At 44.7% G+C, this 70,165-nt stretch overlaps 6 protein-coding genes, 1 non-coding gene and 2 pseudogenes across 15 annotated transcripts; 1 reads left to right on the top strand and 8 right to left on the bottom strand.

The window, feature by feature from the left end:
* The first annotated feature begins 1,322 nt into the window (after positions 1-1,322).
* On the top strand, positions 1,323-1,403 carry TRNAL-AAG (transfer RNA leucine (anticodon AAG)). The gene has a single exon. It is a non-coding gene; the product is annotated as a tRNA-Leu (tRNA).
* Positions 1,404-6,388: 4,985 nt separating this feature from the next.
* Positions 6,389-8,065, bottom strand: LOC127754904 (LOB domain-containing protein 15-like). Its single transcript, XM_052280516.1, has 3 exons — positions 7,834-8,065; positions 7,247-7,547; positions 6,389-7,155 (listed from the first exon to the last, which is right to left on the bottom strand). The coding sequence occupies exons 1-3, from the start codon at positions 7,845-7,847 to the stop codon at positions 6,715-6,717; spliced, it is 756 nt and encodes a 251-aa protein (XP_052136476.1). The 5' UTR covers positions 7,848-8,065; the 3' UTR covers positions 6,389-6,714.
* Positions 8,066-16,685: 8,620 nt separating this feature from the next.
* On the bottom strand, positions 16,686-17,703 carry LOC127760110 (uncharacterized). Its single transcript, XM_052284322.1, has one exon. It carries the CDS (start codon positions 17,604-17,606, stop codon positions 16,932-16,934), a length of 675 nt encoding a protein of 224 aa, XP_052140282.1. The 5' UTR covers positions 17,607-17,703; the 3' UTR covers positions 16,686-16,931.
* Positions 17,704-18,838: 1,135 nt separating this feature from the next.
* LOC127769551 (uncharacterized) lies at positions 18,839-21,678 on the bottom strand. Its single transcript, XM_052295150.1, has 2 exons — positions 21,528-21,678; positions 18,839-20,369 (listed from the first exon to the last, which is right to left on the bottom strand). Exons 1-2 carry the CDS (start codon positions 21,561-21,563, stop codon positions 19,203-19,205), a joined length of 1,203 nt encoding a protein of 400 aa, XP_052151110.1. The 5' UTR covers positions 21,564-21,678; the 3' UTR covers positions 18,839-19,202.
* Positions 21,679-22,494: 816 nt separating this feature from the next.
* LOC127757326 (probable thiamine biosynthetic bifunctional enzyme, chloroplastic) lies at positions 22,495-26,884 on the bottom strand. Of its 6 annotated transcripts, XM_052282844.1 has the most exons (6): positions 26,577-26,884; positions 26,267-26,341; positions 25,755-25,928; positions 24,219-24,270; positions 23,616-23,652; positions 22,495-23,531 (listed from the first exon to the last, which is right to left on the bottom strand). In XM_052282844.1, the coding sequence occupies exons 3-6, from the start codon at positions 25,878-25,880 to the stop codon at positions 23,453-23,455; spliced, it is 294 nt and encodes a 97-aa protein (XP_052138804.1). In that variant the 5' UTR covers positions 25,881-25,928; positions 26,267-26,341; positions 26,577-26,884; the 3' UTR covers positions 22,495-23,452. The 6 variants fall into 6 exon arrangements, 2 of the variants coding, with proteins under 2 accessions (XP_052138804.1, XP_052138799.1); XR_008013417.1 differs by having other exon boundaries at positions 24,219-24,287; positions 25,755-26,884; XM_052282839.1 differs by having other exon boundaries at positions 25,755-26,884.
* Positions 26,885-28,969: 2,085 nt separating this feature from the next.
* Positions 28,970-31,807, bottom strand: LOC127769056 (uncharacterized; annotated as a pseudogene).
* A 3,150-nt stretch (positions 31,808-34,957) lies between these two features.
* On the bottom strand, positions 34,958-37,455 carry LOC127769045 (uncharacterized; annotated as a pseudogene).
* LOC127769029 (CBL-interacting protein kinase 11) lies at positions 37,327-41,056 on the bottom strand. Of its 3 annotated transcripts, none has more exons than XM_052294733.1 (3): positions 40,672-41,056; positions 38,357-40,195; positions 37,327-37,615 (listed from the first exon to the last, which is right to left on the bottom strand). In XM_052294733.1, exon 2 carries the CDS (start codon positions 39,879-39,881, stop codon positions 38,373-38,375), a length of 1,509 nt encoding a protein of 502 aa, XP_052150693.1. In that variant the 5' UTR covers positions 39,882-40,195; positions 40,672-41,056; the 3' UTR covers positions 37,327-37,615; positions 38,357-38,372. The 3 variants fall into 3 exon arrangements, with proteins under 3 accessions (XP_052150693.1, XP_052150702.1, XP_052150686.1); XM_052294742.1 differs by lacking the exon at positions 37,327-37,615 and adding an exon at positions 37,624-37,904; XM_052294726.1 differs by lacking the exon at positions 37,327-37,615 and having other exon boundaries at positions 38,159-40,195; positions 40,672-41,055.
* A 2,271-nt stretch (positions 41,057-43,327) lies between these two features.
* Positions 43,328-45,469, bottom strand: LOC127769063 (EPIDERMAL PATTERNING FACTOR-like protein 8). Of its 2 annotated transcripts, none has more exons than XM_052294771.1 (4): positions 45,341-45,469; positions 44,861-45,262; positions 44,479-44,519; positions 43,328-44,027 (listed from the first exon to the last, which is right to left on the bottom strand). In XM_052294771.1, the coding sequence occupies exons 2-4, from the start codon at positions 45,030-45,032 to the stop codon at positions 43,821-43,823; spliced, it is 420 nt and encodes a 139-aa protein (XP_052150731.1). In that variant the 5' UTR covers positions 45,033-45,262; positions 45,341-45,469; the 3' UTR covers positions 43,328-43,820. The 2 variants fall into 2 exon arrangements, with proteins under 2 accessions (XP_052150731.1, XP_052150738.1); XM_052294778.1 differs by having other exon boundaries at positions 43,328-44,024.
* Between the last annotated feature and the right edge of the window lie 24,696 nt (positions 45,470-70,165).

The following is a 70,165-nucleotide window of genomic DNA, read 5'->3' as shown; positions in this document are numbered from 1 at the left end:
GGTCTCATACTTTCTGAAGCGTTTAGTTGCATGCTATCTTTTGATCATGGCTTGATGTGCTTAGGATCTCCGGGTGAGGTGACAGGAGATTTTTTGCTCTCTTATATTAATTTGTTTCTTTTTGACACGAGAGAGTTTTCTTTCTTTAATGAACGTGGATTTGTAGGTCGCCTCGGACCATTAATTTGCTAATGCGAAGTAGACACCTGTCGCTGGAGACAAAAATCTTGCCCCGTTACTATTTGGGCTGTTTTTTTTGGGTCCAACAGACAGCTAATTAAGCTAAGCCATGGCCCAGTGTAGCCGATTGGTTAGAAGGCCCCAGTATGGAGAGGAAATACTGAATCCTTTGTTGAAGTGCCAAATTAGGGGCACGAACGTCTGTACCTCAATGTGTGCAAGTGTGCAACATATGCTCTGCCTTCAAATGCTTATCACTGGATATTATTTATCTTTATTTTTTTATTACTCGTCTTTTTTACAGAAAATATATAAATATTTAAAGTATTTCATATTAATGAAGTGTGTTGTAAGCTAAATATAGTAATGAAACTTTCGTATATCACCGATCTAATTATTTAAATAGATCAATTTAAAATTTATTGATGGTTAAAACAAAAATTATACTTGTCGGCAATGACACAGTTTGAGACTGGAGACAATACTAGGGTGGAGAGGAGGCTATAGACTCATGATATAGGTAATTTTGTAGCGGTCCAAGATTTTTCATTTTTATTTTTTCTTATCAAACCATTTTCTGAGAAAATCATGCAAAGACTGATGATGGTTGTATCTTCCTTATTACTAAATGAAGTAGTTACCCATTTCATATTATAAGCCACTTTGACTTTTTTTCCTGCAGATCAAGTTTAAAAAATTTAAAAACATCAATAAGACTAAATTAGTTTCATTAAATATAACATTGAATATAGTTTTGATAGTATGTTTGTTTTGGGTTAAAAACGTTACTACATTTTCTATAAATTTAGTCAAACTTAAAGTTTAATTAGAAAAAAGTCAAATAACTTAAATATAAAACTTAAGTACTAAATTACTTACATACCCTAAATACTTACATGCTGTCCTGTGTTATCCTGCTTGACAATTCAGTGAACGTGCACTTCTCTTTTTTCTTTTCTTGTATAATGGAGAGTATATAAAGATTTCCCTCGACATGCCTTACCACGCTTGGCCCACCTTGCACTTTAGTCCACTTGTCACCACACGCGGCCTTACAGGCCCACGGCGATGTGTGGGCCGAATATCACTAACATCTCGCTATGCGACGATTATAAAGTTTGACAACTCTCCTGTGGTCACTTGTTGAGATGGCCGAGTTGGTCTAAGGCGCCAGATTAAGGTTCTGGTCCGGAAGGGCGTGGGTTCAAATCCCACTCTCAACATATATTTTTAAAAATATTCGGAAGGCCGAGCTGATGCAATGCAGCGGCAGCAACGCCACGATGTTTCCCCTGTTTTTTTTTTTCTCTTCATTCGCGTAATTCCTGTCGTCCCAGGCTCCCAGCTTCAGCCCCAGTTCAATTCGCGCGTACCATTCTGCCAGAACTGACGAGGCTAACCGAGCAGTAGCACTGATGCCCCTTCGGGGACCTCATGTGATCATGTCCTTCGTACCTCCCGGGGCTGGCCCATGAAAAAAAATTTGTTAAAATGAAAAAGAAGGCCAAAACCGTGTGGCCCGATAAAGGAATGGGTTAACTGTTAACTGACCGCGCGGATCGATCTGACGTTTTCGGGTTTGGCTTAGGGGCCTGTTTGTTTCTCATCGTATAAGATTATTATAATACAGATTATTTAGCCAGATTTATAAACTGAATTATAATAAGCTATGAGTTTGTTTCAATGGATTATAGTAGAATAGAGGTAGTGACTCTTTAGCCACCTAATAATATGAAAAATACATATTTAGAACAGATTACCAATTATACTAATCTGGCTTATAGATTACAATAATCTATCATAATAATTTACCTGTTTATTTTTTATTATTACTAATAATCTAGATTATAATAATTCTAAGCGAAAACAAATAGAGCTTTAGTATGGTTTGGTCTCTGATCATGACCGAAGTTAGGAGATCACAAAATAAAAGAAATTACAATAAAATTTTGGCAACCCAATAATATGATACATGTTTTAGCAATTAAATAGCGAAAAGCCTAATGGACGATCGATCGCTCCAAGCAATCACCCCCTTCTCCACGTGGTTTCTTTTTTGGTACCGCATTACTTTCCTGTTTTAGTAAATTCATGCACCTAAAGTTTGTACACCCCAAATTTACACATCTAAAGTTTATACACCTAAAGTTTAGAGACCTAAAGTTTATAAGTAAAAAGTTTATATATCCGATTCAAATTTGAATTTGAATTCAAATATTTTTTTTATACATGGTATTTCTATATATTTAAAGTTTATAGACCCAAAGTTTATATAACCGATTCAAATTTGAATTTAAATTCAAATTATATATATATATATATAGTATTTCTATACATAAATTTTTCTAATTTTTAAAATTTTATGGTGTAGTAGGAAGAGAAGAAGGGGAGGAGAAAGGGGGGAGAGGAGCGTGTTAGGAGGGGGATTGGGGGGGGGGGGGGTTGATCGCCCACAGCGATCACCCGCCCATTAGCCACCCATTAAATAGCACAAGATAATAGTAACCAATATTAATATACTTCATCCATCCTAAAATATGGCAACATATATACTAAATTAGTCACAACCTAATACTACGAATCTTATTCAGAATTCCCTCCATCTCAAAATACAAGAACTTATTTCATCCAGATTCATTGTATTAAGAATGCATCATCCTATTCTAGACTCTTGTATTTATCTATATTTGTAGCACTAAGAATACGTCATTTGGTCCTAAATTCTTATATTTTGTGACAGGGGAGAAGCAACCAGCTACACTAGATTGTACACCATCTAGCACTATGAATGAAGTAATGCTAGGTTATCTAATACTTAATACTTTAATACTAAGTTGTTATATATTAGGACAGATAAAATAGCAATTCAGTCATCTTGGTTAACCAAGGTATGGCCGAATAAGACCTTTTAAGTCTCTATCACATCGAATATTTAGACACTAATTATAAATATTAAACGTAGACTATTAATAAAACTCATCCATAATTTTGGACTAATTCACGAGACGAATCTATTGAGCCTAATTAATCCATGATTAGCATATGCGATGCTACAATAAACATTCTCTAATTATTGATTAATTAGGCTTAAAAAATTTGTCTTGCAAATTAGCTTTCATTTATGTAATTAGTTTTGTAAGTAGTCTATATTTAATATTCTAAATTAGTGTCTAGATACAGAGACTAAAGTTAAATCCCTGATCCAAACACCACCTAAACTCAGGTAGCACGAAAAACTTGACCGAATTAGTTTAAAAAATCGGTCTCCATCACTTATGTATCGGTCTGGAAAAACCAGTCCGGTTTTTCAATATGGGTCATTTTTCTCCCACCGGCACAGTCACCAGACAGTGGTACGATCGAAAAGGTCGCGTATTGCTGCCACCACCACGTGCTAAACCTCAAGATTTGTGCAGTCGGCATGCAAAACTCCTCTAGTCAATGGAGCGGCTATGCTAGTACTCCTACATTATTCCGTCGTCACTCTTATACAGACAAAAAAACGGTGCGGTGTACGCACCGTCGCGGCGCCGACCGACCGCCAGTCGTCGAAGCATGTGCAGTGAGCCGCGAACATACACCTAAACCTAACACGCAGTGCGTAATCTGTCCGGTTTCAGCTCACAGCTGAAATTCCAGGTCCAGAATCTGAAAGCCTGAACACTGATCAACCTAACTACTGTGTTGGGTTGCAACAGGCCATATACTCTACTGTATACATGAAAAAACATGTAGTGCAACAAATGTGGTAGTAGTACGAGCAGGAACAGTGGAGATGCATGAGTAGTAGGCATCCCGTGCTGGGTTTTCGAGGTTAGCGAAGACTTTTAAGCATCGGCGTTGGTGTTGAGTGCGGACAAGCAAGCAAGCAAGGATGCCCGCCACCTCAAGCAAGCACGACGCTGGACCAAATCCCCATCACAATCACATCCCACACGCCAAGCTCCCCCAACCCAACCCATTTTAGCTTGGAAATAAACAAATTAATGACTCTCTCTCTGTCTCTCTCTCTCTCTCGCTCGCACACATGGACGCTGGAAGGAGAGGCCGTGCTGGTTGCTCCAGTTTTTAATACGAGGCCGGGTGTGTGTCTACTTTGCCTGCTTGGAACTCAACCAAGTACGATCGAGCTGAGCTAGCTGCAAACACTGCACGTCAAGGAAAGGCCCCTAGTCCTACAGGGGTTTTAGTAATATAATGCAATTAGCTAGTAGAAGCTGGCATAGCTATGCATAGAACAGCCGACTCACATCACTTCAGCATATGCCTGCACACACCCACATTGCTTTCTACGTACCAGGACAATATATGTAGGCAAATTAACGATATTAAATGGTCTCGAAAGTATGTGCATGAAGTAATGTGTATGGACTGGTAGCTTCCTCGTCCATCGGAAGTCTGAACCATGTTATACCAGACTACCGATCAACCCACAACTAATATATGCAGGAATAACAAAAGAAAATATGAAAACAACAACAACTTTCTGGCATACAATTAAAGGGCAGAAAAACTAAAGAATCACTAATTTTCATGCAACAAGGTTGCATTCCTCATTTTTGTTTGTTTTAGTTTTGTACGTACTATACAAACTTTCTTTTAACTTTAACCGAGTTTATGTAGTAAAAAATTCTGCTAATATCTTAAAAAAATGCACTATCAAGATATCTTTAATAGTATATTTAATAAAACTGATTTGATGTTGGTTTATTTTTTTTTTATAAACTCTGCCGAGTTGGATGAGTTTAATTTAATACAAAACTAGAATAACTCATATGCATCTGAAGAAGTATTGAGCTACAAATTAAGAACAAGTAATCTGGCCTACATAGGAAATGTCCTATCATTTCTACATGACCAATACCCTGGTATTCAGACTTCGGAACAGGGTCATAGTATTATTGAGGGAAATACTAAAATAAGAGCACGTGAAGAAATGATATGTCGGCCCATACAGAGCCTTGTTGTGTACTATCACTTTGTACTGTGCATAAGATTTTAAAACACGCCCACTAGATTTCTTCAAATGATTCATGCGTCCTATATGCAAATGATAAATTTTAGATGAAATAGTTAAAAGGTCGTGTAACATGGCACGTACAACTACTAAAACTACTAAAAGGAGATGGATTTTTATCCCTCGGGAGAATACCCTTGCATGTCACATAAATAACTATCAAATTGTTTTAAAACAAATTGACAAGAAATATTAATACGATATATATCATTTCACAAACATGCAATGTCAAATTCAATTTCAACAAGTTAAAAAAACAACAAAATTATAAACTCTAACTAGTATATATACACATATTCGTAGTTATATATGTTATTATTGTTAATAACTTGTAAAAGTTGATTTAAACTTGTATATTTGTGGACCGATATAGTAGGTTTTAATATATGTTGTAACAAAATTCAAAACTTTTTGTAATTATTTAGATGACATGAAAGAAATGAGATGGCATCCGAGGACAAAAAGCACTTTTCCAGATTTAAAAAAAATGCACCAATCAACATCATCTTAGAGAGAGAGAGAGAGAGGTTTGCACCAAAGAAATGCTTCGTTTAAACGAGACGGATATGTAAAAAGAAATCTTTCGACGATCTGCTGGTTAAATAAAATACACGAACTTACACAAAAGGATATTGTGCAGAGCACATCGAATGATATACTACATTGCACAAGCGAGAGTAACAGTTATATAATGTGGACATGCATATATGATCGACCTACAGTAGTTTCATTGTCCTGTTTCCTTCATATAAGTTCTGTGCATGTATTTGTACAGTGTAACCTATTTCAGAACAATGATCAATTGCCAAATTATGTGAACAAGGCTAGAACGTTGAGAAATGACAATGACGTGCCTATGTAAGTATCAAGCTGACTTATTTTTCGAATAGTAAGAACCAATCAATTAGTTGATGCATTCAAGCAAATAATATCCAAGGAGATGTCACTATATATACGTGTACATCAGCGAATGACCTATTCTTTTAGGTCTCGTCACCAATCTAGTAGTAATAATCAGTTCAAGGATCACGCATGCTCTGCAGGTACTCTGGTACCAGATCATTCTAGCCTGCACGCAAATTCATATCAATCATTGTAAAATTCGTGAAAAAATACGTAGGACGAAAACGATCTATCTTATTCAGTACACGCATAACTAACTCTGAAATTAACCTGCACTTGGACTATATATGTACATATATACACGCAGATGTGTTTTTTAGTTCAATTTCACTTACTACAACCACTACTTCATTCCGGAACCGAAGAAAACTTCCTTGAGCTAATTCGATCATTTAGCACGCACTCAATTAATTAAATCAACCGCCCAATCACAATGAACAATACAATAAAATTAAGGATTGATACATCCATTGGACAAATTCTTTTCTTCACCCAAGGTATCCACAACTATATCTATTTCTAGAGAAACATATATATAACTAATCTCGCACACAGTTCTTATTTTCCCCGGCTTAATTGTGATCACACCAAAATGTTAGATAAATCCATGCAAGTCAACCAAAGTATGCAGCATGCTCACTTGTGTTGAGGGAGCTGTAGTCAGTAGTACTTGTTGATGGCTGCCCGGCAGGATACACCGGCGGAGACGCCGACGAGATCACCGGCGCTCCGGCCAACTCTTGCCCTTGCCCGCCGGCGTCCGCCACTGACACCACGTCCCTCGCGTGCATCGATGGAGGAGGAGGAGGAGCGGCGAAGCCGGCGGTGATATGGACTTGGACGTCGTCCATGAGGCCGGTGGCGGCGCCGGCATGCCGGTACCTGCGCTTGAAGATCTCGGCCCTGACCGCTTCCAGCTCGGCCTCCAGCGCGTTCACCTGCTGCTGCAGCATCGAGATGGCGCCCATGCAGCCGTACACGGGGTCGCGCAGCCGCAGATTCGCCTCGTACACCAGGCTGCTCGCCGCGTCGGCTCTCTCCGCCTCGCCGACCTCCTGAAACCGCATTGCACCGACGAAGCCATTAATGCACAAGCTAGCGAAAGGTACAATTTAAGGAATGCTTTGACCTGTAATGGTATCGTACCAGGAGCATCTTGGAGACGTTGCTGGCGCCGAAGACCTTGTGGACGGCGGCGAACTTGTGGGGCTCGTGCGGCGAGAAGTAGGGGGCGAAGGGGCACTCCTGCGCGCAGCGCCGGCGGAGGAGCTTGCACGCGGCGCACGGGGTCACGGTGTTCACGGCGCCGCCGAGGCCGAGGCGATGGGGGACGCGGTGCTCGATCGGCGTGGCTGTACCGGTGCCGGTGCCTGCGACGGCGGCGACTACGACGCCGGCGGTGTCCGGCTCTCGCTTGATCTTCTTGCCGATCTCATCGAGTCTTTCCCTGGCGGAAATTGGAAAGGGCCGAAGAAGGTATTTAGGGTTTCTTGCATGGATTCAGGAGAGGGACCAGATGCAAACCACAATGCAAGATTTCAAGTTTTAACCACGAACTACAAAAGGTACATGCTATCCTTCCAAGCAAAAGGAACAGAAAACCTCTCCGATTCTTTAGAAAAAAAAAATCAAGAAACAGAAAGAGAGAAGCATAATTTCAAAAAGAACCAAGAGACAAAAAGGGGACAAAAGGTAAAGAATTCAACTGAAATCATTTCTAGGTGGCCACTTACCTCTCTGTGGACATTGAGGCATACTCCCGTGCTTGGGAGGTGTATGACGAGATGGAGATGGACAACAAGAACAAAAAGAAAGGAGGAGGAGATGTAGAGTTGTAGATAGGGCCGGAGGAGAGAAGAGGGTATAGAAGTGTAAAGTTTGGAATTGTAAGGAAGGAAAGAGTGCTTAAAAGGCAAGGGAGTAATGAGGGGGATGGGCAGCTTGTACAATTGGTAGCGAGTAAATGGGCAGGAGGGGAAGAAATGTTGGCGAGTGTTGAAAGGTTGACTCGATCGGTTGGCCTGGCCCTCGGCGCCCTGTAGCCCTCCCCTCGTGTTCCTGCGGGTGTTTCTGCTCATGTCAAGGGAATGAAATGCTGTTGAAAACGAAGCCTGCCGCAACCACTGGACCAATGCATTTTTAACTCTTGTGTGTGACTACCTTACTGCTACGCAACCTGGAGTACAAAATTACAGCTAGCGTCTTCGGTTTTCAGTGCCACCCAGGATGCCAGCTAGTGCTTAATGGTTCTTTACACACGTACGTAATTTTTGGATGGATGAAAGACATACAGCAATGTTTGTCCAATTCCAGGCTATTTTCTCACCAGTTTGGCTGCCAATTTCGGGATGACAAGTACTCCCTCCCTTCCGAAATAACCCAACATAATATTGAATGGAATATTTCCCAGTATCTATTCAGATTTACTGTACTAGAAAATATCTTATTTAATAATAAGTTTATATTTTTGTACGGAGAGAGTATTGCTAGTATATATGGGTGGAATAAATAACTTGAAAGAAAAGACAAATGTAGCACATGGTGTGAGCGCACAAAATTTTCAGGTGAGCGTACATGCACGTTCTTATTTCTAGAGGTTTTCAAAACCATATCTACAAATTCATTTACTCCATCTGTCCCAAAATAAGTTTAAAAACTAAAATACCCTACCTTATCAAATCACAATGTAATTATTCTACACTTTATTTATTTCTAATACAACTTTATCTATTCCTGATGTAATTATTTCATACTTTTACAAACTCCGATACAATAATTATTTAAAAATAAACTTATTTGCGAGAACTTAGAGGGACTAAAAATGAACTTATTATGGGATGAAGGTAGTACACATTGAGACTTGATATGTGTATTGGGCTATGTTTTCGGTATGTTTCTTGCGATAGGAACTGGGCCTAATTTTGTCTATATGAGTACTTCTCTTTTGTTTCTCAGTGCAGGTTGAAGGCCTTCTGGGTCGTGCCAATGCTAGGCCGCTTAATTTTGAGCTGGGGGTTGAAGGAATAAGTCTATTATACCTCTCTCGTTCTTCCTCCTGATTGAATTGCATCCCTCAACCGCAAAACCGGGTATAATGTCTCTCCCATCTTCGAAAATCGGTGCAAAAAATCAACTTTTTTGATGGTGTGGGAAGCATTATTTGCTGACATGACTGGTGGGACCCACATAATCAGAGACTCTTTCTCTTCCCCCTCCTCACTCCTCTTTTCCATCTTTCTCAACAGCATTGTACCGAGGACGAAGGCCCACCACCTCGGGTCGGCGCTCGTGGCTCTGATGGCAAACGGCGACCGCGGTGTAGACCACGCGTCATCGTAGCAGGCAGGGATGGGGTGCTCTAGCGCGAGGCAGTAATTGAAGGACAACACGAGGACGCGTGCCAGGGTGTAGAGGCGGTTGGCGAGCTCGTGCTCGAGCGGATCCTCAACCGAGCCAATGACGAGCCTACCGTTATGGAGGTACAGGATGATGGGGATCAACTTCCTCTTGCAGCCGCAGCTGTCGAGGTTGGGGAGGTAGAGGTGTGTCCATAGTTTTGGTGGCCGGGGTTGATGGTGATGTCACGGCCCTCATGCCGAGTCGATTCATCCTGGCCCTGGCGCCTATTAGGGATTCATGGTGCCGTCAAGACTGCCTACCCCGCCGTCATCTCCTGCACCGACATGCTGTCGCTCATGGTGTAGGACTCTGTTGTCGTCCCTTGTTGCGCCGCTTATGATGTTGTGCTTGGCTACCGCGACTCTAGTCCAACGCATGGGAGGTCGACCTTTTCGCACGCTTCTCCTCCCTCGATGACATGCTCCGCCACTTCGTCGCCAATGGCTTCTTCACCGATGAGACTGTCGTCCTCTTCGGAGCTCACACTATCGGCGACACTCACTGCTCCTCCTTCCTTGAGCTCGTAGCCACCTCCTTAGCTCTATCGTTGCTCATCCTGGATCTGGTGAGCTCGATGCTGGAGGGACGGCGTGGTGGTGCTTGCAGTAGCGGCTAGCAGCACACGAGCATGTGACCTCAAGGATGTCACTGGCTGTACCGTTTGTACTCGTGGCCTACTATTGCCTTCTTGACTACCCCACTACCTTTACTATCCACCACCCTCTTTCGTTTTATGGCTTTGGTGGTGCCATCAACATGTCACCGCTCTCGGTTCTCCTATCGCCTCCATCACTTGGCTTTTCTAAACCCACTACCTCCCTCCCTAGCCTGACCTAAATCCCTAACCAGAGTCGTCGCTTTGTCTTTACTATCGGAGGGTCACGTGAGTTGGTCGAGTTGTCTGAGTTAATTAAAGGAGCCGGCCTAGTGTATGAATCATAAGTTAAATCGATGGTTCAAAATTTGTAAGATTTTTTCTCTAATTTCCTATTAGATACCAGCTAGAAATGCAATATAAATGTCGAAGAATTTTGAGTAGTATTTGTATTTCCGTTGAAAGTGATTTACAAACGGATACGGGATACGACTGGCATTAGACCAACAAAAATTGATTCAGTATCAGATGGTCACAGTCGCGGGCTCACATGGCAAATTAAAGGGCCCGTCACGGTCACCATCTTGATTTCTTGACACAGAAGACGGGGGCAAGAACGAATTAATTAATTCCCCGCAAAAAAATTAATTATAAGTGCGAGTAGTTCATGATCCATGCGGAGATCTGATAACATTAGCGTCTACAGGAGATCGGTTCATAAACCATTCCCAGCCATGAATGGTTTATGGTGAGGCGTATAAATGTATACAAAGGTGCCCAAAGTCTCAAAATGAACATATTTCTACCACTCAAGTTTAATTTGTTTCAAAATAAAACTATTTCTCCATCTACACCCCTCATCTCAACCAACCATAACTATTCTCCATTTATTTTCCTCACTTATTTTTATTTCTCAACTAATTATAACCTTATTTTAATCATTTACACATACTTTCTTCATGCCTATGTCTAACTTCAGAAATGTTTTTATTTTGGATGGAGGAAGTAGCTTCGTAGACCTTTATACTTCGAACAAACTTTCACTCTGCAATTTATATATAGATCTAGATAGTAGTAGCCAGGACGACGATAGGTTGATGCTTATTTTGCCTCTCAAATTAATAGAGCAGTATCTTTTTACTGCAGTAGGTTGATTATGTCAATTGCATTCATAGGCAATCTTCAATGGACTTGCATCTCACTCCATAATGTAAAATTGAAGAGGCAAAGCCACATAACTATCTCTAATGCAACTGGTATCCAGCTCCTCATCATTGTAGCACTTGTGTCTCGCCCAACCACGTTGGCCATATATAGGTATCGGGCCAAAAGTCGCTTGCTACTTCATCCTTCTTGCCAACCAACGCGGTTCGGAAGAAGCCACCATACAATCACGTATTCATCCTCTAGAAGAAGAGCACCATGGGTTGCCAACTTCTTGTTGGGTCTCCCCATGTCGAACTTGAACCCCAATGCAACTCCGTCGTCTCTCATTTCCTCCCCAAAGGCTGCGCCTGGTAGCCCTTGTCTCCTGCCAAGTCATGAGCGCCAACACTGCACTAGATTTGGTGCCGCTGCCTCCTCTCCTCTCTTCTCTAGCGCCAACTCTGCCGTCGCTGCCACATCAGCTGAGCTCGGGAGGGAGCGATGAGAAGGAAAGAGGAGATGATTTATATATTTTTTTATGACTAGCTATAGCATCATGATGTAGGCCAACGGATGAATCGATGGTTAAAAAGCACACCTAGTTAAACTTTTGCAAACTAAGTTGCTAGGCTTGGTTGGAGAAACAAATGCTAACTAAGCTAGATTATGTTGTGCAAACCTAGCTTGACCGTGGCTCAAGCGGTTGTTGATAAAAATCCTGACAATAGAAACTTATAAGACCTGAATCTTGTTTGTGTGTCTTATTTCTTGTGTGAGGTATGGTAGTCAGACGCGTGGCATTTTTATACAAGTTTAGGGCCTACTCGAAATAATAACCCTACGTCCTATTGGTTTGGGTAGGCCTATTACTTTTATTGATATATGTGCCTATCCTAAGCCTATGTGCTAGTCTTGCTAGGAATTTTAACGAGATGTTGGTCGGACATATGAAAACTCGGCTCCGGTGGCTCTTGATGGATCGAAGGCTGGATATCGCGGTGGGATTTGTGAGCATCAAGGTTTGAGTAGATTGTTGTTCTGTTCAGTTCCTCCTCCATCTTCCTTCTGGTGCTAGGCCTTTATACCCTAGGTTCTCCTGTATTCTGTTCTTAACAGTCTTTGGTTGAGTCTTGTTTGAGTCCGAGTAATTCTCCCACATTATTCTTAAAGTAGGTACTTCCTCCGTTTCACAATGTAAGTCATTTTAACATTTCCCACATACATATTGATGTTAATGAATATACATAGATATGTATGTGGGAAATGCTAGAATGATTTACATTGTGAAACGGAGGAAGCATTGTTTTTCTTTTATGTGATTAAAATGTAATTCTTTACTGGGGGTAAGGTGCAAGGTGCTAACTAGTGGTTCTACTTTAAGGTGCAAGATGCGTACGTGCTCACTGCTCAGTACATTGACGCGAAGGACACGTTCCTTAATTATGTATTTAAGCCGGCTAATTGACAGTGTAAGATATATCGAAACGTACTGTGTACAATTGAGCGAAACGTAATTCTGAAGCTGTCGCTGTTCCAATCCACCAAACAAAATGTACGTGGGCGTCGGCGCCGCCACGCATGGACGATGCATGTGTCCATGCTGCCATTGCTCATGCAGACTTGCAACTCCCTACTCAGTCCAAACGGCCCCCTCCCTGTACTGTTCGCCTGAACTTCTACACAGTCTCAAGGTACCTACACGAATTAAGCTCAACAACCAAATGCCGAAACAGAGGCGGCCACACTTATAACCCTATGCTATACTTCACTGTTAGGCTAGTTTCAGGATGGCAACTCAGCACCTGATCAGCCCATAAACCAAACTAGTGTGATCAGCACCTGATCTGGTTCTTGATCGATACAGCTTTACAAAATGTGGAATCTAGAGATTTAGTTCAATATTGAAACCTTTAGTTGAGAAGCAAATGCCAGTATAATATTCCAGCTAGCTGATTTGCGATACATGAGCAAACATATTCAATTCCTTACTTGGAGAACTTAATCTGACCAGGAATCATATTTCTGACCTCAAGATACCATTTTATATCATCCTGCTTCCGTTGCCTATCCGATTATCCGTCGGTGGCCCGTACGGGCGTCGTGCCGATCGATCTAGATAATTCAACGCGTAGCGGCTCACCTTGAAAATGCCCCACGGCGACGTCGCGACGGCCTCCCACGACTTGGCCACGGCCCACGGGCAGCTACCAGACGATCAGTTGGAGGCGGCACAGTTACACGCAGCACGAGTGATTTTGCCGTTGGCCTTCCATTTATATAAGTCTGGTGTTGCAGTTCGCAGCTCGCACCAATGCAATAGCGAAACTCGTCATTTTGGATCCAGTGAACAGCGGACTGGAGAACGACGTCGGCGACGGTGCAGAGCAGAGTGCAGCACTACTAGCAGAGTAGCAGGTTGTTCAATCTGTACTCTTTTCTGATCTCTTTGATGTGTCTTACAGGCGGATCATAGAAACTTTACTACTGTACTAGTACTGAATACTGATCAGTACTATACATAACTACATATAAACTACTCCATCAGCAAAAGTTACTGGCTAGTAATATGCAGACTTGAATTATACTTGTTGATTTGGTCATATGGAGAGCATGTCAGCAAAAAGGACCATCCCCTGCATACTGACAGCCAGGAGATCATGTTGTTAACTACCCTGAACATTTTGAGTTTGTTGCAAGAGCACTGTCAGATCAGTCGGTTGGGTTGGGAGAAGAGGACGGTATGGTCTGCACCTATGCATGGCTATTATCGGTGTATTAGAATTCAGAGATGTACTAGTCTTGCACTAAAGGCTTGCACCTAATTTCTATTGATTGATATCTCGAGCAGGAGTACTAGAAAATAGTACTACTAGTAGCAATCACCTACCATCAGAAGATAACGAAATGGATTATGGTACATGATGGAATTAGTTCTGTTCGCACGAACCTGATAATGCCCGTTTAAGCCTGACAAAACCACGTATCATGGACTAATGACGTATGCATGATCTATGTAAAACCAAGTGTGATTTTGGTTTATTTGTGATGGAAAATTAGCAACGAAATATTTAACCATGAGTTGGTTTGAGTGAGAAATTTGGTTTGGATTGTTGGCGATTTTAGGCGACAATGCTTATGACTAACGTAGGTCAGGTTACGATATCTGTGCCCAGAATCGGATGTTTGATTTACGTGTGTGCAGGTGATCGAAGTCAACCGCGGTCAATGGCGAGGACCGGGACTATACTCAGGGAGGAGCAGAGGTCCAGCACGGTCAAGAGGCCATGTGACAAGGTGGGACTGACGTCATGATCCCTGATGGTCAGCCTAAGTAGACGGCGGATTGGGACTAGACTTAGGGGGAGTTGAGGTCCAGAACGATCGACGAATCCGTGTGACAAGGTTGAGATCAAGGTGACGCACGGTGGACGAACACCGTGTCGGGAAGACTTCGCAACGGGCTTCACAAGGTCAAGTGTGCAAGTGCCGGGTTCACGAAGAAAATGGAGAATAGAAGAGGAGCTACAGTACTAAGTACTGTAGCATGCAGGCGTGCACTGGCGTGTGCATGAGATGGCAAGTGCAGCTAGCTGATTGGCTAGCTAGCTTGCACATGGGCTCGGTTGGGACGGAAGCCAAGCCAACGCCTGATTGGCTCCAGGTAGGGATGAAAACGGAGCGGATAGTTTCCGTCCGCTCTGGACAAAAACGGATACGGATACCTTTCGGATCGGATAATTCTCGGATAGTTCAGATATGGATACGAATACGGATATTTTCTCCCGGATATGAATACGAATATGGTACCAGGGTTTCCGTCGGATACGGATAATAATTCGGATATCCGGTGAACAGTGCTATTCGGATATCCGCAGGAACCATGAGACATACCCCATATCTTTCTAACTCTATAACCTTCAATATACCTTTATAGATTTTAATAGTAGTTTATCTCTTAACACTAGTCCATACTATTAATATTATTTAAATTTTAAAAAATATTTATAAATTATACCTCATGTTATATAAAATGAGCTAATTATATATGTTGATATTTGCTTCTATTAGAAGTTGAGTTGGTTTTTGTGTTCCGAGAAAAAATTGTTTCCGTATTCGTGTCCGATCATATTCGATTCTTATTCGTATTCGAGATAATCCGTATTTGTTTCCGTATTCGAGCTACCCGTATTCGTTTTCGTATCCGGTAAAAAATATGAAAACGAATATGGTATGAGCATTATCCGTCTGTATCCGCTCCGTTTTCATCCCTAGCTCCAGGCCCGAGTGCTTGGCTGGCAGGGAGGCCAGGCCGAGCAGGCCCAAGAGAAGACGACGGCCCACGGCATCGACACCATGCACGGACACGCGACGACAAGCAATTCGGCGCGCGCAGGCACGGGGTCCACGCTGTTTCGCGCGGCTCGGAGGCAGGAGCCGTACGCGTGGGACCCACGCGCGATTTAGCGAGCGCGCGCGGGAGCGGCTCGATGGGACGCGTGGAGGCTTCGGACTGGATGCGTGCAGATGAGCGCGGGATTCACGCGGTGGAGCGCGCGCTCTCGCGTGCTGAGGCGCGACGTGGCGGCGTGTTACTGGCCTGGAGCAGGAGCACGCGGATCGTGCAAGGGAGTGCAGCGTGGAGGAGTTCGGATCGACTACGTGGCAGCGATCTGGAGCTATTCCTTTGAGGAGAAGGAAAAGCAAGTGGCTGAGATTGAGTCCAGGGTGGGTTTTGCCCTAGAGGTATTTGAGACAATATCTTAGGGGGGTATTAGGCTATAAATAGAGAGATGGATGCAAGGGTGGAGGTTGCTCCTTTTGTAATCCTTTTGAGATGCTCGGTGAGAGAGTTTCGGTGTAAGTTTGGAGTGTGTTTGCCTGAGAGGCTTTTGTATTAGAATTAGTTTGGAGTGTGTTTGCCCAAGAGATTTTTAAGTTTGAATTAATGTTTCTATGAAGGTGTATGTTTGCTCCTAGTTGAGCGGTTATTTAGCAACACCTATGAATGAGATGATTTGAAAGATTTTATTTTTGCCTTGTCCATTTAAATTCTGCTTGCGATTTAAACTTTGCAATGATGAGATTTGCTATCTTCCTCTCATCTCTCTTCTAGTTTCGGGAATTCCTTCTCTCTTCTTTTTTAGGTCCGGCTTTTCTAATAGTTGCGATTCTAGTAAGAATTTTGAGAAAATCGTTTTGATGGGTATTTTCAAGGGCGAATTTTGAATTGCTATATTCACCCCCCTCTATAGCCGTTCTTGGTCTTTCAATCTAGGGCCTGTAGCTAATTAAGAATCTTTAACCGTACCGTACTGATCACATCTCCGATAAACCGAAGCGAACACATCGAACATTTCCTTTGCTACATCTCCAAACATATCTGAGACCATATGGGAAAATAAAATTAATTTATCACAGAAAATACCAAGCGTACTAATCAGATTATTGTGTATGATCCTTTTAATCACCCTGTTAAACTAGTGACAAAAGATGATCAACTGTTCCGAACACGTCGGGTTTCATCCGTAAACATAATCAACGCGTAATTAATGATGATTTCCATGAAACGCTAGGCAACAACAGCATGCATACAAACAACCGTTAACATCTCTCGCAACCATAAACATTTCATTTGTCACGTTCTAATCCCCAATGATGACGCACGTATACACTCGAGAAGTCGAGAGCGACCTACGCCCAACCGTCGTCGCGGCTCCAGCTTCGGAATCCGCGAAATCGCAGCATCCAAAGGCTCGGACGCGCGCGCGCCCGGGTGGACAGCTCGGTGTTCGGCCTTGGCGGTGGCGGTGGCGCGGGCGTGTCGTGGTCGAGGTGTTCGGCCTTCTCCGGCGCCGTGGCCGCCGAGGAGAAGAGCCACCGGCTTGACAACGACGAGACCTGGACCGACGCCGCCGACCGCCGCCACACGTGGCCGAGGGCGATCCTCCGGAAGATGCCGGCGAGGAAGCCGATCTTGATCCGCTTGAACCTGTACCGCGTCTTGCCGCCTGTCTTCGCCTTGCCCTTCCCCTGCGGACGACGGCGTGGCGCCGCCGGCGCCGCCGCGCCAGCCTTGCCGCCGTGCCGGAGCAGGTACGACGGCGGCGGGGTGATGGCCGGGACTGCGCCGGCGACCATCCGGGACACGTCGACCTTGGGCGTGCCAGGCTGCGACTCCCAGACGAACGGCACCGAGCCGGGCTCGGCGGCCCAGTAGTGGCGGAAGGAGCGGCTCGCCGCCGACCTCTCCTTGGCGAGGAGCCGCTCGTAGAACTTGCCGTCCTGCTTGATCCGGAGTGGGCTCTGCGGCAGGATGCCCCGGAGCGGGCTCTTCGGCCGCGCCACCTCCGCCGCGTTGGGAGGCATCTCCGATGATCTCTCCAAGCTAGCTAGCTTAGCTGCTGCTGCTGCTGCTGCGCTCGTGTGCTTGGCTTGGCTTCTTGCAGGACTCGCAGTGTCGCGGTGCGTACATGTACGAGCTGGAAGGTGTGCGCACTATGCAGCGTCTTATATAGCGGATCGTGTTCGGTGGTTGGCTGTCACTTGTCGTGCTCACGTACGCTTGCTTGCTTCACGGCCGAGCCGAGCCAACCCGATCGCCAATTCACCATGTCGATCGACCACTGCACGATGCTGCATTGCTGTGAGTGCCATGTACGTCAATCGGTACGTTGCGAGAGCAGAGTATGCTCTGCTCCCTGCATCAGCCAGTAGCAGATAGTCATTGACCGATGCGACAGATTATTACTTCGGATACTTGTCTAGATGAAACCGACGATCCAACTGAACTATAATGAAGAAACCCAGAGCCGATGTACTACTGGCTGGACGAGGCATTGCGTTTTGGGCGATAATTTCATGGATGAACGCTGTGTCGGTCAAGTAGTTTAACATCATCATGTGATCCCCATGCGTATAAAATGCCTTGTTCTGATACTCAAGCTTCGCTATGTTCGTTAAGGAAAAAAAAAAAAAGAGCTTCACTACAACTCCGGCCCGTTGCGTGTGCTGTGTACTAGAGCGTTTCGAGGTCCGCATCGTGCACAGTAACGCGTCGCCTTCCTGCCTTACACTGTCGATTTTTATTCTCTCATTGTTACACTCCATGGACCTGCCCGCTCGAAAGCGAACGTCGCAATTGTTCATCATGGATTTGATAAGTTCTCGGAATTGACGGCGGGCTGAGTTGTGCCTCAAGGAAGTGGGGAAAGCCGGAAACACCGGACAAGAATTGAGTTCAGTCGCCTGTCAACAAACCTCAGCAATTGCAATTCCGTTCGGAATTTCGGTCCCAATCGACGATCGTAATCTTCCTTTTATTTTTCCCCTCTGAATGAACTGTACTCGACTCGATCAATTCTAGGCTTATTTCACGAGACTACGTGGTTTTTTTTTTAAACTGCGAGACTAAGTGTTTGCAACCGATCAAAATGAGTCCTTCTGAGAGTAATTCTAAGGAGGTACCATGAGATACTAAAAATTTAGTGTAAAAATTGGTCACTCATGGTACCTCACAGTACCTAGGTATCAAGAGATACCAAATTTACAATAAAAAAATAGTACCTCATGGTACCTCCTTAAGAACTGTAAAATTGCTCTTCTAAACCAAAACCACACAATCTGATGGAGTTATAGGCTGACAGCCAACCGGGGCCGTGATTGTCTGTACAAAACAGCCCATCAATCTAATAAGCCCATGAATACCTCCGAGGCGTTGGCAACTCCGCAATGCTGCTGCGGCAAATACTACTCCTAGCAGTACTATTTCAGACAAAATCACACAAAAAATATGTGCTCTTCAGGGTGTCCAAGAGAGGTCCACTACTATAAGTACATGACATTGTACAAAGTCAGTAAAGTACAACAACAACATGGTGCGTGTCAGAGTATGCACGTATCGTGTTCGAAGAATTTGTACAAGTGATCAAGACATCAAGTGCTAGTGAGTGCACGGCGAGAAAATCAGCCATTACCAGGAACGGCGAGAAAATCAACCATTACCTTGGCGGCGAGCGGGACGGCGACCAGCATCTCCACGATGGGGAGGATGCTGCTGAGGAATGTCACCCACGCCGCCGAGCTCTTGTCACGCTGGGCGTTGCAGAGCGGCCCCGCCACGCGGCCCAGGCTGGACACGACGGCGGTGAGCAGGGTGAACGCCAGGGCCTTGGTGTACAGGTCGTACTCCGGCGTGCCGAACAGCGCCGCGTACGCCGCCCCGAGCATCCCGAAGCCGAACGTCGCCACGACGACGGTCGGAAGCACCTCCATCTTGCGGTCAGCGGCCGCGGCCGCCTCGTCGGCGGGCATGCTCACGGCGTAGTACATGGCGGCGACGGTGATCTCCGGGAAGAGCGCGAGCGCCGCGGCGCCACCGAGGAACTCCTGGCCGAGAGTCACCGCGGTGACCGCGAGCACGGCCATGACGCCTTTCTTGAGGTACCTCACGATGGACAGCACCTTGTCCCTGGCGCCCTGGTTCCTGAACCCGAGCGGCATGCACGTCGCCACGACCAAGAACACGCTGAGCGCCGACGCCAGGAACGACACCGAGAGGTCCAGCCGGCGTCCGCCCATCACCTGCAGGGCGGCGTTGCTGAACGCGCCAAACACGAGCGTGGTCTGCACGGCGAAGGCCGTGGCCGCCGCGAACAGCGCCACCTTGCGGGCGCTCTTGACCTGCGCCTCGAACGCCTCGTCGCGCGCGCTCCCCTCCGTCGGCGTCGCGTGGTACGCGAGCACGCCGACGATGCCCTGCACGGGCAGCAGGTTGAGCGACAGCAAGCCATTGCCTTCGCCGATGAGGACGAGGAGCAGGGAGTTCGTGGCGACGAGCGACGCGCCGCTGGTCACGCACAGGAGCTGCAGGGACCGGACGTGCCATCGGCGCAGCCGCCTGTGATCTGACAAGAACAGCTTCATGTAGATGAGCAGGAGAGCGGACAGGTATGTCACGACGAGGAAGCAGCCGCCGGCGGCCAGGACGTGGCGGTGCAGGTGGACATCTTTGCCTGCCGAGAAAGCTGCCGCGAGGATGCCGGTTGCTATGGCGATGAAGGTTTCGGCTAGTGATATGACACGCTTCAACGTCTTCTTTGTCACCTGCATTTGCAGTTCCTCGCTGTCATCCTGGGAAGGGTAAAAAAAAATTATCACTAGTTATTTCCATTTTTTTTTGGGAGTAAATCACTCGAGGGTAAGAGTTTCTCCACCTGAAATTTCCATTGAAAAGTGAGTAACGGGTTACAGGCTATCAGAGTTCAGGCATAAACCAACAGCTTTGCCATAACAGATTAGCAGAGTTTAGGGGCCGGGAGAGAACAATAGAACATTTTTCCAGGCTATGAGGACAATTCTATCTTAGCACTTTAAATGCTAAACCCATAAGAAAGCATCATCGATACACCGACGAAGAAGTCGTTGAAGACAGGGTTGAAGATGTCTGAACACCACATCGTGCCTGCCCACAGGCAGATTAAGAAGAAAGAGCGGAAATGGTTAACGGGGATGGCCGGCGGAGGCTTTATGTTTCTCAGTTATTTCCATGTTTTATCTCCCGAGTAAAACTAGCTAATCGCCTTCAGAAGGCGATTAGATCCACAAATGGTCTCTTATTAGCTAAATCTAGTACTATTAGAAAGCTGCCCAAGTAGTATTTTGCTGTGGTCTCGAAGTCCCAACACACTGAATATATGTCAGAGATGGAATCAAACAGAAATTGGTAACAAGACATGAAACTCTCTGAAAAGAAAGTTGTTTTCCTAAGAAAAGAAAGCTGTACTACTGGCTAACTAATTTTGTCAGAGTTGTCCATGATCCATGCTAACAGAGTTTAGATCTTTATTTTTTTTTTTCTGTACTCCTTTCTCTACTTATCGGCTTTATGCAAGTTACTTCAGCATCTCGGCAGAGTCTAATAAGCAAATAACTTAAAATAATTTATATCATTAGAATCTCTCTTAACAAGAGGTGACTTTGTTCAAAATATATGTACATATGATTTTTATACACATGTTTTAAAGGACTAGCCAAATCATGCTGTTAGCTGCGTTCGAAAAAAAAATCATCCTGTTAGCTTCAAAAGCACGGACGCGAACAATAAGAAATTTACTAACGATAAAACAATTGACATGACAGTTAGATTTGCATCATAAAACAATCATGAAAAGAAACTAATTAGGAACACGAAAATTTTGGTCTAGATCCATGAAATTGGACGAAAAGATTGGTACAAAACTACAAACAAAACAAGCACGAAGCAAGATAAAAGAGATCTCTTCTCTTTACCTGAAAAGAATCAGAGTCCTCTTCCGTAGAGATCATCTTTCCGATGATCCACGAGAATACGAGACCGAAGCTGAGATGGTAGTCGAAACTCGATAGAGTTGCTCAGAGGAAGAGATGGGGAAATGCAGGGGACGACTAAACTCTCTCTGGACTCTAGTCAACATAGAAAAACAATTGCCACTAATCTTCTTGGCAATTTCGTTTTAAAAGTTCTCATTGGGTCGTTGTCGTGTGTTAACTTTTCTTTTTTCATAGTCTATACGTTAAAGCTTGATCAGTAATATAAACTACTAGGAATCAATATTATCATTACACCGTTATAAAATTGAAAAATACGGATAAAAAAATGCATCATGGAGAGTGCGAGAGTGAAAAATGTCGAAGGTAGATATGATATTAATAGTGTGTTTAGGTGTAACATGCCATGGGGACAGAGGCAGGAGTATTGAGGGGGGTGGCCAGGAACCCGGTCAAGAAAAATTTGTAGCTATGCCTAACCTAATTTTATCGTATGTGCACTAGTGGCGGAGCCAGGAATTTAAACATGTGGGGTCAATTACTAGTGGTTTGTATTTAAGTGGGGTCATTTCTCTAAATTTTTTTGGATTTATACATAAAAATTGAGATTTATAGGACATTTTTTAAAAAGTTGTGGGGTTAGCCGACCCCACTGAAATGGCCTAAATCCACCACTGATGTGCACCCCCTCAATACAAATTTAAACACCTGTATTAGCTTAAACTTGATATAAAGCAGAGTAAATTAAATAGAGTAAATTACACCAGTAGTCCTTAAACTTGTAACGAAGTTTCACTTAGATCCACGAACTTGCAAAACGCGCATCAAGATCCTTAAACTTGGTTTAATGCATCATCCCGGTCCAAAGCTTTGTTTGACCGTGGTTTTGCCTATGTGGCATGCTCCGTAGACGATGACATGAAATTTTTTTTATTTTTTTCTCCCTTCTTCCTTCTTTTTTTTCTCCCTTCTTATCTCTTTTTTTTCTCCACTTTGCCTCCTTCCTCTCTTCTGCTGCATTTTTCTCCACGCGAGGTGAGGAAGGAGAGAAAAGATGGGAAGCAAGAAAGGAAAAAAGAAAATTTAGCCATGTTATCGTCCATGTGGCATACCACATAGGTAAGACCATGGTTAAACCAGGGTTTGGACCGTGATGATACATTAAACTAAGTTTAAGGGTCTTGATACGTGTTTTGCAAGTTCGTGGACCTAAGTAAAAGTTCGTTACAAGTTTAAGGACCGCTCGTGTAATTTACTCAATTAAATAGGTGGCACCCCTCATCTCGTTCTAGCTCCGCCCTGCAATAGGAGGATGGTGCAGATTCATTTTTAGTCTTTTTAGAGTAGTACTAGCAAGAATCACGCGTTACGCTGCGTGCATGGGTATGAATGTTTCAAGCTGTGTTATTAAGATCAAAACAACACAGGTGACTTCTTTTCCCAACTTTCTCAACTCAACTCAATCGTTTTCCACATGCCCGCTTTTCAAACTACTAAACGGTATATTTTTTTGCAAAAAAATTTCTATACGAAAGTTGATTTAAAAATCATATTGATCTATTTTTCAAAAAATAATAATAAATACTTAATTAATCACGTGCTAATGGACCACTCCGTTTTTCGTAGACAGGAGATTGGTTCCCAACACACCCAAATGAAAAGCCACAGTATCTACAGTTGTAACTTTTAAGAATTATATATAAACATTGTCTAAAAGAACTTTATGTCAGAAGCATACCCACATATGCATGTACACATTGTGACTATCACCAAGATTTAAATGTGAATACAATCTGTTTGCTCACATAATTGTTTGTACAATCATGTACACTTACAAAAAAGTAGCAATGACAGAGGACAATGGATCTTACATAATGTGGAGTATAGGTTAGAAAAAACAACAATCATTAGGTGATATGAGAATTGCAGCATTTTCTCATAGATACCTTCGTCATGAACAAATTGAATCTTTTCTCATCTATAGCACTGCAGCACAAAGAAAAATTTAGTGCTTTAGCTCAATAAAAACAATAGTACATCACTTACAACAGATTAGTAGACGATTGGTACCTCCTTTGCATAATGGCACAGAATTTTGAGGTATCCCCTACAGAATACAGGGCATGTTTGGATGTCATCCATATATTGCTACACAATGAGTATATAGTAGGTAGTACAAATACTCATATAAGAAACTGTGTTGAAATATCTCTGTAGCTTTGGAGAAGGGGCAAACATAACATTTCATGAATTAAAAAAAGTTATAAAATCATATTTTGAAGTCAGCTTATAATGAAAACTCTATAAGTATATTTGCAAAGAAAAAATTCAATTGGAAGGATGGGTTATTAGAAAATTCCAAAACAATGCAGCGCTGAAAAAAAAAATGAAAGTAGGAATAATGCTTGTCAAGAAAAAATTACACCCCAGTGTGCCCTATTGGAACATATGACATGTCTCATGTAAAATTGTTTGAAGTGCATGTCACTTCGTCACACACAAATAAATTGAAATAATACTTTATGATCAAAGCAGAAAAGAGAATAACACAGTACGTATAGCTAGAGATACTAAGGGTTGGATTCTTTGGAATAGCACATATGTATTGTTAATCGGTATGGACTACACAGATCAACCGAGAATGGAACTATGCAGGTTACAACTCAGAAGTACCTATGGCTTTAATCCTCTCAGGCAACCATGGTTTCAGTGTCACTGAAACACCCTGCAAACAACGCTAACCTATGAAATCAATGTTCCATTAAATATTAAACAATAGTAGCAGATATAGAAATGACTATAGCACAAGAAAAATGTTAGCTAACATACATAGGGCCTGCACTGATTTTAAAAATGTAGTAATTGCGGTCTAGTAAAGTTCACAAATACTGAAATCTTCAATCGAACCAAATAAATATTTGTTCGCTAGATGTACAACATAACCTGTGATTACTGCCTTGACTTATAGACCCAATATTGACCCAATGTATTGGTTACAATATGATTCGTAGAATAATGGAGCTTCCTCCAGATAGGAGGCTAAAAGACCTGCACCATGAAATCATATCATTACCTTAATATCGGCACAATTATCTGTCTATACTGAGCCCTAAAGACCCTGAGGTTTGTCTCATAGAAAATTAACTGCATGATCCAAATATAAGGGTAATATGCCAAGATTGTCAGGCTTACAGTGAATTTCTGATGATGTATGCATCACAATAGCCAATATAAGATTGTCGACAAAGAATACCATCAATGCAAATGCGTATGTTACCATTATGTGTACTGAATTAGCGCACGACGAATTAACAAATAAAATATGATTTGTTGGAGAGGAAGGAAATTGAGGCAAAACCTTCTGATAGCATAAACATGATATGCTATCATGGAACTAAACCTAAATTATCTGATAAGAAATATGAAGACCACATATATCATCAAAAGAAGACAATAAGAAAACATCCATACCTAAAAACAGAAGCATAGAAAGGTGGCAGCAAGAAAACTCATTGACATGCCCACAAAATATTATTACCAGTATTGTACAATGAAGGAATACTGACATTACTTCAGAATTCACTCATTAACATTTACAGGAAAAGGACAACTAAGCAAAGAACATCAAAACTTGAACTCTCCAACTAACTTTTTATATTTTGAAGTATATATCTTGGGAAAAAAAATCACATCTGCCATGTAGTACTATATCATATACATTTATCTACAATCCTGAATGAGCGTAATTGATAATAATAAAAAAAGGTTTTTTTAAGTATATATTCTTGTAGACCAATTTGTTAAGATTCCAGAAACAATTGGCATATATATGTACCGATGTACATCAGGATTTCATTATGAAGATCATGTACACATCTTTAACCTGTACATTTCTGGTAGTTGACATAGATGGTGCACTGTCATCTTCAATATTTTATCATTATTAGTGAAAAGTTTTTTACACAGAAGTTAGCTGGCATAAAAGTTATATGACATTATAATTAAAAAAGTTGCAGGAACAAATGTATTTGAGAATAAACTTAGATTTGCCACTAAAAATTTTACCAAGCACATAGAAGGCTTTTGTTAAAGAGAGAAATTTTACTGGCATCAGCCTAATCATTTCTTCTCCTCCTTATCTCAGAAGCCCGCATAGGAGCCGATCAGCCGAAGAGAGCAAACTGAAAAGGAAGAAATTCAACAGCATACCTGAACGACTATGGTGTTATATGCGGTGACAACGGAGGAGCAGATTGCTCCCAGCGCGGCGCAGGCCTTGATGTGGGCCTGGATGCCGCCATCGCTGCCACCAGCATGAACAACACATGCGGCCATGGCATCTAGTGGGCCATCGTAGCAGGCTATTGGTGAGGGGCACAAATGCTGTTAGGAGAAGATGGTTGAGAATCCATAATAATATACATTTCAAATCCATTTTCTATAATAATATTTTCATAGTAAAATTTTGCTGCTCCTATATAAAGCTATTTTGATTTAGCACGACATTCATATAGTGTAAAAAAAACATATACAGATGACCAAGAAAATCTGTCAACTATTACAGTGCAAAAGATCTTAATCATATCATATAGGCAGCTGCAGTAATCCTTAAACTTTTGTAGACATAATAGCAATCAACAGAATGATGTCAGCAACCTGAAAACATATATTAAATTCCAATACAATATATACAGGACAGAAGGAGAGGATTTGATCTGTACCTGGACGGTGATGTTTAAACTTTAGTACTGAATAATCTAGCATTCTAGCCTGCACTCCCTTTTTTTCTTTCCTTCCTACCAATCATGTGAAACTCATAATGAGCAGCAAGTCAAGAATAGAGATCAAGGGCTAGAACAGATATGTATATATGCATATAATAGGGATTTAAGTAGTAGTGTACCAAATTGTGTCTGCTGATGGCTTCAGCAGAGGAGTAGAACAACAAATATGGAATCAGCGCAAGCAAGCAGGCTGGATCGATCATATATATTGATTAAGAGGATTAGGCAAAGGGAGTGTAAAGTTGACCTGGGGAGGAGTAGAATGGGTGGTAGCAGATCGTCAGGTCGCCAGGTCGCAGAGGTGACAAACCAGTCCCGGCAACTCCCTACGGTGGCGAACTAATCCCAGTGAGATTCGGCGACACCCAAACTGTCAGGGGAAGGGAACGGAGACAGTGCCTGCGGCGAGAGGGCGCGGCCGGGGAATGAGATGGCGCTTCCGCCATCCCGCGGAGAGAGGGCGAGTGAAAGGAGACGGCGCCACCATCGTCTTGCAGCGAGAGGGCGAGGCGGCGGCACCAGCCATCGGGCGTGGGGGTGGAGCGCGAGGTTGGGGGCGGCTAGGCAGCGCTAGGGTTTTGTGGGGGAGGGTGAAAGCATGAGATCTAAGCCGTTCATTCCCAAATCACCGATCCGAGGGCAGTGAAACATCCGCCAGCTGAGCCACACGGATGGTCGGATCGAGCCTCACGGCGATCGTACGGTGAACACAAACTCGGACGTGGGCATTATTTTACGAAAGCAGGAGGGTTTTTCTGAAAAAATCGCATGACGTGGCGCTGTAAATTCCAAGCATTCCCACGGCGTTTAAGTAAATCAGTATACGCCTTCAGTTATTCAAACGGAGCTAATTTTCACCAAAGGATAAAACAAGCAGCCGCAATTTAAGTTTGCTTCTATGTTAGTAGTAGTAGTTTTTGGAACATCTGCAAGCAATTAGCAAATGACAAAGGCCCTTTACCTTATGAGTGATTCTACAGTGTATTGTATCATACTCCTGCCGTCCCCTCCGTCCCATAATATAAGGGATTTTGAGTTTTTGCTTATACTGTTTGACCACTCGTCTGATTAAAAAAAATTGTGCAAATATAAAAAAACGAAAAATTGTACTTAAAATACTTTGGATAATAAAGTAAGTAAAAAAATAAATAATAATTCTAAAATTTTTTGAATAAGATGAGTGGTTAAACAATGCAAGCAAAAACTTAAAATCCCTTACATTACGGGACTGAGGGAGTATTTTTAGAGTATTTTTTTATATAAAATTTATTACCTCAATAATAGGATATACCAAATTTGCAATAAAAAAATTGGTACCTATTCGTACATCTTAAGTACTACTACCTCCGTTTCAGGTTATAAGACGTTTTGACTTTGGTTAAAGTCAAACTGCTTTAAGTTTGACCAAGTTTGTAAAAAAAAATAGTAATATTTTCAACCCAATACAAATTTATTATGAAAATATATTCAATTATTGATTTGATGAAATTAATTTAGTATGATAAATATTACTATATTTGTCTATAAACTTAGTCAAATTTAAAACAGTTTGAGTTTGATCCAAGTCAAAACATTTTTAACCTGAAATGGAGTACAAAATTTCAATTGCCTGATGGCTTCCCTCTTCGTTGTGTTTCCGTGAAAGTTGAAACTCCAAACAATCGACAAGGTCCGCAATCAGCACTAAATTTAAATTTTTAAAACTTAATTTTGATATATTTTCATCGAATTTAAATTTAGAACTTCACGTTGATGTATTTTTAATCTAAGTGTTTTCAGCATTACCATTAATCATTAAGAACATATATATATATATATATATATATATATATATATATATATATATATATATATATATATATATATATATATATATATAAGTTACTCACAAATTATTATTTTTCCTAATAAGCCATACAGCTTATAATCAGCCTACGCTGCTTAGATAAGTAAGTAATCTTCGTTTCTATATTAACAAACCACATTTGGGCTGCGTTCGAGCGCAGGAGAAAGAGATAAAGATAGTTCTGTGTTCCACACGCACGCTTCCCGAACTACCAAACGGTGTGTTTTTTGCAAAAAAAAATTCTATAGAAAAGTTGCTTTAAAAAATTATATTAATCCATTTTTGAAGTTTAAAATAATTAATACTCAATTAATCATGTGCTAATGGCTCACCTCGTTTTACATATCTTCTCAATCTCCTTAATCCCCTCCTTCTCAAACACACCCTTACTTGAGTCAATGTGAAGCAATCGTCCAAAAATGCCCCGTATGGGGCCGGCTATTATACACTCTGTTCTGCAGTGACAGCCTTTCCTTGGGGAGAGCCGAGAACACGGACACGCGGCGAATCATTTCCAGTTAAACTGACGAAGGGATAAAAGGATCATTTTGCTCTCAAAAAGTCAAACATTGTCTGTTCGTAAAATGTGGACGACTTTAGTTATACAAAATCCTCAATTGTCACAAGGCCCTTCGCTCTCAAGCCATTTTCAAGGGGTTGTTTGGCAAAATAATCACCTCGAATCGGGGGAGAAATTGAACTAGTATTCCCCTCAATCGCCTTTGATTGGAGGGGATTAAGTATGGTTACTCTATTAGCTATTCATCTGCCACAAGCATGCCGCTCCACAGTATATGGCCTATCACACACACACACACACATATATAGAGAGAGAGAGAGAAATATTACCAGTCCATCTAGATTTGCAGTACTTAACATTAATGTAGAGGTAATCTCCTTTAGGACAGGGGAGTAACACACATAAAATAAACATAACTGGTTTGGAACATCTGGCATTGCATTACAGAAAGCATATAGCATTGCACACAGCAGAAGCTCTCGCAAATCGTAACACCATGCACCGTGCTCTGTAATTAGTACCATCTAATGACTCCTTACTGAGTGTTGATGTAGGTCCAGTGACGATTAATGGACTCTTAACTTTCATAATATTCCGACAGCAGATAAATTACAAGAACTCGAGAAGCTCAGCGATACAAGCTATCAAAAGATACCTCATGGCTTGAGATACTTGTCCTGAATGACAGTAAGGCAATATGCCATATTCATTGTGTAGTAATCTTCAAGATGAGATCTTAATTAATGTCCTTTGGGAACTCTCCCATCCAAGGTGTGTACAGAAAAGACTCTTCAATGAATGGCTGGATACCCATACATCCTCCATAATATTTTGGGCCAAGATTGCCCAAGTCTTGAATCTTGCCAAAGCCTCTAAACTTCATGGTATTTAAGTGGTATGCCAGTCCTCAGCTCAATGAGTGACTTGAGAAAACAACTTCCTTGTAAGGGTGAAATCCTAGAAAAGTAATTCTACCGTAGCGCAAATTTCTTTCGTCTGTAGTGTTGATAAAATTATCATTGTCAGAGTCCCAATCAAAGTTTTGTTCTTCTATTGCCTCACTGTTGTCATGTCCGTACGCATCAGGATATTCATGATAGTTAATATCTTGTAAGGTCCAGGGCCCATCAGTTTGCTGAAATGCATGTATGACCAGACAGCTAATAGCGTTCTTCTGCACCCACTCCATTTTTCCGTACGATTCATCAAGAATATAAATTATGTCTGGATCATCAAAGAATGTACAGTACACCCTCTTCTGTGATAGTCCCATATAAATATTTGACTCCTCGTACCGTTCAATCTCTACTGGTGGTTTAATTATTCGATACTTGCCATCTGACAAAGATATTCTGCAAATATTGGAAAACTTAGAAATATTAAAACATGATAAAATTGAGTGATACTATTTGTTAATAAAGAAATAAATTATAATACTTATCAGTGAGACTACCTCATTACAAAGTTGGTTTGACAGCGTACATAAAGTACTCCCCGCCATTAGACAGCATTGTGCAGAAAATTTGGAAAATCTCGTCGTATGATAGCCAAAGATCCTGCAGCCTCCCCTTCTCGAACAAATGATCTCTCCTCCCATTGCCTCGTCCTTGTTGAGAAAACATGCAGAACGCATGTTGACGGTGGCCATTCTATTCCCTCTATTGCAGGATTCAACTCAGAGCGATGGCGGAAGACATCAACATAGGGGATTTGAAATACCTCAAAGTGTGACGACAAGGTGGGGTCAAAGGCAAGGTACAAATTGTCTAAGTGCATGATCCCAATATCAGGCCTTGGAGGTGGAGGCAATTGCACCCACTGTCTTGTAGCCGGGTTAACCACATAAAACTGCTTCATGCCGGGACGACTGATATGGCTGTAAAGCAAGAGGAGCCCATTGCAGTGGCCCCTAACTATGGATGTGAGAGGCAAATAGTTGATGTTGCCAGATATTGTGGGGCCTGTCGAGGGGCGGGCGAAGAATTCTGACAAACCTAGATCATGAAAGTTGATGAATATGCCGCCTACTGAGTGTGGGAGGAGGTCCACACGCAGCATGCGATGAGTGTCGATGATGGTGCACCAGAGTTTGCAGACACAGCGAGACATGGCAAGGTCATGTGGCGCAAGACAACGGAGGACGATTGTAAGCACATCGTCAGGCAGAAGCTTTGCCATGGACTCCTGCTTTTCTGACATACTAAGGTGATATGTTTACTGCAATCCACCCAATCAACACAACCCCACCAGCATGTATCTGCACAATTGAAAGAAACTAAGTAAGCTTGGCTAAACAGAATGGAAGAAACAACTAACAAGAGATGCCCAGGAGTTTGGGTGAGACCGACTTTTGGATGGATTCAAATTGTATTGTGCTCTTGTCTGGCGAGTTTAACGGCGTTCTGTTCATTGTTTGCCAATATACGAGCACTACAAATTGGCAGTTATTCATGCAGTTGCAGCAACTGGTAATGTTCTAGGACATAATTTATCAGTCCCGGGTACTAGCACATTTCCAGACCAGACCCCGCTCAGAAACAGTAGCACCATGATATACCGGACCAGACCAGACCAGACCAGTAAAGTAATGAATAATCTGTATGTATAAAGCAGTCCCCCTAACAATACAGTAATATGTGTGCCGTTTATAAAATTAGTTGATATGTCGAGAATATCTGATCTCGTGAAGTCATGAACTACTAGTAATAACAATCGATCATATGAACTGATCAAGTACGCGTAAAACAAACCCACTTAGATCATGATCCTTCCTAGGTATGCACCTTGATATCGGGATAATGCCCTGTATCAGAACCCCAATGATTCTGTTGTTGGCAGACAGGAGGGGAGGGAGAGGGACAATGGGGGAGGAAGAGAGAGAAGGGAAGTTCACCTCAGTGTCACCTGGTTCACGGGATGACGCCGCGACGGAGCAATTCGCGGGGGTCGCGGTGACTATGACCGTCGCCGTACGGATCGAAGATAGGGTCGTGATTGGCGACCCCTTTCCTCTGCTCCGCAACTCTCCCCCCTCTCGTCTGCTCTCTCGTCTGCCTTCTGAGAACCAGATCCAGGGGGGCGGTGAGCCAGAGTGAGTAGAGGCGGCGCGAGGAGAAGGAGAACCAAGAGTCTTTTACCCCTATGCAACTAAAGAAAGTTACTACTTGCCTGTGTCACAAAAAAATTTGAAGTCACCTGTATGTCATGAGAAAAACTTTCGTGTGCCATTCCGTCCACCTTCTATTAGAACTTAACATTTCCATAGCTTTGACATATGGGACTCATGTATGAAAATGACTAATTTGCCCCTCAAGGATTTTCAGCTCTATTCCTCCTTTAATCCTCCTTCTCTTCATCTCTTCTTTCTTCTTGCGCACAGGGAGAAGGAGAGAGGGCGTGAGCAGAGGAGAGGGAGGAGCCCCGGCGGCTGGTGCTTGTCGGTGACGGCGGCCGGAGGTCGACGCCGGGAATGGAACGGCGGCGGCCGGGGAGGCAAAAGAGGGAGGCGGCCGGGAGGAAGAGAGAGAGAGAGAGAGACGACGGCGGGCGGTGGCACGGCGTCGTGCAGCGGCGGTGGAAGCAATGGGAGACGGCGGCAAAGCGGCGGGCGACGACGGCTATGCAACGGCGGCGGCTAAAATGGCGGCGGCGGTGTTTGCTCCGGGGGTGCCACGATGCGCCCCCAGTTTGTGCGGCGATGGCATGGCAGCGATGTGTTGCTGGGGCGTCGCGGCGTGGAAGGCAGCGCCGGGATTGCCTGGTCTCCGCCGCCGCAACCGCAGAAGAGACGGCCGGGGAGGAGGAGGAGGAGGATCGGGCGCGGCGGGGCACGACGGAGCGCGGCGAGCAGCCTCGCCACGGATCGCATCGCGGGAGGCTGCGGGTCACCGGAGGAGGAGGACGAGGGGCTCGCCGCCGGCGATTTCCCTGGTGAGAAAAAGTGGTGGCTCCGATGGGTTATTGTACACAAGGACAAAACTGTCTTTACATAGCCCCTAACACCTCTGTTATGTCTCCATCCATCCAAAATGGCACACGGGTCAACGAAAGTTGGGCTCATGGCATATAGGTGACTCCAAACTTTTTTGTGGCACACAGGTAAACAACAACTTTTTTAACGGCATAGGGGTAAAAGACTCGGAGAACCAGAGAAGCGGGCGGTGTGCCGTGCGGGACCCCCCGCGGGGGGGGGGGGGGGATTGTACATATCAGTCGTCCAAAACAAATCTAACGACTGATTAAGTATCTGTCAAATTCAACAGTCACCACCAGCTAATCCCTTTCAACTTGCCACCGCGCCGATGCCTCGCCGCCGGTTGGCCATCAAAGTAGCATATCAACCTCCGGCGTGCTCCAGATCCATCCTTGTGGGTGGGTTATAGAGGGAGAGGGTGAGAGAGAAAAATGGATCCCCTCTCCTCCCACTAGCCCGTTCAATGTGGCTAGCCATCGCCACAACAAGACTGACGCCTGGAAAGGAGCTCGTAACAGCATTCAACGCCTACCTCATGGTGCTACCATCGTCACCGCCTCAACCAAGCTACCCGTGTCTCTTCAACGGGCCGCCTAGTCGCACCGCCGTCGCCTTCGTCCTCCCACCGTGGAAGCCTCGCCGCCACACTGTCCCAGCCTTGCGGTGCTCCCACCATAGCACGCTCCACACCACTCCAGCCTCCATGCCGACCTCATCGCCTCCTCCACGCCGACCTCGTCGCTTCCACGTCGCGCTTGCCAGCCATGAGCCTTTGTGTCACGTTTTCCATGCACCTCGCTAACCTCCCACCGCCAGTCGTGCCCCTTCATGCCAATATCCGAGCTTGTCGCCTCCACACCCTCTTCCCTGCCATGGCTCCTCTCCTGACCCGGCCAAAGGAGTTGCCTCCACTTCGCTCCCTCTTCCCCGCCGCCAGCACCCTCCACCATCGCGTCGACCCACGCAGACTATTGTCGCCGAATCCAGCAGCATGAGCGGCCACCTCCGCCGCTGCTCCAAATCGTGTCACTGCTCCTCACTGGATTCGGCCGAGGAGAGCATGGATCTGGGCGACGGCACCACCTCCTCCTCTTGGGTCGCCTCAGAACCACCTGCCAGAATGGCACCCTCAGGAGAAATACGAAGCCCCGTCGTCGTAGTCCTTGGAGCCAGTCGGCTTTGCCGGTGGGCTTTCGGGCGGCTGCAAGGCCGAAGGAGGAGGAAGGATGGGCGGCGGCGGATCTTTGGTCGCCGTCCATGTCGCCCCGTGTAAGTGTCGCCCTAGGGTGGGAGCGACACGGACACCCTGAGGTCAGCCAACCCTCTTTTTCTTACTATGCATGAACTAGCATGGTGGCCCACATAGATTACGTGGCTGGCATGATTATATTTTCTATTATATAATAGCATATATGTTTTCTCAATTTATTATTAAAATATATTAAAATGATGACATAATTTTAAATTTTTTACTAACTTTACCAAACTACCATTGTGTAATATTCATACCGTATTGTATGTATGTGATAGTTATTAATTATTTTTAAATATCAAATTTTAGTTATTTCTAAATTGTATTCCTATATGGATTCTAGACTCGTCTTCTAATATTCCTTACTTTTAATTCGGAAATTTCATTGTTTGTAAATTGTATTACTATATAGACTCTAGGCTCCTCTTCCTATATTATTTATTTTTAATTCTGAATTTTTATTATTTCTAATTGTATTTCTATGTGGACTCTAAACTCATCTTTCAATATTCTTTAATTTTTAATTTCGAATTACAGTTACGTCTAAATGGTATTCTTATATGGATTCTCTGCTTTTAATTATATTATGTTTATTTCGAATTTTAGATAGTTTTAAATTCCTATATGGACTCTATACTCTATTTCTAATATTCCTTATTTTTAATTCCGAATTTATATTATTTCTTAATTGTATTTCTATAAGTATTTCTTATTTTTAATTATAAATTTCTATTATTTCTTAATTGTATTTCTATATGGACTCTATACCCTTCTTCTAATATTCTTTATTTTTTAATTTTGAATTTCAGTTATTTATAAATTGTATTTCTATGTGGACTCTAGTCTCCTCTTTCAATATTCCTTATTTTTTAATTCCGAATTTCAACTATTTAAAAATTGTATTTCTACATGGACTCTGTTTTTCTATTTCTTCTATTAATATGATAATTTCTAGGCCGTGAGAGCGAACATGGATGCTCCTTTTTCTGTTACTTTAATAAGTTAATAGATTTAAAATGTATGTATCACGGAGCAAATGTAGATTGTTATTACATGAGAACCAACGCTCTACATTTTTAGTTGCTAATAACTTACTACTTCCTCGTCCCAGAATATAAGAAATTTTAGAGTTAGACACGGTTATTAAAAAAGTAGATAGAAGTGAATGATGGAGGGTTGTGATTGAATGAGTAGTGAAGATAGGTGGAAAAAGTGAATGGTGAAGGATTGTGATTGATTGGGAAGAGAATATTGCTAGAAAAGTTGTTATATTTTGGGACAAATCCGGAGAGCTAAAAGTTGTTATATTTTGAGACGGAGGGAGTATGACTTGCTAATGTTATCCTTGCTCTATGTCCGAACAGCAAGCAGATGGGAAATCTCACGGCCTCACCAAACCTAGCAACCTACTCCCTCCGTCCCATAATATAAGGATTTTGAGTTTTTTATTGCACTCTTTGACCACTTATCTTATTCAAAAAATTTGTGCAAATATAAAACCTGAAAATTTGTGCTTAAAGTACTCTGGATAATAAAGTAAGTCACAAAAAATAAATAATAATTCCAAAAAATTTTGAATAAGACGAGCGGTCAAACAGTTCAAACAAAAACTCAAAATCCTTTATATTATGGGCTGGAGGGAGTACCTATGGTTCCACCCACCTCCTTGGTTCAAAGAGAACTATGATGAATATATAGGTCAACGAAGACCTTAAGCACCAAGGGACAAGCAACCAGAAGCGACACGGCGGGGAAGGCGAGCGCCACGCCGGCGACGCAGAACTCAAGGAGAGCTCCGTCGATCTCGGGCATGTTAACCGGGTTCGCCAGACGGCTGAGGCTCGAGAGAACTGCCATCAGGAGCACGAGCATGGCGGCCTTGAGGTACACGCTGTAGTGGTTGGTCCCGAGGAACGCCGCGTACAGCCCGGCCATGAGCGTGAACCCGGCGGTGGCGACAATCCGGAAGACAAATTCGATCCATGGCCGGCTCCCGACTCCTCCCCCGGGCTGCCGCCCCGAGCAGAGCTGTGCCGCGTAGTACAAAACCAGCGCGACGGCCTCCGGCCAGACGGAGAGCACGACGAAGCCGTCCAAGAACTCGACGGAGACAACCACCGCCATCAGCGCCAGAGAGGCGAGCAGGACGTGCCTGAGGCTGCCGATGATTCCGACCAGAGCCTTCCGCTTTTCTTCGGGGAGAAGAGCCAGCGGATGGCGCAAACCGCCATGACGGTCAGGCAGACCGTCGAGGCGATGTAGCAGACGGCGAGGTCCAGTGGAGGGTCATCATGTTCGCTCTTCTTCTCGGGCGTTTTCAGGTAGCCGAAGACGATGGTCCCCTGCAAACCCAATGCAGCCATTGTACTAACGGTGGCCAGATCAAAGGTGCTTTTGGTTGCCTCATCGTACCCGCCGTCGTGCGGCGAGTTCGGCGGCTGCTCCTCCATCGATGCTCCGGTGTACACAGCCATGCCGACTAATAGCAGCACCGGCACGAAAAGAACGGCGAACACCGCGTTGTCCCTGTTGGCGATGACGACGAGGATCGTGTCCGTCGCAACCAGCATCGCTCCGGCGACCGCGATAAGGACGGTGAGGTCCCTGCACCTGCGACGACCTCGCGGGCGATCTCATGGTGGTACGTGTAGAACTCGTACATCATCAAAATAGCCGCGCATATGAAGGTAGCAATCATGCAGAACCCCTCGATGACAAGGAGGTTGCTGAGGTGAACTTTCTTGTGATTTGTGGTCGAGTAGAGCGGCTTCATGTCCTTGTATCCTGACAGCGCCGCCACGATGAACACGACAATGGCCGAGAGGACCGTCTGGTAAAAGGCTTTTATCCGGTCTGACTAGGATTTCGCCAGCGTCAGGTCCGGCAATGGGTTCTCTGGGTTCTCTCTGGCTGCGCCTGAGCCATTTCCATGGTGCGACGACCCTTCTTCCTCGTCTCTTCCTGTACTTGGTACAGAATCTGGGGGCTGCAAACAGTACGGGAATGCATGGAAAGTCAGCACATCAACAAAGGGCAATCCATTCAAGTCTTCAACCAACTTCAGCAAGGCATTAGACTAGCAAGTTGAGACGATGCGCAACTGCGGACAGTGCAAGAAATCGACAGGAGATGCCAACAATTAGGGATTCATAATCCTTACATACAACGGCTCAGTCTTATTCCCCACCAAATTAAGCACAACAGGGGAAGTCAAAGAAAAAACATGGCATTTACATGGTGAAATTGATATGCTGTAATGGAAATTGTACCTCACAACATACTGATTAGCAATATCCATTGTTATAGGAAATCTAGTCTCTAAATTGTCCGTAGCCTAGGCATTTCTTACTGGAGCAACAAGAATGGAACTTAAAAGAGAGGTCAAGGTAATTACCCGCAACGGCTGTCCTAATTCGACTTCCCCGCTCATGTTGCAAATATAGATCGAATCAGTTCTTCTGCGCCCGTCGATGACAGCAAGGAGAGAGTGAGTCTATGGGTGCACTAAAATGATCTTGTGTAATGGCTTACCGGAGCTTTTCTAAGAGTTGGGATCCCCGTTGACTACAATGCTAGTCTGTTGTGGGGAGACTTGAGCAGGGTCTTCTCCGAAAGCTCACAGGAAACCTGAAAGGTTTCATCATCAACCAATGGACCAACCAATGGTCATTGTGATTCCCCGTTGAGGCGTTGACCTGCTTCACATAGGTGATGGAAATCTAGATGCTAAATAGAAAATGTATTTGAAATTCTGACCATTGTAGAGATTTCTTCATGAGGTAATAAAGGTTTCTGCTACATAAAAAAACTGCGAATGTATGATGTTCAGAACCTCTTAAAAAACCACATGAGATTTTCTCAAACAATCAAAAAGCATGGATATTTTCAGTAAAACCTACTAGTATGTTTTCTTCCTCGGATTTATAATCACTTCTACGTATAGAAATAATATAATGTCGATTCTCCTTTGCAAAGAACAGCCACCTAGAATAAGAAAGAAAGCTAGTTATGTGGATTCACTTGCAAAATGTTGAATTGATTTCTTATTGAAAACAGTCCATGACAGACATAAGCGAGTAGACGGCTATCCAAGGAAGAAATAAAGGGACCAGTCAACAAAATTTTCAACAAACCTAAAATACGCTCATTAAAACCAAAGACCAAAACTCCAAAACTGTTCACAGTGAAGAGCGAAAAATCCAAAGACGTCCCCATCACCAAAAACTTCTACGGTTCAATACTTCTCATCAATGATTGTTTCTCTTTCGAAAATTCAGGAGTAACACTCGGAGGTGTTCCTTTGTAGTTTCCAAAATTGAAGTGCATTGCACTTCTGTACAAACAGGTACAGCTTTGCAATTCCAGAGGAATTAGAAACAAGCAGCAAAGACGTAAAAGAAGGATACAAACATGGATGACAAGAACATTTGAATTACCAGTTGGCTGTTAAAACTAATTCTTTGTTTGTTCTGCGGGGATAGATGTTTGCACTTCTTCTTGTGGTACTTGTGGCAACAACGGTGGTTCAGGCATGTCCTGCTTCTCCTGTTGTGGCAATGATGGTTGCAACTGATCCTGTGGTAGCTCTGGTGGCAATGGGGACTGCTGCTGCTCTCCTTGCAGGATAGATTGTGAGTTCAGGTGCTCATCACCTTGCCACACCCAAACAATATCCTTGAGTGCTGGCCTTATATCTTCTTTGACCAGCTTTCGATACTCCATAGTATCCCCGTTGGTCTTTTTCAACTCAACTAAGAGGAATGAAGGGGTGACCTCAAAAATCTCTGCATCAAGTTCAAGAAAGCCCTTCTTTCCTTCCTTTGGTGCTGCCAATCTCAAAACTCCATTATCCTTCTTCTTAACTTTTAGTTTCAGGCGTTTGGCCAATTCCTTCAGCTTTCCAAGTACTGTTGTCACAGGCTGCCTAGTGGTAAAACGTTCTTCCTGGTGACCATGCGTATCCTCAAAAAACCCAGATAGATTAAACCCTGTTGAGAGAGAAATTATGTCAAATGCATTCAGGTTTGGGAGGCTTAAGGACCCTTGATTTTCCTCAGAAATGCTGCACTCTGCAGAACCTGAGGTTGTAGCTACACCTGAAGAGATGCTGTTTGTTGTGGCTGCCTCACTGTTTTTAGCATTTATTTCAACTGGTTTTCTGTACCAAGTACTTCTCTTTATCCTTGGGATAGAAATCCTAGTACTTGGATCTGAATCAAGGATTTTATGTATAAGATCCTTCAGCTCAGCAGAAAAGTAACGAGGGCATCTGAAGTCTGCTCTGCAAATCTTTCTGTACATCTCTATCAAATTTGGATCATGGAAAGGAAGGTAACCAGCCACAAGCACAAACAAAATTACTCCACAAGACCATACATCTGCCTTTGCACCATCATAGCCTTTCCTGCTAAGAACTTCAGGAGCAACATAAGCTGGAGTTCCACATGTAGTATGCAGGAGACCATCTTGCCTCTTGGACTCAGCCAGGGCACTTAAACCAAAATCTGAGACTTTAAGGTTTTCATTCTCATCCAGGAGCAGATTTTCAGGCTTTAAGTCACGATGATAAACACCTCGACTATGGCAATAGTCAACTGCATTGATCAATTGGTGGAAATATCTCCTCGCAGAATCCTCACTGAGCTTTCCCTCCTTAGCAATTTTGTTGAAAAGCTCACCACCTTTAGCATACTCCAGAACAAAATAAATCTTGCTCTTGCTAGCCATAACCTCAAATAACTGAAGAACATTTGGATGTTTCACCAATCTCATAATTGAAATCTCCCTCTTTATTTGCTCCATTAGCCCAACTTTCATGACCTTATCCTTGTTGATCATCTTTATGGCAACAGCTTGGCCAGTAGTAAGATTTCGTGCATAATACACCTTTGCAAATGTTCCTTGTCCTAATTGCTTCCCAACCTCATAACGGCCCATCAAGATTGACCTCCCATCCATCATATCAAGTTATTGGAACACAACAAAATGAGCAAACACCACCACACCACTTCTATAGAAGTATCTACAAAGTATAGGTAATGAATGCAGCAGATGTTATCCGTCGTCGTCAATGTGATGATCAACAAACTTGGAGTCCTTCAATCTACTATGCTTCAAAACACGGAAAAGCAGCACGGTATCACTATGCAGCACATTCACATGAAGGTCCAGCAACATCGGCTTGATCCAAGCTGGGATCTTGTTTGCACGAAATATTAACTTCCTGTCGTGCAAGCACATCTTTCTGCATTCCCAAGTCCTCTGCCTGTTAAGAGCTGTCATTAGAAAGAACAAACTGAATTTTAGTACACCTACACAGGAAATGTAATCCAAATCCAAATGGATGTTAAAATCTCAAATGCTACACGGTAATTTAGTACTGTTATAAGAGCCACCGGCAAACATCACAGGTATGTCACCCCCAATTTCATTATATGACTTCAGCACCAACCCAGACAGACTATCGGACGGATGCCCTAATGCTGTCAATCAACCTAAAAATGCGGGAAGCACATATCGGCGATCAAAGTACACGTTGAACGATTGGATTGCGACGAAATGCCCCCATTTGGATTCTGAAAAATAAAAGTAGTGGCGAATTCCTACTTGATGTTAACAGAGACTACGTTCTGACAGATCATCAGTTGCCTACACTCAAAAGGAAACACTAAATCGCACAAATTCCACCCAGTCGCAGTGGAATCGAAATCTGACGACAAGCAGATCTCTTCGGGGGGGAGAAGGACCATACCTGATCAGGAACTGGACGAAGACGGGCAGCGAACCGCAGACGAACCCATCTGAACCGATCAGGCACGACCTCGCGGACAGCAAATGGACGCCGCTTCCTCTCCGCCGCGGGAGCTTCCTCCGTTCTAGTTTATGCTGCTCCGCCTGCCCGGCGCTCTCAGATTTCTTCCTCACGGTTGGCGCCGAACTTTTGTGGCTTGACCCCTCGGGATCTTCCGATTCCGCTCCGCTCTCAGCGCGAGGTTATACGACGGCGCGCCGCGCGCTCCCCCACTACTAGGAGGCAGGCAGGTAGTGCGCGGCCGTCTAGCTGTCGCGGTGAGGAAACGGGTGGCTTTTCTCACGTTTTTGCCCCTAATCTCGACTGATTCCACGGGATTCTGGGGGTGGTTGTGCTGCGGATGCGTAGGCTTTGGACAGGTAAATATCGCTGGCTGCCTGGCCCATGGCCCAATTGTGAGATTTTCGCTGGGCTTCTCCCAGAACGGAAACGGAGTACGAGGAAGCAAAAAAGATGAGGTTTTGGCCAATGACTGTTGCTGTATGCTGTTCAAACTATCAATTCTTGCCGTTGGGGTCCGGGTATTACTCCAATCAGGTCGCAAAAAGAGCGATGGCAGCAAGGTAAATCATCCGGAATACAAGGGTCGAGGCCGAGGTCGTTAACGGCCGGTTCGTCGGAATGCGTGAGTAAACGAAAGCGCGACCCTCGACGCTGACGAGGAACGGACGACGATGGGGGGAGAAGAGCGCGAGCTGTCGCGCGTTCCACCGTTCGTGGCTTCCACGCCACCTCAACGGACGACCGCGAGAGGCCCGCGGGCGCTTTCACGTGACTCGCGAGAGGGCAGAGGGCGGTGTCGCGCTGGGCGGACAAGAGGGCGCCGCGTGCCGGGTCGCTAATACGAGCGTCACGTCTGCCCCGCCGCCGGTTAGTGCGTCATCCGTGCTCTTTCAGTGGCGGAACGGCTCCTAGCCTCCTACGCTTTCGTTGATTGGCTTGTTTGTTGGTTTTTTTTCCCTCGTCGTATCTAATGTATCATCTCCCACCAAGGCCAGGAAAAAAAAAAAGCAGGCAACGGCTCTGCCATCTATTGGCGTTGCTTGTTGCCATCTCTTGTTGTATAGCTGTGACGTTTTGTCGTGTGCCTCTCTATAGCCACTACCTTGATGCGTCGTGTGTACTCGTATAGTATGCTACCACGAACCATCGTCACAATTCGTCTGTGGCCATCCGACCTATTTGTGGTAGGAAAACAGGGTTCGTCGGATCGTGGCCATGGGGAGAGAAAGGCCATCAAGGCATCAACCTCTTCTAGATAGTAAATGGGCTGAAAATGCAAGGACATCATATCCGTGTATCGCACACGATAGGATTTAGCCCATCAAAGTAATCCTTATCCGCAGGAATAAGTTCAACAGCCGTCCCTCAACTTTGCGTCGGGTTATCTACAGCCCTCAACTATCACAAACCGTGCAAAAAAAAAAAGTCCCGAGCAGTATCGATCCAATTCTTCTTCGGTTTCGCTAACGTGGAATATATGGGCCCCATATGTAAGTGAGAAGGAAATATGTGGGGTCCGCATCTCTTTTCTCTTCTTTTTTCTTTCTTCTCCTCTCCTCTTCTTGGGCGAGGCTGGAGACTGGCGCATAGCGGTCAGGGGTGGCGAGCGAGCTGCCACCGTGGGATGGCGTCGGGGGAGCTATCGCTGCCACCGCCATCCTCCGTGACAACAGCTCTACCGACCTCCGCGAGCTCTCTCACAAAGATGTCGAGGTCTGCGTTGACATCGTCTGCAGCCACAGCAGCGCCGCCTTGGCTTGCGTTGGGATGGGACAGAGGAGGTCGATGAAGAACCCGCCGTCGAGGCCGAGGGCGTGCCGATGTTGCGGCCTGCTCCTCTGCAACGACAGGGAGCGGCCCCTCGGCGACCATGAGTTCTCCACCGTCGTGAGCTAACTCGCATCCGTTGTCTACCTCCTCAGCGTCTTCGCGCACCCTGACGTCCCCGCAACCACCACCAACGACGACGACCAGCGCGGCTCCCGCTACCGCCAAGGCCAAGGCTGCGCTGATGCATGGTGTTGGGATGATGGAGGCTAAGGCCGTGCCGTTGCATGGAATGATGCGAATCGCAACAAAGTGCCACCCGCCGCCGCTCTGCCCTAAGCCAGCGGCGGCCTCCCAGCCTTCCAGCTCGCTAAGGAAGAGAAGAGAAAGAGAAGAGAAAAAAGGATATGCGGACCCCACATTTTTTCCTTCTCACTTACATGTGGGGTCCATGTATACCACGTCAGCAAAACAGGAGAAAAATTAGGTCAATACTGCTCGGGACCTTTTTTATTTTTTGGCACGGTTTGTGATAGTTTAGATGTAGTGATTTCCAGTGAACTTATTCCTATCATCAATAGTTGGGCTGGGTGGTACCAGCAACATTGATGGGCCTTCAAATGTGAGGGTCTCGTACAAGTACACACCAAACAGCAACACTCATTTCTTCGTTCTCCAAACGTAAAACACTAACATGATTGAACGTCGAGCACTTCACAATCATACCCTAAACAAACACTTCCAACTGTTCCATGCTGCTAGAAGAAACCAACACATGTCATGTACTCATGTATGCTGTTGAAGCCCGGTAAGAATAATGCTGAAATTTAACATAAATGGCCTATAACGACTATCATTTCTCACAAAGATACAAATGGGATTTCGAAGATCCAAATCCAAATGGACAAGGAGGAAGAACCAAAACATATCAACAGATTGCCTGGACACGTGCAGCGAGCAACTGCCTCGTGCTCCCCTCCTCGCTTCCCTGTGCAGCACGCGCCGTACAACCCCATGCCACCGCTCCTCGTGGTAGGGCCGCGCAAATTCCAGAGCCCAGCAGCCCAGTAGGCCATCATCACGCGCGCCTCCACCCGATTCGCGCGCGGGCGCGGCAACAGTCCACACTGCCACTGTGCTCCCGGCCCGCATCGCAATAATGAAACGGCCCCATGCGCGACGGCCGCTTCGATCGGGCAGCAGTGCACTGCTGTACTGTGCTAGTACCTCGGCCCGGCACGCCCACCGGCCACCGCGCGCCACCCTCGCGCAAATCGCTTCGCCACCGGAGCGTCACCCCGCCGTGCACGCTCTGCCCGTCATGGCATGTAGAGCCGGTTGCCGCACTTGCACCGCCACGCCTCCGGGTAGTACTCGGTGGTGACCGGGACGCCGGGCGGCACGGCGACGTGCACCGGGTAGCACGGGACGCAGGCGCCGCACTTGGCCGTGCACCGCGGCGGGTACGACCCCGGGCCCTCCGCCAGCAGCCGCCGCCATCGACGCCCGCTCGAGCTGTGATCCTGCTACAACACAAAACACAATGGATTTACGTATCACCGTCCTTCAACCTTTCACCGTTTTCACGTATCGCTGTGACGCGCGGCGTGCCGGCGTGCTACGTTTGGATGTACTACTACGCATCGATCGGCAGAGACGTATGGTCAAAAGGCGATGGGACCGCCGGCGTTGAACGGCTGTCGGAGAAGGACGCCAGCTTTCATGGCCGTGACTGTGCGCGCTAATGGGGACTGCCATTGCGGGCCCTGTGAGGTTGCCTAGTGTTCTGTGTTGATTTCGACTTGTCATCGATCGCGAATCAACAACTGATGAAAGATGATTGAGGGCCAGATAAACAACAATAAATCGCGTCGTTTCATCATTTTGCAGTTTGAAGTTGAACTGCATTGATCGATGCGAACTTATGGTAGCGGGCGTGTAGAGTGGATAGCAAGGGGGAGGAGATGCAAAACTCACCTGATTAGCGCCAAAATATGCTGTTGCTCGTGTCCGGAAATCTGCAGAAAACACGATAACACGGATTATTACAGAGTGATTTGAACATTTCAACCGATATACTATATGGTACCGATATAGGAGTAATACAGTGAAACAAAAACATTATAGCAGTATTTTCAACTTAAAGCCTGCAATGAACTTATCCAGATTGAATTTCAGAAACGAAGAACTCGCATCAGCATGAGCAGTGAACATATGAACCACGACGACAAACATACAGAACCAAACGAAATGAAACACCCAACAAGCAGGTTGTGGCCAGAATTAGCCAGTGAACTGGAGAATACCAAAATGGAGTAAACAAGTGCGCAGAAGGATGCAGCTCGCTGAATTTCATTACCTAAACGGAGCAGCACAGCGCGCCGCCTGAATCCACCACAGCCACTGCCACCGCAACCCGAGCTGAAGCAGACGCAACACAGGGAGATGGCCACAGCGAAGAAGCACAAGGCCACCACCAGCTTTAGCATGGAACTGCCGCTCCGCCTCCACCTCCCCCCCGAGCTCGCCATTGGCGCCTCCCCCAAAAACCAGCTCCTTTTCAAGCCGCACGCCGCGGCAGCAGCTGTAGAGCGGAGGCTGACCAGCCGGCCAGATTTAGGAAGCTGGAAGGCAGGGTCAGTCGAAGCCGGCCGGTGCCGCGACGCGAAGGGACGGTTCGGCTTCACAGCTGTCTTGTAGCCCTCCCACTGGCCACTGTAGCGGCGTCAGATCTCTCTCCGAATCCAGGCAAAGGCCACCACTGCATGCATCGATCGATCGGGTTTAATACATCAGCGAGAAAGAACAGTGGCACTAGCAACGTACTCCCTCTATTTACCATATCTTTGCATCCTCGCCTGAGTCCTCACTTCGTCACTTCACTTCACTCGTGTGTGAATTGTGATTGCTCAGTGGGAAGCGGGGAACTACTACGTGACTAGTACTAGTACGTCAGTTGGTCCAGCGCCAAAACCTCCTAAGGGCCTCTTCGTTTTTAAGGATTTTCAAGGAAATACTATATATAGGAAATATTTCCTTTCCTGACATTCAGTTCATAGGAATCGACCCAAAGGAAAATCAGAGGAAAAATTCCTTTCATGTCGAATCAATAGAGAAACAAAGGAAAATTTCCATCCACTCCTATCTCATTTTTTCCATTTCCTATGTTTTTCCTCTGTCTATCCGAACACATGTTTACCAATCCTATCTACAGAATTTTTGTGTTTTTCAATCCACTGTTTTACACATTCTATCATATTCTTACGATTTTTCTATTCCTATTTACAATACCGTGATCCTAATAAGCCCTAAAGTTATTCCTGCCCATGGAAAAGTAGGGATAGTCGTAAAGGCTCGCATGTGCAACCCCGAAAAGGCTGTGATACTTGCCAGAAGTTACTCACTCCGTCCAAAAAAAAGATAAACCGTGGGTTTCCGTGCCAATATTTGATTGTCCGTCTTATATGAAAATGTTTTATAATTAGTATTTTTATTGTTGTTATATGATAAAACATGATTAATACTTTATGCGTGACTTATATTTTTAATTTTTTTCATAATTTTTTAAATAAGACGGACGGTTAAACGTTGAACACGGGAACTAGGGTTTAGGGTTTGTACAGCAACGAGGGGTCCAACCAAGGGGAGCTAGTACATGGTCCAAGAGGGAGACGCAGACATGCCTTGGGCAGTGACTAGTAGTACTGTATCTAGCTGGTCTTTCTCGGGTCAAGTGTGAGACTAACGAGCACATGTGCAGTCATATAGGAGTAGATTCGACCGAAGATTTGTGTGAAGCATGACGTACGGGAGGTTTAGCCTGTCTAGGAGTGCTGCAATGCGTCCATAGGTAGCACTGATCTGTTTTCTTGCAAGATGCTACTCCCTCCATCTATTTTTGATTGTTATATTTTATCCTGACACACAGACGAAGGATAAGAGCAAGTTTAATAGTAGAGCTCACTACTTACTATTAGTCAATGTTAAAACTAACATGTATAGTAGATTGGCTATAAGTTTATCATTATTTTCTTCATCCTCTCTCTTTCTCTCACCATGAATTTAATACATATTTCTTGGAGTTTGTGTGCAGTTAGCTCTTGTATGAGAGCCAACACTCCCCATTTTTGCTTATCTTTCTCTTCCACATAAGCATATAGCTTGCTTATAGCCCACTATTATCCTTGCTCTAAGTAATTCTACTCCTCGTAAATAAGCGATTCATTAATATTTACATGTCTAAATGTCCATGTAGCTAATCTTATATGGAAGAATGGAGAGTCACACATTAAATCCGAGAAAGTTATTAAAATGATAAGTTGTTGAATTGAAATATGCCTATCAAAAATAAAATTTTCAGATTTGGAAATATGACAATTAAAAGTAGATGGAGGGAGCAGAGGGAGTACTAGGTACTCCCTCTAGGTACTCCACTCACTCTGTCCTATAAAAAAAGAGTAAATTTTATAATGGACCAGTTTTTATTACCTTTGTTGCATGATGAACTGGCGGTAGCACAACTTTTCACTTTGGGCTAGGTATTATTACAAAAAATTCACTTAACACTAGTGGCCCACATGTCAGTCAGTGTCAGTATCCCTTATCTCTCTCGAACACTGGTGGCCAACAATTAACGGATACTCCCTCCGTCCCAAAAAAAACTCAATTTCTGGGTTCCAGTGTTTAACATTTGACCGTTCGTCTTATTTGAAGAAATTTAAATAGGTAGGTCATGCATAAATTATTATTCATGTTTTATCATCTAACAATAATGAAAATACTAATCATAAAAAAAGTTCATATAAGATGGACGGTCAAACATTAAACACGGAAACCCAAAAATTGAGTCTTTTTGGGACGGAGGGAGTATCTACGAAGGAGCTCAGGCAACGCTTACTCAACCTAATCGTAGCTGCTCACCATCAACTTCTCCCTTGCAGCAGCTTGTTGGATGGAGGTTTAGCTTGAGAGATTGCAGGACCAGGAGGGTTGAGCTTGATGCAGGGATGGGTGCGGGCGAGATCGACCGAGTGGCCTGAGCTGACGAAGGTCGAGCTCAAACTTGAGCTCCAGTGCGCAGGCAGGGATCGGAGGAGGTCAAGCTAGATTGGTGGCGCGATCTTGATGGTCTGCTCACCGCTAATTGTGAGCTCGAGTGCGAGGCAACGCTCAATGCAGCTCCAGTGCAAGGTCGAGCTTGATGCAGCGTAGGGCAGGGGCTTGATTGCCAGCCGACAGCAGCTCACTCAAGGTCCTGGTCTCCCGGAGCCTTGCTCATTTGTGGTAGCGACCTTGAGCTAGATGGCAGGTGTGGAGACTTTACAAATTGGGTACAATACAACTCAACGGAGAAGAGAGTTGGAGAAGAACACCGGTTCAATATATAACTATTGTAGATTTAGCAGGCCCAATGTGCAACCAAGGTAAATATTAGTGGTCCAATATACAATTAACTCTAAAAAAATATATGTAACATATATTTGTTTAAATGATGTGTCATATTCAATAACAGATTCGTTTTTTAAAATGGAGGGAGTACAGTTTGAGTGCACAGTGTGACTTAATTATCGTCTGCACATCGGAAAAGTATGTTTGCAATTATAGCTCAGCACTCGAATTATCTGTTTGGACTCTTGGAATTGAATTGATCAATCACCCGTCAATTGATGTTTGATCATGTTTTCAATTGGGTTCTAATCCCTCTTCATTGTACGAAGATGCTTAAACAGAGAGCGGATCATCTCCACAAACCATAAGGAGCCCGGCTTTATTTGGAGCGAAACATTTTTTTTCTCAGAAATTCAACGGGATTGTAGAGAGAATCTACTATATACCACTGACTTTAATCTAGTTCAACAATCTGCCACTGACTTTGTTTAATTCCATAATATATCATCGCTTTTTTTAACTTCTATGATTTACCATCGCGGTTAGTTAAGTCTCCATTGGCACTGTACAATTTTATACTAATGACCAAAATACCCCTAAATAAAAATCCTAAAATTAACCCAATCTATTTTCATTTTCATGCCCGCCTCAATTACGGCCACAAGTACACGTGCAATGCAGGCTGTGTCCGTGGTACACAAGCCCGTGGCGACCGCATACATACGTACGTATTGATAGAATTCTAATTAAGTGTACACAGGGATGCGACGACCAAAAGTCCGGCAGGTGCTCGCACTCGTACATGTATGCATGGGAATCATGTACCTAATTAACCTGCTTTGAACCTACACACATACACAGAGATATACTTTTTGTAAGTGCAACATTCCGTCAAACAAGTTGCTAAAACAATCATATGTATGCTTAGATAATCATGTATCATCATCATAGAAGAAAATGAGCCGGGCAACCTCTGTAACATGTTACAGTATGATATTTATGAATTTTCAACCAAATTCTGAAAGTTTTCGTCTTAGGGGTATTTTTGTCATTAGAACAAAATTGTATGGTACTAACAGAGGCTAACTTGACGGCGATGATAAATTATAAAAGTTAAACAAAAAGCGATGGCATACTATGGAACTGAACAAAGTCAGTGGCAGATTGTGGATCCAGGGCAAAGTCAGTGATACACGATAGATTTTCTCATTGTTTTAAGACAATTCAACAGGAATACAGAGCATCTCGACTACTTAGTGTCATGCCCCGAACTAGTCCCGAGCGGAACTAGCCCGTGACGCTCCAAATTAACCTGTTAATTGATACCAGTCCCAGGAAACAGTGCTGGTATAACAGGAAGACAGAATATCACAGCAACAGAGGTCTCTTTATTATAGAGTAGGGGTACAGTCATGTTGGGCTGCGGACAGATCCCGAGCTCACAACTGCATTACAAAAGGAACGCGGAAGCCAAGACTTGGACCACACATCATATGCGCGACTTGGGAACTAGGCCGAAACCCTAAAACTCATCGTAGCCGGCTTGCTCCTGAAGGAACTCCTCGTCAGCGGGATCCGCTTTATCTTCTTCAGCAACTGGGGGGGAAAGTTATTTATATGAAGCAAGGGTGAGTACGAGAGTACTCAGCAAGCCATGGGAAATAAGTGTTTAATGCAGGCTTCAAAGAAGGGCTGTTGTTTTTGCAATTGATTTTATTTGAACTCTTTCCTGAAACAACTAAGTGAGTGCTTCTCAAACGACACGGATGAGAAAGTGCGTCTCGTCCGGTCGGAGTTTGTGCAATGTATCAGTCTTTAGAATTGATCAAGATTGGCACCCGGCCAATAGCTTTCAAACGGCCACCCGGGCCTGGCTGGTCCCATCAGCCGCAGATTTTCCAAACATCAAACCCATTTCACAACAGCAAAATTTCACAAGGCAGTAGTCAAACAAAACTACGCTAGGAATCACCTCACATCCGCCCATGACCGTGGGCACGGCTGTTCGGACAGTTTAATAACCTCTGCAGAGGGGGTACACTTTACCCACACGACATTACTAACCCGGATCATCCAGCCCGTGCAGAACGGCCACGACTAGAGACCTTAAGGCTTTCATGACAAGGCATTTCGAAAGCCGACAGGTTCACCATATGCCAACGAGAGGGGTCCCAGACCAACACCAGATTAGGTCCCAGACCATACTGTGCCAGGAAGCCCAGGGGTCCTCCCCGACACCACCCCGGCGAATCCACATGTCTCTTGGCATCAAGGCTCCCCCGATTAGCTAATTACTCAGCCAGGGGTGTCCCATTCCACCCATGTGGTCATACTTGTCTTATGTTCGGATGAAATTCCAAGGAAACGGTCCTTAATTGCAAGAGCGGGAAACCGTACTCCCGGTACGTCCCCCGGTCCGCGGTTTTGGAAATTCATTTAGTTCGCAAGCACCGACCCAGGTGTCGGGTTTTCCAAGTCTTTTGTAAAAAAACCCAAGTTTTACCCAAGAACTTACTCAGATTTTAAGTTTGAAGGCGACCGTCGATACTCGCACAGAGTGCACGAATATCGAGGCGCAACTAGGTGGTTACAAGGGAACATGGTATAACAATTAACAGTGGAAGGATCAGATGCAACAAGTTGGGTAGGCCCACCGGTCTGCCTTGCAGACGGGGCAAACAGATTAAGTGCAATCCTATCAATGCATAATATTTTGCAAGCAAATTAATTAAGTTCAAATATAGGCTCAAGATGTTCAAAGGTGGCTTGCCTTGCTCGAGATCTTGAGCTTGATCCTCGAAATCCTCGCACTGCGGGTCTTCGGGCTCCGAAACTACACGCGAAACGGGACAACTCAACAAACGGCGAAAATAAAGCCCTATTATTGACCTCTAAGCGTGCCATTAGATAGATCTCGAGATTTGAGGAATTTTGGAAGTTGAACGGAGTCAAACGGACTTACGGTTGGGAAGATATTGAATTTCTAAGATTATTGGATTTTTGTCTAAAGGAAAAGGATTTATTTAAACCCTTTTTGAAAAAGAAAAGAAAAGAAAAAGAAAGAGGGAGGGAAATTAGACTTCCCTCGGGCGGCTAGGGCGCGGCCCGAGAGAAAGGGGCGGCTCGGCCGAGCTTAATGGGCCGGCCGGCCCAAGAGGGCGGCCCAAGGCGCGCGCGGGCGGGGAGGGGAGAGAGAGAGCCGGTGGGCCGGGTCCATCCTCGCGTGGTCCCGAGTGGGACCCGCTTGTCGGCGGCTCGGCTCACCGTGAGCGAGGTGCACGCGGGCGTGCTAGGGTTTGGGGAGGGGGGCGCGGCGCATGCGCGCGGTTCGCGAAGGACGCGGTGCGGCGGGCCCACGCGCAGCCTCACGGCTCGCGGTGGACCGCGCGCGCGAGGGGGCGGAGGGAAGCGGCGGACCGGGGTCTGCTTGACCCGGTCGCGGCCGAGGTGGCGCCGACGTGGCGCCTACGTGGCTGCCACGCGGGCCGGCGGGAGGTAGACGACGACGTCGGCCGAAACGGACGGCGGGCGGCGGCGGCGAGCGGCGGAGCGAACCACGGCGATACAGGCGAAAGCGAGCACACCGGGAGGTTGCACGGGACGAGAGGAGACGAGCCAACGGCTCGGATTCGCCGGGGGATGCTCGACGGCGGCGGATTGCGGCGGCGGCAACCGGCGGCAGGAGAAGGGGGAAACGGCGATGAGGTCACGAGGGGTCGATTCCCGGCGGTGAGAGCATCTACGCGGCTACGGGAATCCGTTGCTAGCGTCGGATTGGGCGGAGCTACGCCGAGCGAGGCCGGCGACGAGCGGCGCTTCCGAGCTCGGGCGGCGACGGCGGCGAGCACACGGCGGGCGGCGGCAACGGTCGGGGCGGCGCCAGCTAGCTACGGGGAGGCTACTCGTGCTACTACCCGAGTCTAAGGGGAGGAGATGGAACGAGGAGGGAGAACGGAGGGCGACACTACCGTGCGGGGAAGGGCGCGGTGACGAGAGGCCGACGGCACGGGAGCGATCTCTCCGGCCTCGGGCCGGGGAAGAGGAAGAAGAGGGCGCGCCCGGAGTCCCCTTCCGCGTCCTTGCTCGTGCCGGCTCCTCCGGCACACGCGTCGGCGGCGGTCGGCGAGAGGGACGGCAATGGCGCGGGCGGAAAACGGGGAAGATTGGGAGGAAAAAAAAAAGGAGGGAGGGCGCCTGGGTTTATAGGGTGGCGATGTCGGTTTGGGGGAGGGGAACCGACATTGGACGGTCAAGCCAGCGAGCTGGCGCTCCGGCTAGCGGCCAAATCGGCGACAGGGAGGAGGGGAATGACGCCGGCGGAGGAAGAGAAAGAAAGAAAAAGGAAGGGGGAAAGGGAGCTTGTCCCTTGCCTCTTCGGGAAAAGGAGGAGGGAGCGGGGGCGACGCGGCGGGGGGGGGGGGGGGCTCTGCCTCCATCCATTGGAGGCACGCGCGGGGAGTGGCGGGGCCGAGTCGATGACGACGGCGATGACGGCGGAGGCGGCTTGGAGCGGAGCGGCGACACGGGCGGCAGGCGCGGCAGAGACTGACGGCGGCGGCGACCAGGCGGTCGGCCACCACGGCGCGCGCGCGCGGGAAGCAACGGCGCACGGCGACGATTTGGCGGCGTCGGCGGGAATGGCAGCGGGGCAGGAGGGAGGGCTCGGCGCGGCTCGCGCGCTCGCGCGAGCAGCGCTCGGGCAGAGCGGGGGAGAGGGAGAGAGAGAGAGAGAGAGAGAGAGCGAGCCGGGGAGGGAGGGGGAGATGGGCCGAGAGGGATTCGGCCCATCGAACCCTAGGGAGGCAAAGTAGACTTTTGCGGAGGGATTTGATTTGGGAAGGATTTGGATTTGGGATTGAACTCGACGATGGATCAGGGATTTGAGACCTGAGATGGCACGGGCACTAGACAACAAGCAAAGAAACGGATTTCGCAAATAGGATTTTTAAGAGCTAGTTTTCCCGCTAGGCGCCAAGACGGAACGGGCGCTACACTTAGGTACTGTTAATACAATATAAAAGCATGTATACAAACCAGAAATATTTAGGGCCTGTTTAGATCCCCTGGCAAAAGTTTCATCCTGCCACATCGAATGTGCAGACACATGCATGGAGTATTAAATATAAATAAAAAATAACTAATTACACAAATTACGTGTAAATTACGAGACGAATCATTTAAGCCTAATTGCTACATGATTTGACAATGTGGTGCTACAATAAACAATTGTTAATGACAGATTAATTAGGCTTAATAAATTCATCTCGTAGTTTACAGGCGGAATCTGTAATTTGTTATATTATTAGTCTACGTTTAATACTTTAAATGTGTGTCTGTATATCCCTGGATATTATTGATCAGTTATATTATTAGTCTACGTTTAATACAGGCGGTCCATATCCTATGTGACACGTCGAAACTTTTCATCCCTGGATAAACAGGGCCTTACTATATTTGTTAAATAGTACTATAAGGTGTCATATTTCTATCCTATGTTGGCACCATATCGACACCAGGCCATCAGCTAATGCCTGTTGGTACCGGATCTCATACTGATTAAATTACGGAATCGCTAGAATTGTATCGACACATTTTCTCCTCCATCACAGTCGGCGTTTTGAAACGTCCGATTTCCTTTGTCCCGTGTCAATGCGATCCTGTCCGTGCATATTGCTATGGCAGGCTAACGTTGAGGCTGTCAACATGATTAATTAAAGCTTAACGTCTTCATTAGTTCAAGGTTTTACACGCATGCATACTATACTTTATACAAATTTACATCCCACTTAAATCCCACTTACACACCACTTACACATATAATTACTATGTAATTTTTGGACTTACATATGTAATTTTGAAACTTACATTATAAATACACTAAATTTACATATGTAATTTAGGAACTTACAATGTAAATACATGCTAATTATTTTTTGATGAAAAATATAACGTCACAAATATAGCTACTCCCTTAAATTAAGAAAAACTAAAACACCTTACTCGTGGTCAGGCATCAAAAGGACTCACACGAGTTGGTGCACAAGCACACCTGCGCACTGCTGTAAGGTTCAGGCATCCGAAGACATTTTGTGTCTCCTCAGCTACCGTACCGTGGGTACTTTACTTCCCCGTCACTTGCTAATTTTTACAGCTCGCTCAACGCTCTTTAAAGTTTACACTCCGACTGTTCAACGGCGGGGAGTGCAAGTGTGCGGCGGGCGCGTACACGGTCCATATCCATATTCAGTTATTCCGAAAATAAGGTAGTGTTTGGTTCTAAAATTAGATGGGATGGGATGAAACCATCCATTATTTTGAGATTGGGATGATTCCACTTACGTGTTTGGTTTATAGAATAGGACGATCCCAGTTTTTTGTTTGGTTGAAGGGACGAGGGAGGGATGGGATGGACGCCGTTCGCCACCACTGAAGACGCCGTTGGCAACAACTATGGCCACCGCCGCCTCTGCCCTCACCTCCATCTCCGCCACCGAGCTGCGGTCGTGAAGGGACGCGATGCGGCGGGTGATGGCGTTGACCTTCGGGCCGACGAAGGGACGTGAAGCGATGGGACGATGACGCCAAGAGCTTCGGGGACGACGACAGACGGTCGGGCCGCCGCCGGATCCGTCGGCGCAGCCCTCCCTATCATTGGATCCGCCGCCGCCGCCTTTCCCACCACAGGATCTGGTGCCGCCGAGCCCCTCAACGCCGCTGCTGTCGAGCTTGTCTCCACCGTCGCCGCCGAGCCTGCCACCGTCGCCCGAGCCGTCTTCCGTCGGCGCAGCCCTCCCCATCGTTGGATCCACCGCCGTGGAGCCTTCCGCCGTCGCCCGAGCCATCTTCCGCTGCCCGAGCCCTCCCCATCGTCAGATCCAGCGCCGCCGCTTTCCCCACCACAAGATCCGGCGTTGCCGAGCCTGTCGCCTACCGCCGCCGTGGAGCCTGCCGCCGTCGCCCAAGCCTGTTGCCACCGCTGCTGCCGAGCCTGTTGCCGCCGCCGTCGATGAGCCCGCCGCCGTCTCCTGAGGGCGAGCAGGGCAAGTGCGCGAGCAGCGTCGTCACGCCGTTCGCTCGTGCCAGGTGGAACGAGTTTGTCCGCCAGTTTTGGCCGAATGAGTTGGTCCCGGATCTGAGAGGAATATTCCTCTCTAGGGACCAACCCATCCCACTCACCCCTAAACCAAACACCCCTAAAAATAAATTCATCCCATCCCATCCCACCTCATCCCAGCAACCAAACACTATCTAAAATTGGTCTCAATCGTTCGGATAGCGCGTGCTCTCCAGGTAAGTCAGGCGATCTCTTTGTTATCCCGGCTGGGTTTCGTTCGAACGCTGCAATGCTGCGTACCTGTCGTCCACTCGTCCCGTGCCGGTCGCCGTGGCGTCACGCTCGGCGCGCATGCGGACGCAGTCCCGATCGTGTCAAGCAACAGAGCGCGGCGACGCCTGGTCGGCCCGTGCACGCGCGCGTCGCGCGTCGCGAGATCTCTGGCACGGACCGACGGACGGTGACAGAAACTCCGCCCGTACGCGTACCACCCAGTACCGTTACATCAGCATGCGGCAAGAACCGATCTGTCGCGCCCAGGTGATCGAAACGTGAGGCTGGCCACCGGCCGGTCGTCGGCCAAGACCAACCCACCGCGGGAACATCAGCTTCGCCGTGAATGGAACTACTCGTGGAAGTGACGGATCGAGCCCTTCTGGTCGCGTCACATCGGGGCTATACCCGTCGCCAAATGGGAAGACTCGTCGCGTTTCGAGTAGCTCTGCCCCATGCCATGTGTCGCAACAGTTGCACAGCGCAGCGCGGAGCACTGCAGATCAGCGTACGGGGTTAAGTACTGAACGGTAACTGCGTGTACTCCTACGTACCACGAGGTCCACGACGCTGGACGGGTGGAGTAGTAGTAACACGGAGTAAACAAGGATTCTCCATCGGTTAACACAAGTAAAGTACGCCGCATGTGATCCAGTCTCACGATTTCATGGTGAGTTAAATTATTTACACGATGACGGGCAGATTTTGTTGTTCATCGTAGGGGGGAAATTAAATATTTTTTAAAAATAATCTACATAGAACAATTGATCCAAACAGTACAATAGACGATAAATAAAATCCAATTGATCCAAGCAGTACAATAGACGATAAATAAAATCTTGAGAAAACATACTGTGTTTGTATTAAAAAGGATAAACATCCAACGCTCCACAATGAAAGATACCACTTAAAAAGTATTTGAGTATTGTTATAACTTATAGTTATTTAGGTAGGAATGGTAAAAAGATTTTTTTTTTAAATAGAGAAGGGTATAATTGTCTAAATATTAGCTCTAGGTACATAGGTACCACATTGGTATTTTATCTTCTATGATCCTTTATTGTGTCATTTACGTGTTTTTTGTGATATATATTTGGTATCTAATAACATGGGAGTCCTTGGGAGTTGGTTGGACCCAACCGAGAAGAAACAGTATCGATCCTAACACTATTCGTCTTCTTCTTCTCGTCCAAGCTTGGGCAAATGGGAGGAGGAGGCTAAGGGCGTTGAGGTTCTGGTGGCCGTATGATGATGGCGATGGCGGTAAGACATGTCCCGTGGCACAACACACCCTCGGGAAGTGGAGGCAGGCACAAAGGACAACCTAAGGGCATGACTCAGGGAAAGAAAGAATGGCATGTAGCAAGCTTCAGTTGGTATTTGCGGGCACCTAAGGGCATCAACACGCATCCCAATCGATTGGGATTCCGTTTTCCTGAACTTATTGACGAAAGTGGTGCGGGAGTGGTTGGAAGCGTTGGAGCTTGATGGCAGGGTGGAAGCATGACCATGGACAAGAACGAAGCGGTGGAGGAGAACAAATGATACATCGATCTTGTTTTTTTCCCCATGCAGATCAATTCAATCCACTAAATTTGCGGAAAATTTACTTTATTTCTATCAAACAATACAATCCACTAAATCTTTGAAGATTTAGTTTGCTTCCTAATGAACGATACCAATCACATGGAGCTAACTATTCTCGACTCACAGAAAATAACATATTTGACTAGTTATTTCCCCACTGCTATCGTTTACGATAATTTTATTTTATACCTTGCATCTCTCTTAATCAACGGTATACATTATCCTATCTCTTAGTATTTCGAAGTACCTTATAAACACCGTAAAAGCTCGGAGCCATTAATCGGCCGCTGCAATAATCCAATGAAATGGAAAAGAGTCCGGCTGCACGTTGCGATATGTACGGACTCCAGAAAAAAAAAAAAAGAGGACAATACAACAGACCATCTGCCCATCTGCAAATTAAAATATCCGCTGTTTCGACCAATCGATCTCTTCGTAGTAAATCTTTCGTAAATGCATTTGTTGAGATCTACCGCCAGACCAAAGGTACTAATTTTGTGCAGTGGGTTGCAGTCGCATACAGTAGTCGTGGGCACGGTGCACGTGCACTGAGGTTAATGTGGAATGTCACGAAGCGAGGATGGAGACTGGTAGCCGGCCGGTGTAGTTCTCAATTGGACTTTTTTTTTTTTTTACAACTCATGGTTGGAGTTCAGAGCAGCATATTTTCCATACGAAAGAGACTTGAAAGACCGGGAAATGAAAAGGTTAGGGGACTCCCAATTGAGGGCGCCAAACGTGGTCGCGTTCACTGCTGCTGCGAAACATACCAATCACCAGCTTGGGTTAGCTAGTATACCTCAGCTCCAAACACGTCAAAATTGATCGACGGAATGTTTGATCAACTGTCGTTACGGGTGCTACATTTGCGAAGGAACTGGACGTCTGGAGTACAAATCTTTCGTGCCAACGCCGCAACGCGGTACCTGCTCAATGGGCATTTGTCACTTGTCAGGGCATCGTTACTTCTTGAGCATTTGAGAACTGGGAAGCCCAGGAAATATGAGAACCTCATAGTTTTGGGCCTTAAATTGGGCCAGTTTGGAAAGTCCACAAACAAGTCTTTATTGGATGGAATAAGTTCACTTGCAATCCCTCAACTTTGCTCAAGTTTGTTTGACATTCGTTATCTCTGATACCAGCAATCTTCACCCTAAACTATACAAAGCTGTGCAATTTGAATACCATAGCAATACGAATATCTGGTTTCGCTGATGTTCCATCCTAGTCAGCAAAAAGAAAAAAAATATAGAGTCCACATGTAAATGAGAAGAAAAAATGTGGGGGATCTCACTTGGCGGAAGAGTTGGAAGATAAGGAGAAGGAAGGCGACCCGCTGCCGATGCTCCTCTACGTCGGCTCATCGTACCACCGCCACGCCGTTGTGGTGAGACGACGCCCACAAAGAAAAGACCCCTGCAGCGGACAAACCAACTGAGATGGGTATGACATTGAGTAGTTATCGTTGCCAGTACACCCCCAACGACCCAGTAGAGAACCCAGAGGTCTTCTCCATTGTCACCGAGTTGGGTCCCTCCTTCGTCCTACCACGAGCATGTCATAAGAAACACACCGCCCCTTGACATCCCCAACCCCACCACCATCCCATCCCCTCCTCCCTCCTTCTCCCCCCCCCCCCACCGGGCGGCCGGCTCGCCGTACCACGATGTAATGGACTTAAATTTTTAGGGAAAATTTTTTGCGAAATATTTTAAGTCATGCTCTTCTCGATTCTTCCTTTCAGTAATTTCACTTTTGATCTTTTCTTTGACTTGAGTCTAAACTTTATTTGCTAAGTTAAAAGCTTTCTTTAAAATCCCTTTTTAATTTTACAAAACCTTTCTATTTATTTTATTTAATCTCTAACTTTGGCTCTAGATTATATTTCCTTTGACTCCTTTACCGAACAAAACCCTTTTAATTTCCGCTCAACCATCTCTAGAGCACATGAAATATCAATCTCTTTAGAGTTAATACCTTTTCATTTAGAGCTTACCACACTACCATCAAATCTAGTTTTATCTTCCACCAAATACTCCCCTTTTGATCTCTAATCAAACACATGAAATACCAATTTTTATTTTTTTCCCAGAACTAATACTTTTCCTTTGGATCTCCACCTAAATATTCCCTTAGTCCATAAAATATCCTTTTCAATCTCCCTGAGTCAATATACCTATCCTTTAGAAGTATATCAATCTATCACAAATTTCGTTCATGTAGAAATTCACATCCACATATACTTCTGAATCCAGTTCTACACTCCCACAAATATTTCCCCTTTGAAATCCCCATTTTTCTTCTTTATACAATACCTTTCATAAACCCCTTTAATATTCCCAAACTCTCCTATTTTAATCAAGCCACCAATTTAATTCTTATGGCTTGATTTCCTCCTCGGCACAAGAATAATATTATCACAATATTTAGAGTGATTGCTCTTGTGCGAAGAAACCTATTTCCAATCCTTTTCATTCAGACAATATAAATTTCCTTTAGCCACAAATAATTCACTGAGAATCCATACCACATATTTTGGAGGCTAAAATCCTAGTTATTTACCTCCATCTATTTTTGCCACCATCCCAAATTCATCCAAAGTTAGAAATTAAATTATTGCCTTTCCTTCCCATTTGATTATTTTTTGACAAGTTTTATATTTGGCTCTTATTGAATTTTATAAAATTGGAGCATCTTTATTTTTACCCCTTATCAAATTTTATATCTCAAAATAAATATCTTTGATTTTATTTTAAAAATATTTCAATCCCCCTTTTGCTTCAAAAACCTTATATTCAAATTCCATTTATAAAAGTTCAAAAGACCCTCAAACATCCCTCTTTTAAATTTTATCTCCTTTAAAATCTATTTAAAGCCTTCCATTCAAAATTTTCCTAGTTTTCAATTCCTTTGAATCCTATTCAAATTCCTTGACCAAGATTCAAAAAGTCCACATCCATCTATCCTTTAATTTTCATCTCCTTTAAATTCCTCCATTCCAAATCCTCTATACAAAATTATCAAACTTCCTTTTTATTTTGGGCCAATTTCCCTTTCTTTTGGCCCATTCCCCTTTTCTTTTCCTCCCTCCTTCTTGGGCTGCCAGCCCAACTGAGCCGAAGCCCGCCGAGCCGCCTCCTTCCTCTCTCTCTCGATGGGCGCCGCCACCGCTCGCCCCTTCCCAATGCGCCGCCGTCGACGCCGTCCCGTGCCTTTCCTCCTCCGCCGCCAAGCCAATCCGCCGCCGCCACCTTGCCGCACCAATCCGCTGCCGCCACGCGCCGCCGCGAGCCGTTGCCGACCACCGAGCCGCCATTACAGCAAATTAAACGCCGACACGCGTCGCCGCCTTTTTCTCGACGATGAGCCGTGCCGTCGCCCGCCATCCTTCCTCCACCGCCTCTCCGGCCTATAAAAGGCGAGGCCATCCATTCTGTTTTTGCCCCATCCGAGCTTCGATCTCCCTCTCTCTCTCTCTCCACCATGAATGGTCACCACCAAGTCACTGGCCGATCTCCTCCCCCGTAGCCTCTCTTCCAATTCCCTTGCATCACTAGCTTCTCCTCACTCCGGCGAATCCATTTTACCCGTTTTCCCCATCCTTTTCCTCTTGAATCCAGCCACACCGAAGCTCTCTTTCTCCTGACCGGACCACGCATTATCTTCGCCGTTCCGGCCATCTTACCCTTCCTCTCTACCAGCCACCACCCCTCCTAGGTGCGCGATGCTCAGGAACACGCTTGGACAGCGCCGTCGAGGCCGTTCAACCACCGGAGCACCGACGCCCTGTCTCCCTCTCTCTCTGTTGTTGCTCGGGAAGAAGAAACAGAAAGAGAGAAGGAAGCAGGAAGGAAGCAGAAAACGAGAAAAGAGAAGACACTGACAGCGGGGCCCACTGCACAGTAACTTCCTTTTTCTTTTATTTGATTTTTAATCTTTAGGAGCCCATATCTCTCCAACCATTGATCCAATTCCAAAAATTATTTGACCTAAATTCATATAATTTTAAACCCTCTCTTTTTATACCAAATTTTCTATTTTTAAATTTTTATTTAAATTTCTTTATTTAAATACCTTTTCTTATTTATTTATTTAATTTCTAATTTTAAAATATTTTAATTAACCTTTAAAAATTATTTTATTAAAATACCTTTACATCCCTTAAATTTTAATTTTCTTGTTTTATTTAAAAACTTTAAATTATCCTTTAATTTCATTAAATGCCCTTTTCTTTATTTTAAAATACCATTTTAAATTTTAATCTATTTTTGAATTCAAATTCCATTAATTTATTTTTTAAACCATCTATGTACCATCCTTAGCTACCAAATAGCCGCCGTGGGAACTTTACGCCTTTCATGGAGACGTTCGCATGATCTCACACCCCGACATCGAACCGTTGGTCGTAAAACCCGGCATCACCTAATCTTAAGGTCGAAGTGTTGCTCTTCGCACCCCACGCCTCGACGTGTATAGTGGTCAGAGCCTCACTACTCCCTCAACCTCCATAGCACGTCGCACACTAGCTTTCAGGCTCTGTGCGATTCAAGCCGCTCTGCTGCCACTCACGGCTGTAGGGTAACACTATTCCACCCCGCAAACCTGCACAAACTTCCCAACTCTCTAGCCATTGTGCTGCTTAACTGTAGCATCGACTAGACGAGCCAATAATTCGCTTTTATGCCTTAGCATCGGCTAACCAACTCCAAATATCTAGCCGTCGTGCTACCCTACCCTAGCAGCGACTAGAAACCAATCCACCAAATAAACCTCACCTCTCCATTTTATCCTTTCCTCAATTTTATTCGATTTCCAACCTATAGAAACCATCACCTCTCTTTTATTTTCAATCTAAAATTTATTTTGAACCCATTCCCTTTTTCCTTTCGCCTCGCTCCAATTTTATTTATTCCTTGACTTTATCGTTTCTTTGTAGCAATTTGCTTATAGGCTTTATTTGCTATCTTTTCGTATTCGTACGTTAGACCATACAGGAAGTTCTATCGGCATCCAAGGAGCTGACGTGGACCCAGATGGCTACGCTGAAGCCACGGGAAATATTAAGGCACAAGGCAAGACATAATTAAAATTTTGATCATATAGAAAACTTGATATGATCTTCATATTTAATTTGATGCATAATACCTTACTCTTTTAACATCTCATGGGTAGATGTTAAATGCTTTTAAGCATGATTGCATGAGAACATAGAAAGAAGCATTGGTTATCATTTTATGTGATTTACTATTCCAAATAACTTTACAAACTTAGGAATCCGGTTAAAATGGGCATTTATGAGTTGAGATTATGAATGTTGTGATTATGAATGTTGATGAAGTTTGTGATGCTGGTGTGGGGAGTTTGGAAAGTTTTTGGGTGGTTTAACCGGATTATAATTACCCCCTTATACCATGGGAAATGATATAGTTGCGTCCATCCACACGACCAAGTAATTGGACTTAGCCTAGTACATTGTCCCATTATATGAAAGACTGTTGGGTGGCTCTATGAGTTGTTTTGGGGTGAACTTGCGTAAGGAGTTTGGGCGGCAGTGTTTCACAATAGTGGGATCCATGAAAGTGTGACGATATAGATACCTTGCCTAGGCCTAGCAAGAGTTCGACCACTATGATGAACCAAGACCCCACTGTGCAGTAACTAGTAGTAAGTGGGACTCTCGAACGGCTATGTTGTCCTCAGCCTTGCAAACTGTTGACATCGTGCGGGTAAAGCTGGACAGTCTCTGCAGAGGTGAATTAAATCATTCGAATGTGCCGTACTCCCGGTTCTGGAGTTGTGCCATTAGGGTGATTTCTACTCCTGAAGTATAGGTAGTTTTAAAAATTAAATTGTTGAGGATAAAGATGATTTATGGTTTTCATTACTCCTTTACTTTATTATTGTTTATTTATTCATATCTATTCATCTTTAATTATTTATAATATGTCTTGCTGAGTACATATGTACTCACCCTTGCATAATTTGACATATAGAGGAAACGTGCTAACAAGGAGATCAGAAGGAAGCGAGATATACGACAAGAACGAGTTTTTCTAGGCTAGTCTACACTCGAGTTTTTGCTTGTGGAGTTCTTTGAAGTTCTTTGGAATTTATTAATTGTAGTTCTAGTAGTTGAAGAAGTTTAGGAGTTTAGTACTTTGGATTTTCTTGTATTTCAAATAAGGATATTTTAGTTTGGATCTTTTCACCCTTTAACAGTTGTATAATTAGCTTGTATGAACAAACCTGTGTAAATAATCGAAAGCTGTTATGTATATCAATCTATGCGTGATCGAAATCCTGAACGATCACGAGTGGATTTTTGGGGCACCAAGCCTAAATTGGGTGTCCCCACACACGGCGACCAAATCAATGGTAAAAGCTGTTGCAGAGGAGGATCCGTGGGAGAAGATCATTGAAGCCCCTCGTTGCTGACATCCCACATTGTTGTCTCCTCCTATGGACGAGTGGCTCCGATGCGGCCATCGGTGTCCGTGTCCTGGTCAGGGACGTTCTCCATCTGCGGTTTCCTCCTACATGTCGACGGGGAACCAAGGGGACAGGGGGCAACAACGAGTTGAGCCTCCCCTCTGACAAAGGCCAAGTAAGCTTAAGCTCGGACGGGCTCGCCGGCCGCCTCCCCCTCCCTCTCCCTCCTAGGCTCGCCGACTGCCTCCCCTCCATCCCAGACTGATCGGTTGCCTTCCTCACAGCCAACACCCAAGCACTGTGTGTGGTTGGGAAGAAAATAGTAGAAAGAAGATGGCGCTGACACACAGGTCCCACAATTTTTCTCCTCACTTACGTGTGGTTCCCACATTTTTTTTTTACTTTTTATTTGCTGACTAGGATGCCACGTCAGTGAAATCAGATATTTATACTACTACGAGACCCTAAATTACATGATTTTATATAGTTTAGAGGTGAAAATTTTTGATATTGGAGACAAAGATGTCAAACAAACTCAACGCAAAGTTAAGAGATGGCGAGTGGACTTATTCCTTATTGGATCAGATTATACTGGTGTGTGTTTTATGCCGGGCCGTTTCGGCCTTGGTCTTTTCCATCTTTCTCTACAGGACTATAGGACGGGTACGCCTAATGGGCGGGTGTTCGCTGGGAGCGATCACCCGCCCCTCCCCTATATCGTCGCTCCCTCCTCTCCCCCTTCCTCCTTCCCTTTTTCTTTTCCTACTACATCATAAATATTTATATTTAAATTCAGAATTGAAACGGTTATGTAAAGTTTATAGACCCAAAGTTTATAAGTCAAAAGTTTACATACCCAATTCAAATTTGAATTGGATATAATTCAAATTCAAATTTGAATTGGGTATGTAAACTTTTGACTTATAAACTTTGGGTCTATAAACTTTAGGTGTATAAACTTTAGATGTATCTAAATACTATATATAAAAAATATTTGAATTCAAATTCAAATTTGAATCAGGTATATAAACTTTTGATTTATAAACTTTGGGTCTATAAACTTTAGGTGTATAAACTTTAGATGTATAGAAATACTATATATAAAAAATATTTGAATTCAAATTTAAATTTGAATCGGATATATAAACTTTTAATTTATAAACTTTGGGTCTATAAACTTTATGTGCATAAATTTACTAAAATAGAAAATTAATGCGGTGCAAAAAAAAAAAAAGGAAACGTGCAGGGAGGGAGGGGGGAGGGGTGGTGATCACTACCCGATCGCAGCCGCGATCGATCGCGCATTAGAGTTTCCGCTACAGGAGTCCCCAATATCTCTTCCGTCCCTCGTCCTCGGTACGTTCTAGTCCGGCATGAGATCCTGCCGTTCTTCTGCGAGATCTCTTCTTCGACTGCAACTTTCTTTTCGGTTGCCCAACGACGTCGGAGCAGCGGAGCTAGCTGGCTGAAACAAGAGGACGCACAAATTGGAGAAGTGCACATATAGCAAGTCAACAGAGTATATAAGGACAGGCCACTTTCACGCCTCCCATTAATTCCTATGGATCGTAAGACTAGAGGCGATATAACGTGGTTGCTCGATTGGAAGGAACTCAAACACAGCAACGCTCAAAATTGCAAATTTCGGAGCTGTTACGTGTAACGTCACAGCTCACCTGGGTAGACTAGCAAGTATAGGAAGGGTGCCTCTTGGTGCATGCTCTCCAGGTGAACGGAAGAGCCAGCTGCGTCTGCAGCTAGCTGGCCTCCATGGCTCCATCCACCGAGAACAGTTCTTCCAGAACGACTCGTAGCACGGGTAACGTCCCTATTTCTCCAACAAATATAGGAGTAGCACGGAAAACTACATCGAATAGCACGCCACAAAATAATCGCGGTTGTAACGTGCATGCATGTGGCGCACGACCTCTGCAGCTGCGCGTCCGTCTCGTCTCGCCGTGCCGTTGCGCATGCTCGGTTAAGCGATTTATTATTAGCAAGTTGCACCTGGCACGTACTACTAGTACTGTACATTGAATTTGGTGCCAGACTCATCAGGACTTGTTGGCTTCCTCCGCCAGGCCAGCGACACAGCAGCAATGGCACGTCGTCTTTTACGGCATCGCCGTCTCCCTCCGGCTTCGGCACATGGCCCTCGTAGGTTGCACTTACTCGATTTATGACAAAAAGTGATAAAAGCAAAAGTGTTGGAGTACGTCAGTGCTAGTACCTATTTCCGTCCAACTTTGGTGGCAACGCCGTGACACATGCATGCGTTTGGTTTCAGATACGGCCTCCACTTTCTTCCGTTATAGTAGTATTTACCCCTACTGCCTGACAAGTGATTTACTAGTATTTTCCTTCTGAAAAATCAAACAAGAAGTTTCATTACACCTAATAGCAGGTACAATAGCAAGCTATTAGCCAGCTATAAACATATTTTAATGAGATAAAAGATAAGAGAGAAGAGCAGCGAGCTACAGATCTGTAGCCAGCTGCAGCACGGACTCTAAGACGTAATGTGTATATGATAGGTGGGACCATATATTAATAGTACAGTAAGCAACTATTGTATTAATTGGCTATAAATGAATTGAAGCTAGTAGTGGGCTATTATATTAAACTTGCTCTAATTAAACGAATCTATAGTCGATGATAGCCAATCCAATGGGACACTAATTAACTGATTTACACTTATCACCTGGAGTCCTGGAAGTCTTAGTCGGACATTAAATGCAGCATAGCAAAAGAACAAATGTCCCTTCCCTGTGCGGTCGCTTTAGGGAGAGATGGACCTGCGACGTGCATGCGAGTTTGGTTTCACGTCGCCGATCGATGGAATGATCGAAAGTGTTTCTCTAATCTGGACCCAACCCAAAGTTGCTCCGAGCGCGCTGCGCAAGCAATCGACCGGTCGCCGGTTGGACTGTTGATCTTTCGCAATCTCGGGCGAAACTTAGACCGGGCTGGACCGATTGCCCCCCAAACCCATACGCAATTCGCGCACCATTTATAGGCCTACACAAAGGGACACGGGACCTAATCCCCTACTGGCCGGTCTGTTCTGCACTTGTGCGACGTCCATGTCACTTATCACCCTGTCACTTCGTGAGCTTAATTTACCCTGTCACTCCCAGTGACATGCACAAGGGTTCTTGCTAAACTTAATTAACTCCGGCCTTCTAGAAGCACACTGATGGATACCTCGTTCTAAAAGTATTTTGTGTCGAATGTGATGTGAGCACCCATCCTTTTTGGTTCGTGTCATGCTCCATCGCCACCCCAGTTACGTGCTAACTACACCGGCAAAAATACAAAGGTGGATGATAGATCAGTTGGTTTGGTCCCTGCTAAACCCACTCTTAGTGACGAGACTATTCGGATTTAGGTTGAGCCGTTGCCCTCCCCCTCAAACATGGACCTACTAATGCATCATCTGTGAGGCACTCAGACTCAACTAATCCGAAGCTGTTTCTGCAGACTGTGGAGGGAGTACATGAATTTGGTTCCGTCTCAAACCAAATCCTAGCTAGCAACCTCTCCGGGTCCGGGGAGCCCACGTGAAACCAAGCCGTGGAGAGGCGGATGGGACGGGACCGGATCAGCACCCGCGCGCGTGCGTTCGTGCGGGTGCGGCGCTCGGTTTCGCTCGAAACGGTGGGCGATCGAGTTCGTCCAAGTGAGCGGCACGGCGCCAGGACCGCGCGATGAGCCGATGAGACGAGAGAGAGAGAGAGAGATGAGCTCGCGACTTTGATTGGTGGAATGGTGGATGCCCCACGCCGACACGCAGATGACAGAAAAAAAAACCGAGGGGTTGATCCATCGATCGGGTTGGGTCCCCCCACGCCACGCTCGATCGGCAGTCTGCTTGCTAGCCCCAGATGCATGTGTCCCCTCCCTGTCACGGCAGCGCAGGGACGCATTTGATACTGCTAACGGCTCTCTCTCGCTGCCTGCTTGCCCATTTACTCCCGGCGCCTCTCCTGTACCGCATTGTGCCTTCGTCGCTAGCTTCCGCAGAGCAACCGCCGGTTCCATGCTTCTAGACTGGAGCTAGTAAACTTTCGCTATAAAAGAAAAGCGTTCAGGTTCTTTTGTTTTTCTTTTTTTCAGTAGGGTACATGCGTGATCTCCTCCTCTAATTGCTGTACCTAACAGTATTGTCAGTGCAGCATCCAGTGACACCCTGGCGATTGATACGGGGACGACTACAAAAGCGTCGTGCTTTTATTATCAAGAACCTGCCACCGGCTTTGCTACTTCACACCGACGCCGTGCCGGTCTTATCCCTTTGTTAACACAGTATCGTCACTAGTATTTTAGCATAAAATGGCGATTAATTAAGGAGTAATAACATATTGTTTTCAGCCAAAGTTTTGATGCATTATGTTTTATTTGGATGGCTACTGTTGAAGATACATGATAACTAGTCGACATTTTGCTGGAACTTTTGGTGTCATTTGGTGCGAGTTCTACTTATGATATACTCCCTCCGTCCAAAAAAAAAGACAAACCTAGATATGAATCTGGACACTGTTAGAAGTGGGCGTATCTAGGTTTGATCCGAATAATCCAGATTCATATCCAGGTTTGTCTTTTTTTTTGGACGGAGGGAGTACATGTACTGAAGGCATATTAAAAAATGAAGAAATGCAAGCGCACATTTGTCATGATTAGGTGGCCAGTTGATGTGCTTAACTAGTGAGTCTTAATGATAGATTAGGTGCAGCGTTGTATGGGCCCTGATTTTTCCGATGTACGTCTATCTCTATTCTTATACTTTATTCGTCCTAATAAATTTTATAATGGCATCTTTCAGTATATATTCTACGCAAGAACAAGTTCCATCGTTCCTAATAACAAAATTCTAAATCATTGTACTATGACTAACATATTATATTTTCCGCTACTTGCAAGAGGAACCATATCAACCTTGATATTCCGTTGCATCGGCACGGCTATTTTCCTATTGCATTCTTTGTATAATATAAACTTTGTATAATATAATCCAGGCTAAATAAATAAGTAGTTTTTTTTAAAGAACTTCAATTTTAAAGACAAAACTATCATTTTGCTGCAGCATTAGAGCAAGTTAAAATATGCCCTTGTTTAGTTCCAAATTTTTTCTTCAAACTTCCAACTTTTTCATCACATCAAAATTTTCCTCCACACATAAACTTCCAAACTTTCCGTCACATCGTTTCAATTTCAACTAAACTTCCAATTTTAGCGTGAACTAAACACAAAAGCTAACTAGAAATTTATGTAAAGGAGAGAATTTGAAAAATGAAGAGGGTTAGCTTTCATATAAAAGCTGCTCCCTCCGTCACATAATATAAAGGATTTTGGTGGAATATGACACATCTTAGTACTATGAATGTCACATCCCACTAAAATCTCTTATATTTTGGGACGGAGGGAGTAGTACATAGAAAAATAAATACATTAAATACATAGGTGAGACCGTGAGAGATAAAGAAAGGAGAAGAAAAATAGAGCTTTTTTTTATTAAAAGGGTATGCCCTCTCCATTTCTATTAGAAGAAAAATAGAGATAACCTTACGATATATTAACTCTAATATGAGTTATATATTCATAGTTGGCTCTAGCTCTTAATGACACATTTCCCTAAGCTACATCAATAACAAATAAAATTATCACATAACTACCCCATTATTAGCACCCTAAACGTTTATAACTAGATACGCCCACTTCTAACAGTGAGACTGTGAGAGGGCTCGGAGGCAGCCAAATGGTGAGACACGTCAATAGTCCATGTCAACACACGCACCGTAGCGGAGTCCGGTTACACTGCTAAGGCCTGGTTTAGGGCATGTTTAGTTAAAAAAAGAAAATTTTAGCGTGTTGATGTTTAACCGAATATTGAAAGGGGTTTTTCTCACGAATGCAAAAACTAATTTCATAACTCGTCTGAAAACCACGAGACGAATCTTGCCTAATTAATCCGTCATTAGCACATGTGTGTTACTATATCACTTATGGCTAATCATAGACTAATTAGGCTCAAAAGATTCATCTCGCGATTTCCCCCTGCAACTGTGCAATTATTTTTTAAAAAATCTATATGTAATACTCCATACATGTGTCCAAAGATTTGATGTGATGTTTTGGGGAAAAAAAATTTGGAAACTAAACCAGGCCTTAGTTCCCAATTTTTTTCCCAGAAATGTCACATCGAATCTTTAAACACATGTATGGAGCATTAAATATAGATAAAAACAAAAACTAATTGCACAGTTTGCATGGAAATAACATATTATTTTCAGTACATATTATTTTTGGCTTTGGCTTTGGCCAGCCGCGCCAAGCACCTAATGATCCTAAAATTTGCAATAAAATGTTATATCCGATATGTGTCTTAATTATTATTTTCTACTGCAACTTAGTAATCTCAAACTTTAAATTAATATAAATATCAATTTTCACTCTTTGAGTTTCATTTTTATTTTAGTATTTTTATCAATTAATCACACTTTAAATTGAGAATTAGTATTTAGCAAGTCGTAGGTGATGTTTAATTGATGATTTGATGAGCTCATCTTGCACTCTCAATTTAGTAGTACTACCTCCGTTTCATATCATAGAAGTTGTTTTGATTTTTTTTAATCAAACCATTAATGTCCAACCAAAGTTATAAAACAATATAGTAATATATTCAACACAAAGAAAACAACTATCAAAATATATATTCAATGTTAAATTCAATGTAAATAATTCGGTGCCACAAGTGTTACTATATTTTTACTATAAACTTGGTCAAACTTTTAAGAAGTTTAACTTTACAAAAATCAAAGTGACTTATAATATTAAATGGAGGGAGTACTTATTAATTAATGTAACTCTAAGATTTGAAATTAATATGAACATGTCATAAAATCTGTGGATTCTTTTTCAATCCAAGCTGTTATA

The sequence above is a fragment of the Oryza glaberrima genome, chromosome 1 (assembly GCF_000147395.1).
Source record: "Oryza glaberrima chromosome 1, OglaRS2, whole genome shotgun sequence".
Lineage (NCBI taxonomy): Eukaryota > Viridiplantae > Streptophyta > Magnoliopsida > Poales > Poaceae > Oryza > Oryza glaberrima.
Note: the sequence above shows the minus strand (reverse complement) of the source record. Positions and strands in the feature narration are given on the sequence as shown.

What these genes read in the sequence shown, in the direction of transcription:
- LOC127754904 (XM_052280516.1), bottom strand. An exon ending in ACGTCTCCAAGATGCTCCTG is followed by an intron (nt 7,156 to 7,246) that starts GTACGATACCAT and finishes ATGCGGTTTCAG; the next exon opens with GAGGTCGGCGAGGCGGAGAG.
- LOC127769551 (XM_052295150.1), bottom strand. Translation starts at nt 21,563, where the DNA reads ATGATCTCTACGGAAGAGGACTCTGATTCTTTTCAG. An exon ending in AGGACTCTGATTCTTTTCAG is followed by an intron (nt 20,370 to 21,527) that starts GTAAAGAGAAGA and finishes TACCCTTCCCAG; the next exon opens with GATGACAGCGAGGAACTGCA.
- LOC127769029 (XM_052294733.1), bottom strand. Translation starts at nt 39,881, where the DNA reads ATGATGGATGGGAGGTCAATCTTGATGGGCCGTTATGAGGTTGGGAAG.
- LOC127760110 (XM_052284322.1), bottom strand. Translation starts at nt 17,606, where the DNA reads ATGCCTCCCAACGCGGCGGAGGTGGCGCGGCCGAAGAGCCCGCTCCGG.
- LOC127769063 (XM_052294771.1), bottom strand. Translation starts at nt 45,032, where the DNA reads ATGGCGAGCTCGGGGGGGAGGTGGAGGCGGAGCGGCAGTTCCATGCTA. An exon ending in CGCTGTGCTGCTCCGTTTAG is followed by an intron (nt 44,520 to 44,860) that starts GTAATGAAATTC and finishes TGTTTTCTGCAG; the next exon opens with ATTTCCGGACACGAGCAACA. An exon ending in CATATTTTGGCGCTAATCAG is followed by an intron (nt 44,028 to 44,478) that starts GTGAGTTTTGCA and finishes TTTGTGTTGTAG; the next exon opens with CAGGATCACAGCTCGAGCGG.
- LOC127757326 (XM_052282839.1), bottom strand. Translation starts at nt 25,880, where the DNA reads ATGGCCGCATGTGTTGTTCATGCTGGTGGCAGCGATGGCGGCATCCAG. An exon ending in TGAGAGGATTAAAGCCATAG is followed by an intron (nt 23,653 to 24,218) that starts GTACTTCTGAGT and finishes TGTATTCTGTAG; the next exon opens with GGGATACCTCAAAATTCTGT. An exon ending in TGTGCCATTATGCAAAGGAG is followed by an intron (nt 23,532 to 23,615) that starts GTACCAATCGTC and finishes TTTGTGCTGCAG; the next exon opens with TGCTATAGATGAGAAAAGAT.